Source organism: Melanotaenia boesemani, chromosome 5, assembly GCF_017639745.1.
Source record: "Melanotaenia boesemani isolate fMelBoe1 chromosome 5, fMelBoe1.pri, whole genome shotgun sequence".
Lineage (NCBI taxonomy): Eukaryota > Metazoa > Chordata > Actinopteri > Atheriniformes > Melanotaeniidae > Melanotaenia > Melanotaenia boesemani.
In genome coordinates this window covers 4,303,573-4,374,901 of record NC_055686.1, presented here as the reverse complement: position 1 = coordinate 4,374,901, position 71,329 = coordinate 4,303,573, and the positions used below count along the sequence as shown (strand labels likewise).

The 71,329-nt window shown below is 41.8% G+C and overlaps 4 protein-coding genes and 3 long non-coding RNA genes across 14 annotated transcripts in view; 5 read left to right on the top strand and 2 right to left on the bottom strand.

Annotated features, from left to right (window-relative positions):
* Positions 1-8,606, bottom strand: part of LOC121640436 (gastrula zinc finger protein XlCGF26.1-like) — a 13,523-nt gene extending 4,917 nt beyond the window's left edge. For 2 of the 4 annotated variants that reach the window (XM_041986185.1, XM_041986188.1), the window contains exons 1-2: positions 8,514-8,606; positions 8,331-8,414 (exon numbers count right to left, since the gene is read on the bottom strand). The gene's annotated coding sequence lies outside the window, so the exon portion shown is untranslated. Of the gene's footprint in view, positions 1-2,555; positions 2,598-8,330; positions 8,415-8,513 lie in introns of those variants that run through there. The other 2 variants (XM_041986186.1, XM_041986187.1) reach the window with 2 other exon arrangements.
* A 22,641-nt stretch (positions 8,607-31,247) lies between these two features.
* Positions 31,248-31,995, top strand: LOC121640543 (V-set domain-containing T-cell activation inhibitor 1-like). Its single transcript, XM_041986368.1, has 2 exons — positions 31,248-31,686; positions 31,763-31,995. Exons 1-2 carry the CDS (start codon positions 31,470-31,472, stop codon positions 31,840-31,842), a joined length of 297 nt encoding a protein of 98 aa, XP_041842302.1. The 5' UTR covers positions 31,248-31,469; the 3' UTR covers positions 31,843-31,995.
* A 7,600-nt stretch (positions 31,996-39,595) lies between these two features.
* On the top strand, positions 39,596-43,041 carry LOC121640588. The gene is made up of 3 exons (XR_006010523.1): positions 39,596-39,750; positions 39,817-39,883; positions 42,677-43,041. It is a non-coding gene; the product is annotated as an uncharacterized LOC121640588 (long non-coding RNA).
* LOC121640575 lies at positions 41,549-44,631 on the bottom strand. Of its 2 annotated transcripts, none has more exons than XR_006010507.1 (5): positions 44,571-44,631; positions 44,093-44,343; positions 43,979-44,014; positions 43,771-43,866; positions 41,549-42,210 (listed from the first exon to the last, which is right to left on the bottom strand). It is a non-coding gene; the product is annotated as an uncharacterized LOC121640575 (long non-coding RNA). The 2 variants fall into 2 exon arrangements; XR_006010508.1 differs by lacking the exon at positions 44,571-44,631 and adding an exon at positions 44,444-44,528.
* Positions 44,632-45,610: 979 nt separating this feature from the next.
* On the top strand, positions 45,611-47,340 carry LOC121640512 (high affinity immunoglobulin gamma Fc receptor I-like). Of its 4 annotated transcripts, none has more exons than XR_006010469.1 (6): positions 45,611-45,745; positions 45,863-45,898; positions 46,075-46,335; positions 46,415-46,657; positions 46,731-46,885; positions 47,077-47,340. XR_006010469.1 is itself a non-coding variant. In XM_041986328.1 (6 exons), exons 1-6 carry the CDS (start codon positions 45,715-45,717, stop codon positions 47,101-47,103), a joined length of 606 nt encoding a protein of 201 aa, XP_041842262.1. In that variant the 5' UTR covers positions 45,611-45,714; the 3' UTR covers positions 47,104-47,340. The 4 variants fall into 4 exon arrangements, 3 of the variants coding, with proteins under 3 accessions (XP_041842262.1, XP_041842261.1, XP_041842263.1); XM_041986328.1 differs by having other exon boundaries at positions 46,878-46,885; XM_041986327.1 differs by lacking the exon at positions 46,731-46,885.
* Positions 47,341-54,395: 7,055 nt separating this feature from the next.
* On the top strand, positions 54,396-60,223 carry LOC121640576. The gene is made up of 3 exons (XR_006010509.1): positions 54,396-54,505; positions 54,605-54,688; positions 59,855-60,223. It is a non-coding gene; the product is annotated as an uncharacterized LOC121640576 (long non-coding RNA).
* A 92-nt stretch (positions 60,224-60,315) lies between these two features.
* On the top strand, positions 60,316-61,632 carry LOC121640544 (gastrula zinc finger protein XlCGF8.2DB-like; the record flags this gene model as incomplete). The annotated part of the gene is made up of 2 exons (XM_041986369.1): positions 60,316-61,026; positions 61,447-61,632. Coding segments are annotated over 2 exons (897 nt in total), but the record flags the coding sequence as incomplete, so codon positions are not given.
* Positions 61,633-71,329: the final 9,697 nt, after the last annotated feature.

Below are 71,329 nucleotides of genomic sequence, written 5' to 3'. Positions count from 1 at the left end.
TTTTTTATTATTGGAGGATACGGTGTGAGCATATAATTTCAATTTGTTTAGTAGTAGTGATATCTGCATTGTTGCCTGTGGTGGCTGGTCTGCCCGAGGAGGTGGGACCTAGCAAGACTGAGCGTGATTGTCAGTTGGACTCAGCTTGTGTCGAGGAAGCATCTTCTGTGGGGGATGGCAGGATGACTCCCCCTGTCACTCTTCATTAGTATGATCTGCTCCTCTGAGAATGGCTCAGGTTCCTCCCAGCTAGATGCCCGGTTGAGGATGAAATTGACAAGACTGCAGTTGGAGCATCAGCGCAGTTTGCAGCTCGAGATCCGTCACATGGAAATCGAGACTGATAAGCAGGTGCGCATGCGTTGTATGGACCTGGAAGTTCAAACCCGGTCCACTTTACCGGCGACTGATGGCTCTAGCGGGTCATCAGATGCCTCGGTCCCCTCTAGTCCCTTTGATATCACTTAATTTATTCCTTTTGTTTCAGTATTGAGGGATGGAGACTGCAATTTAGCAGCATTTGAATGAATGGCGCTAATTTTGAAGTGGCCAAAGGACTAGTGGGCCCTTCTTGTGCAATGCAGATTAAAAGGGAAGGCTCAAGAGGTCGTAGCAGTGCTCCCTTTTCTTGACAGCCAGTGCTACGACACTGTGAAGACTGCAGTACTCAAAGCTTATGAATTAGTACCGGAAGCCTACCAACAGAAATTTAGAACGTATCAAAAGACCTAATCCCAGACTTACGTTGAATTTGCACAGGAAAAAGGCAGTCTCTTTGACCGGTGGTGCTCTTCAGGTGGTGTGAGCACTTTTGATTCTCTGAGAGAACTAATCCTCTTAGAGGAATTTAAGAAACAGCTACCCGAGAGTGTGGTAGTTTATTTAAATGAGCAGCGTGTGGCTACTTTGTCGGCTGCTGCTGTAATTGCTGACAAATATGTGCTGAGTCGAAAAAACGGTATATAAGCCAGTTGTGAAAAACACTGCTGTTGAAAATATGAAATCAACCAAACCTCGCGTTCAAGAACGCACTTGTTATTATTGCCACAAAGTGCGGCACTTAATAGGAAACTGTCTGAAACTTAAAAATAAGCAGAAAGGTCAATCCTCACCTCCTAAAGAAAAAGGAGTGGGATTTGTGACTGGTAAAAGCAAGGGAAGCAAAGCTGACAACTCTGGACTCATGTTTTGCACCATTTATTATGGATGGCTTTGTAACTCTGCCTGAGGATTCATCAGAACCTGTGAAAATGAAAATGTTAAGGGATACCAAGGCGCTCATTCGAGCAGATGCGCTGCCCTTCACCGAAAGCTCAGACAAATGCAGGGTACAGTGTAATCTTGCGTGGAGTAGAATTGGGATGACCCCCGACCTGTACATTTAGTACATCTAAAGACAGACTTGGCGACCGGTGTACTTCCTATGGCTGTCTGTAATGAGTTGCCTGTTGCTAACGTCTGTATTCTTTTGGGAATGACATCACCGGAGGCAAAGTAACTCCTGCTCTGGAAGTGCTGGATGCCCCTAAGGTCAGTAAACAGACATGTATGATAACACGCTCTCAGGCACTTTGACATAAGTTGAAAGATGATGATTGATTTGACTGACAGTTTTCTTTCAACATCTCTTTCAGATAATGTGAAGCTGGTGGGAGAAACAGAGGAAACGGCAACAGCCTCTGACGTAAAAGTTCAGGAGGCTCAGCCGTCCCGTTAGCTCCCCCTTCCCTATTTTACGTGCACGCTTGGGTGACGCACAGAGGGACCCTATGTTACACAAGTGCTTCAAAGAGGTGGTAAGTGCTGACAAGTTAGCAACAGTTAGCAGTGGTTTTTACATGAAAGACAAAGTAATATTGCAACGTTGGTGTCCGGTTGTTATGTGAGGACTGGAATGTAGAAGAACAGATTGTTATACCGGCGCCGTTTCGACAGCAAGTACCGCACCTGGCGCACGATGATCACTGGTCAGGACAGATGGGAGTGAATAAAATGTGTTGAGGCATTTCTTCTGGCCTGGTTTGAAGAAAGACATCATTCACCATGTTAGTAGCTGTCATGTGTGCCAGATAACTGGGAAGCCTCATCAGAAGATTCCATGTGCCCCATTGCACCTGATCCCAGTTGTGAGTGAACCATTTGAAAAAGTTATCGATTGTGTAGGTCCGTTGCCGTGTACACAATCAGGAAATAATTTTTTGTTAACATTAATTTACTCCGCAACTCTGTATCCAGAAGTGATTCCCTTACGCCGGATCACCGCTAGAGCGGTTACCAAGGCTTTGATCAAATTCTTTTCTATGTTTGGACTGCCGCGACTTCTGATTGGGAAATCAAGATGGCGCCTGTGTGTGTGGCCTGCTCTCTGACTCCGCGAAACTTGTTTTTATTAATAGTAGTTTTGTCTATCATATTCGCAAAAGCTAACTCTCTACAAGTGTATGATCACCAAACTCTTTTAAACCTGCGGCCAGCATTCAAAATCTTGGCCTATGTGAGTCAACGTGGACAAGAAACCTTCTGCACCCCCTTTCCTCTCAGGTGTTCCAGCCTACCTGTGCCAGTTGCCCGCTCCACCTTTACGTAGAGCCCGCAGACATCGGGGGAAACGACGTCTGGTAAAGTTGAAGGCCAGCCTGACAGGTCCTCTGGGCCGGTTCTCTAGAGCAGGGGTCTCCAACTCCGGTCCTCGTGAGCTACTGTCCTGCAGGTTTTGGGTTCTACCCTGATGCAACACACCTGACTCAAATCACTAGGTCATTAACAGGCTTGTGCAGAGGTGTGTTGTAGTAGGAGACATCAGAAACCAGCAGGACAGTAGCTCACGAGGACCGGAGTTGGAGACCCCTGCTCTAGAGGAAGTGGATTTGAGTGCAGCCGTTTCATCTCCCAGCGTTTCCTGACTCCGATCAACTCCTGTTTGGTTCCTTTGGCTGGCTCGGACTCGGGACAACAGACTCGTCGCCTCTCCTTTCCTTACTTCAGTGGACACGGGGCAAATCTTGCCAACCTGAGACCATTTGATCGGTCCTTGCAGGCAGGTAATGTGTGGGTTCCACCCCCTGCCAGGATGGTCTTCGTGAATCCCAGATCCCTGGTCTTGAGTTTCGACCCTGGAACAGCTAAAAGGGACCTGCCTGAGGATCTAAGGCTGCGGGGAGGCTCGTAGGGTGTCAGTAAATCTGTAATGTAGCCAGGTGCCAGGACTAAACGAGCTTTAAAAGTAATCAGTAAAACTTTAAAATCAATTCTAAAACGTACAGGGAGCTAGTGCAGCGAGGCTAAAATAGGGGTAATATGTTGTGTGTATATATATACACACACACACACACACACACACACACAGTGCATCCGGAAAGTATTCACAGCGCTTCACTTTTTCCACATTTTATTATGTTACAGCTTCATTCCAAATTATATTAAATTAAGTTCTTACCTCAAAATTCTACACACAATACCTCATTATGACAAGGTGAAAAAAGTTTTTTTTGAGATGTTTTGAATTTATTAAAAATGGAAAACGAAGAAATCACAATTACATAAGTATTCACAGCCTTTGCTTAATACTTTGTTGATCCACCTTTGGCAACAATTACAGCCTCAAGTCTTTTTGGATATGATGCTACAAGCTTAGCACACCTATCTTTAGGCAGTTTGGCCCATTCTTCTTTGCAGTACTTCTCAAGCTCCTTCAGGTTGGATGGGAGACGTCTATGCACAGCCATTTTCAGATCTCTCCAGAGATGTTCAATCGGATTCACGTCTGGACTCTGGCTGGGCCACTCCAGGACATCCACAGAGTGGTTCTGAAGCCACTCCTTTGAGATCTTGGCTGTGTGCTTTTAGTCACTGTCCTGCTGAAAAATAAACCGTCGCCCCAGTCTGAGATCTCGAGCGCTCTGGAACAGGTTTTCATCCAGGATGTCTCTGTATATTTCTGCAGTCATCTTTCCTTCTATCCTGCCAGTTCCTGCTGCTGAAAAACATCCCCATAGCACGATGCTGCCACCACCATGCTTCACTGTAGGGATGGTATTGGCCTGGTGATGAGCGGTGCCTGGTTTCCTCCAAACATGACGCCTGGCATTCACACCAAAGAGTTCAAGCTTTGTCTCATCAGACCAGAGAATTTTGTTTCTCATGGTCTGAGAGTCATTCAGGTGCCTTTTGGCAAACTCAAGACGGGCTGCCATGTGCCTTTTACTAAGGAGTGGCTTTCGTCTTGCCACTCTACCATACAGTCCTGATTGGTGGATTGCTGCAGAGATGGTGGTCCTTCTGGAAGGTTCTCCTCTCTCCACAGAGGAACGCTGGAGCTCTGCCAGAGTGACCATCGGGTTCTTGGTCACCTCCCTGCCTAAGGCCCTTCTCCCCAGACTGCTCAGTGTAGACGGCTGGCCAGCTCTAGGAAGAGTCCTGGTGGTTCCAAACGTCTTCCATTTACGAATGATGGAGGCCACTGTGCTCATTGGGACCTTCAAAGCAGCAGAAATCTTTTTGTATCCTTCCCCAGATTTGTGCCTCAAGACAATCCTGTCTCGGAGGTCTACAAACAATTCCTTCGACTTCATGCTTGGTGTTTGTGCTCTGACATGCATGGTCAACTGTGGGACCTTATATAGACAGGTGTGTGCCTTTCCAAATCATGTCCAATCAACTGAATTTACCACAGGTGGACTCCAATTAAGCTGTAGAAACATCTCAAGACTTATCAGTGGGAACAGGATGCACCTGAGCTCAATTTTGAGCTCCATGACAAAGGTTGTGAATACTTATGTAAATGTGATTTCTTTGTTTTCCATTTTTAATAAATTCAAAACATCTCAAAAAAAATTTTTTTCACCTTGTCATAATGAGGTATTGTGTGTAGAATTTTTAGGTTAAAGCTTAATTTAATATAATTTGGAATGAAGCTGTGACATAATAAAATGTGGAAAAAGTGAAGCGCTGTGAATACTTTCCGGATGCACTGTACATATACACACATATATACACACATACACACAGTGTGGGGAATTTATAAGAAGTAAAATAGTTTAGGATGAAACAGAAAGTCTGCACTTTGCGTCTCTGTGTACATGTGACTGTGATGTGCATGAAAACAGGAAACCTGTATCAGACGGGGTGGACGCAAGGATGGGACCTGCCAATCACAGTTGACTAAGTTGGAGATGGCATCCAATCACTATCTAGCTTAGGAGAGGCCAAAAACTGGGTCCAGGAGCTTAGCGGGAGTTCTGTCTGGGTTCCAAACAGTAGAACTCCTTTTTCTCTGTAACCAGTGAAAAGAAAAACTTATATCAATTGTAATTAATACATTTTGTAATCTTGAGAGAATTTTCCTGTCATCTGTGATCTGGATAAAAGAACACGTCTAGAAGAAAACCTCAGGTAAAAGTATATGGTGGGTAAATACCTGTTCTCTATTACTTGTGCATTTTTAGGGTTTTCTTTAACACTAGGCCACTCCAGGACCATGAATTCTTCTTACGAAGCCACTCCTTCGTTGCCCGGGTGGTGTGTTTGGGATCATTGTCATGCTGGAAGACCCAGCCACGTTTCATCTTCAATGCCCTTGCTGATGGAAGGAGGTTTTCACTCAAAATCTCACTATACATGGCCCATTCATTCTTTCCTTTACACGGATCAGTCTTCCTGGTCCCTTTGCAGAAAAACAGCCCCAAAGCATGATGTTTCCATCCCCATGCTTCACAGTAGGTTTGGTGTTCTTTGGATACAACTCGGCATTCCTTCTCCTCCAAACATGACAGGTTGAGTTTTTACTGGAAAGTTCCAATTATGTTTCATCTGACCATATGACATTCTCCCAATCCTCTTCTGGATCATCCAGATGCTCTCTAGCAAACTTCAGACGGGCCTGGACATGTAGTGGCTTAAGCAGGGGGACACATCTGGCCCTGCAGGATTTGAGTCCCTGGCAGCGTAGTGTGTTACTGAAGGTAGCCTTTGGTCCCAGCTCTCTGCAGGTTATTCACTGGGCTGGGCGATTAATCGAATTTTAATCGCAATTACTATCTGGGTTTTCAACAATCATAAAAATGAAAGGATTTTTGTCCTTCGCAGTTTCCTCTTGTGCCGTTTTCAGTTGTAAATGGAGCGCAGCTGGCATTGCAGGGCTCTGCTGCAGACTCCTCCCACAGCCCCGTGCTTTATTCAGCGTGAGTTGCAAACACCTCGCCAGTTATGGGCTGGACACACGGGAGGCGATGTCGCTACTTTTCTATTGAACTTGCGCGATGAGGCAGAAATCGCTGCCCTCCTCCAGCCAAGCGACGGGCGACATTCGTGCATGTAAAATGTTGCGCTCGATCACGCAGACGTGAACACGGGGGCTTGCGACGCGACAAGAAAATAGAAAAATGTTCAATTTTTGTGAGTCACGACTAAATAATCCAGAGACACAGAGAGATAAACCTTATAAACAAACAGACCTTTTTCTCAGTTAACACAGTGAACCTGGGATTTAATAAACTCATCAACACGTTGGACAAACGGCATAGCGGAGGGTCTCACTGCCCTGGATATGTGTGGTGAAGGACGTGGCTACAATCCAATGTTTCGCCACCGCTACGAACTGTGGTCAAGCCGCACATAGTGCCGTATATATTAATGTCAAGCTACGTTTTATTGACGGGGATTTCAACGTGAAAACGAAATGTCTTCAGATAGGGCTGCTCGATTGTGGGAAAAATGATAATCACGATTATTTTGATTGAAATTGAGATCTCAATTATTTAACATGATTAGAGATATAGAAATGACAACAAGGACAAACTGGATAGCACAGTAGACGAAACCAGTTATTACAGATCAGTTCCTGTCTACCTGATGTTAAAATAACACAAAACTGTAGACTACGTAACACAACTGTAATTAAAAAGCCAGATTTTTATGAAAAGGACAGAAACATTATGTTTAAATTCTTGGTTTTTGCAATAAACCAGAGACCTGTTACCATTGTCTCTTTGCAACTTCTGTACATTCTGCTCTGACACCACCGAAGTTTATTAAAATGCTATTTTACCATGATATATTGACTTTACAATAGCAAGAAATTAGAGTCGTTCAGCAACTGTCAACTATTATGTATTTAACCAAGAAATACCAAGATACAGAACAAAAATAAACTAAACTTTATTTATCCCTCAGTAAAAGAAATAAATAATATTGAAGTCATCCTCTTGTATGAGTGGTTGTAAATTATGGTAAATACTATGAAATATTAAACACTGATTTATACTTTAACTTAGAAAATACATGTAGGAGGTTGCAGGTAAGGCATAAATAAACTTGAATGGTGTTGAATTTGACATAATTCTGTCGTGTATATATGCCATCAACAGCTTTGAGTAGTTGTTACCAAGTATTCTCATTAACCTGTTATTAATCTACTGCAGTCACATGAAAGATGTGTTTTAACATCCATGTTACACATTTAGACCATTTTCACTCATTTGGGTCTTGTATGATATAAAATGGATGTGAATCCCCAGGAAAATCTAACTGGTTTGTCTTTGCATTCATTAGATGAACCTTTCTTGCATGATGCCAAGTTACAGCATGATGTCCATTAGAAGGATGCAGCTCTATGAAGTCTGGATCGTATTAACTGATAATATTACTGCTTTTTACTTACCTTTCAATCTTTAGAGAACCAGTAAAACTGAATTGCTGTTTAAGGAGAAGGAAAAAATAGCTAAGGTTACAGCGATTTTTCCGTTATAAAATGTTAGAGCTGACAAGAAAACCGTTGGTCCATAAACTGATTTTACGACACAAACTCCAGGTTTTCCGGCACAAACGTTTTTAAATTTATACAACAAACTTTTTTGGATATTGGATTAAAACAAGGAAGAAGCTGGATGATGAAATTGTCGATGACTATCATCAAAACACAATGCCACCTTCTAAAAACACACTACAACCTTCTTCTCTGTAAAATGAATTATTCCCCAGTTTTCTGGGTAATAAAATGCTGCACATCGGACGAATTGTAAACAACCATTTTCGTGGGGCTGCGTGAACGGTCTAGCTTTTGAAATATTATTTAGCCTTTAGAAACTAAAGCAGCACAAACGATTTTTTTCTGGACAAACCAGCACTAACGCAGCACAAACGATCGAGACCATTTTCACTGTTTTGCGTGGGGTGGGGGGGCAGCTTCACGCAGGTCTGGACAACTGATCTCTACACGAGACCAACTTAACATCACTAAGCACCAAACATCACAACCACACAGTTCACAGGAATATTACCACTCGCCGATGAAACCAAACACGTAACATACACCAAGGTGTGTTAATTCTCACCTTCCTTCCCGACGAGGGTCCCTCGATAACGAGTCTTTGTCCGGTCCCTCTTCCACGCCGTCGTTTCTCCCCAGCGAGCTGAACCTCCGCAGAGGACAGAAACGTACAATCGTAAGAATCCAACATACGTCGAAGTCTCCAACTATAGTTTAAAGTTTTTATCAGTTAAGATTGCAGAAATACCTTGAAAAGAAGTTAAACTGATCCTCCAGGAGTGATGTGGCTTGCGTGGCCAAGACGTTGCAGCGTGCAGAGTAAACCCGGAAGTTAGATTTTTTTTTTGCCTCTAGAGCATGGATGTATTATAGAACTGGATAACGGACTGAAAATGGCGGCCCATTCATTTCTATGGAAGTTGCTCACCCAGCGCATACGCCGAAAAAGTTCTCAGGCTTCCGGGTTACTTCCGCATATTGGGCCCATAGAGCATGCGCAGTAGTGTCACCTCCCATCATGCTTCACGTCACTGTGAACGAGCAATGCGCAGCCCAGTGACCTGATCCAGCGACGCGCGGTCACGACATTAATCTGCAATATGAGAGCTGTACTTAAACTCAGATGATGATTTTCTACGGCACACGATCGGACCTCGATGTAAAGTAATGATATAATATACGTGGAAAAAGTTGTGTAGTAATTGTTAAAATGATGGTTTGTTTTAATCTGATGAATTTCTATATGGGATTCGTAATAGCCCAATATAAGTCAGTCTATATTGTATATTTGTATAATCCTGTGTCAAATTTTCACGATGACTTACAATTCCTACCTTTATTCATGAATAATTTCAGGCACGTCTTTTGTAATAAATGTTAGAAGTCCTTGTTAATGCATTATTTCATTGTGCTACCCATGCATATTCTCTTTATTTTTCTGCTATTCCCTGGATGACACCAAGATTATCAATTGCGTCTCTTAAAATGTTCCTTTCTTGTGTTTTGCCGGATTCCACTTTGTTAAATGCTGCAGTTTTTTAATTGACAAAGAAAAAAAAACTTTGTTTAAACTGAGGACTATGTTAAGGAAAACTAGGCCACTTGGGTTATCACCATTCTATATTTATTATGTAGTTATGTATTTTATGTATCGTGATTTCCGTTAGGGATTGAAAATGGTTTTGTAGGCTATTTTACCTAACTTGGCGACATTGTGTCGCTGTCATGAAATGGCTCAACACTCCCAAAATATTTAACTGTATATGTATAACAAAATATCACTGACAGCGATGCGTCAAGACTGTTATTCATATTTTATTTGAACTAACGAAAATAGAATAGCAGCTCATAAGACAAAATATTTTAATTAAAAAAAATTCTATTGCCCTCTGGGTGAACAGTGTGATTAAACTACTTAACAAAAAGTGAACTAATGTGAACCAAAATATAAGAAATTAACAAATAAAAAAAAAAGCCACCCTCACTTTCCCCGATCTATTCATGGGCTGAATCTCTCTTTACATAAAATAAACCAGTAAAACGCACTATCAGGTGGTTTAAACAACAACAACAAATAGCATAAAAATAAGAACGAAAATAAATTCTAAATAAAAACAATTTACCGCACCTGATAGTGGGCTTTTAACTAAGACAGGCTATTTTTATGTTTTGTTTGTCTGTGGGCTGCAAAGGCATTGGTAGTACATGAAACATGACTATCTGGTACTGCCATTCATTAAAGTTTTTTTTTCACCATACTCCACAGCTGGATGCAACATCATGGATGATTGGACCAGTTCATTCTTTCTCCTGGAGTGATGTCCCCTCTCCCTCCAATCTCTGTTGAGAGAAACAACTTACTTATTCAAAATGGAACATGACAAATGTGTTGGTATTGATAACTTTTTATACTTTGATTTGTTCATGTAAAGCTTCTCGTATTAACTCATATTTAAAGTTTTATCAAGGAACTCCAGTAAAAAACATTTTTAGTCTAATTATGTTATCTGTACATATAATTGACAAAACCCCACCTAATAAATACACACACAATTATTCCACATAAAGATTCGATATCCAACGATCTACCAACTAGAGCTCTTATCTATGTGATGTGATACACCATGTGGATTCAAGGACACCAATATAATCTAGGTTCATATTTTTTTTGTTTTCATTTACTTTCAGCAACACTACGCAAGTAAACTAGTCATCATTCGATTTTATATTATTAAATACAGAGTAGTTCACCGTAAATGCAGTCATGATGACATTTGAAGGTTGAATATGGGACATTTTTATTAAAAGCTATATATTTGTAAAAGATAATACCTCCAGAAGGTATTTAGACGGATGCAGAGTGAAAGTATAGCATTTCCTTAAAAACATATATTTAGCCTTAAAAATAAATCTTATTTTGGCGGGTTTGACAAAAAGATTTCCACAGCATTCAACATACAAACAGACGTGGAGATAGCCACGTTTCTCCTGGACCAGTTAGCTAACTCGTTTGCTAAAGTAGCCGGCTACCTACTAGCTGTTATTTTTCTGCCGTCGTAACTACAACCTAGAGCTAATTAGGATTTAGGTCACAATACGTTTAAAAACAGGAACTATCATGCATGTAATATCAAACATTAAGAATACAAATGTATTAAGTTACTCGATATCAGAAAAAAGAAACTTAACTTTAACTTAACTTTTACGAACAGCTTTCCCATCATATTGAAGTCAACAGCCGTCCTCCTCGCTCCCGACACAGCATGACCGCGCTTCGGCAGTGCATGTGCACAGCCTTGACGTCACCGGAGAAATAGAGACTTTTCTGTGGCTTTTATGGCCTTTTGAAAAATAATTCACGGATTAAATGTCCATGAATTAAAAATATTGAATAGAAAGATTAGTAATTAGCTGTGTTTAAAGCTGAAGACGTCCTGTCAACAGTTTTACAGCCGTGTCTTTTACCATTGTGGCCTATGGGAAAAATGCTTTTTGGGCCCCATGGGATTTTTTGTTGCAGTACCACGAGTGGCCACTGGGAAAAATCGGCGTGCCGCCATTTTCAGTCCGTTATCCAGTTCTATAATACATCCATGCTCTAGAGAGAGAGTGACGCCATCTCCGTTCTTCTTCTTCTTCTTCATATGGTGTTTAATGGCGGTTGGCAAACAACTTAAAGCCTGGCGCACACGAGAGCTCTCTGCTGAGCTAAAAGTCATTCGAGACCGTTTGCTCAGCAGAAAGCTCACCGTCTGCGCCTCATTTTCCGTGAGTTTTCCGCCTCACGAGGTCTTGAGGTGAAAATCAAACGCGTTTGATATTTTTTGCCTCGCGAGGTGAAAAACTCACCGTGTGCGGCGCTGCCTGAGCTACCTGCTGAGGGCAGAAATTCAACTGACCAATCAACACGCGTCTTTCGCTCACATGATTCGCTGACGGGATTCCAAGATGACAGCACACGGCGAAGTTTTCAATGACTATATTTTGGAGGATAAATTGGTGGAAATGTGGCCAGAATATCCGTGTCTATATGATGTCACATCATCCGACTTCAAAAACAGGGACAAGCGCGAGCAAGCATACCAGGAGATGGCAGCAAAACTGGACCAGACAGGTACTTGCTCTAAACGAGATTGGCTCTAGCCATAGACATATTAACGGGCACCAGTTAGGATTTCCAACGGTCCTGTATTAGCTTTTAGCAAGGTGGTTCCACACGTTATCACTTCAGTGAGACCAGTGAGAGTACATCATCTTCGTCTGTCATGTAATCATCTTCAAAATTAGTTGCCATTAGCCCCTTCGCAGTTTGTAAACAATGTGACGTATTTCGATGGGCGGGGCTTAGCTTTTGTTATAATAATAATTATGTATAGGAACAATTTATGTCTGTCACAATGTATTTTTCATGCTAAACAAACGTTCAATGGTGCTAGATATATTCACAACAAATACACTGCATTTTCAACTATTACTTATCCCTTTCAGTGGAGTGGGTGAAAATAAAAATAAGATTGCTGCGAAACAGCTACACAAAGGCCAGAAAACCCCAAACAAGTGGAAGTGCCAGGAAAGTCTTGACCAAACGTTCTAAATGGCTTTTGGAAAAACTGCAATTTCTTGCTCCATACATCGCTGCTCGGCCATCAATAACAAATTTGGATGCGGTAAGTATTTCCCCAAAAATTTATTTATTGATCACAAAATTGCAATATATGTGTACATGAAAACTATAGTTGAAAGATTCACAATATTAAATGTATAGTGTCTATTCACAAAGACGTATTGATTAAGAGCTGGCAGCTATAACCATTTTTATGGGAATATTTGGAGGAGGCAGATGACATTTGATTAATCATATTTAAATTACACTACCTCACTTTTGATATACTGTGTCCTTTATACCATCACTTACTAAAAATGTCATTCTGCCATGGCACAGCTCCACAGTCAGAATTGAAATACTCAGTCAGGAGCTGCCTTTGTAACTTTGCATCAACTTTAGGGTTTCGATCAGTAGTTGGCTGCTGTCCTGTCAAGGGGTGATCCTTCCTCCATAATCCAGCTGTCAGGGTGTGGTTAGTGTCTTCACTATCACAAATGCTGATGTAGGCAATCTTGTTGTTTTCAACCATATAGTTATGTAAACAACAGGCTGCCAAAATCACATGTTGCACTTTATCAGGCCTGAGATTGATTGTTGTCAAAAACACCCTGAACCTGTTGGAGAGAATGCCAAATGCATTCTCGACTACTCGTCTAGCTCTGGATAACCGATAGTTAAAAATTTGTTTTGGTTGGTCCAGATTTCTGTGTGGGTACGGTTTCATCAGTTTTAGAGACAGCGGGAACGCATCATCACCAACTATGTGGTAGTTTATTTTGCTTGGTGATATTCCATCTATCTCTTCAGCTGATGGCAAATTCAGAGAGTTTTCACTCAGGGCTTTCTTTAACGCTGAGTTAGCAAATATGCCAGCATCTCCTGCACGACCAGCTGCCCCCACATCTACATATATGAACTTGTAATTTGCATTTACAAGAGCTAAGAGTACAACACTGAAAAAATGTTTGTAGTTGAAATACTCTGAACCACTGTTTTCTGGCTGTTGGATTGCAATGTGTTTGCCATCAATTGCACCGATGCAACAAGGATAGTTCCACCTCTCATTGAATTCCATGGCAATTTCCATCCATTCTTCTGTTGTTGTCGGGACCTGAAAAAAAAAGTTAATTAATATTTGCTTTTAATTCCATACTTTCAGCCATCACCATCTGATACAACTGGCAGTGAAGACACCATTGATATGCAAGATGATGGCCAAACTGAAGAGGGCAATGATGCATCATCTGTCTTCGAAAGTGAAGCTGATGAAGGAGAAAGTACCGCAAGCACATCTTCCATAAAATCAACAAAACAACCCATCCTTCGACCAAACAATCTAAAGCGGCAACGAGATGCAGAGGAGTATATGTTAATAAAAGGGTTGGCTGAATCAATAACTCAGCGTAACAAGGCACAAAAAAATTCAGTCGAAGATAACGCAGTAGCTGCATTTGGTCAGTATGTCACAAAAACATTGTCTGATTTTGATCCATACACAAGAAGCATGGCCCAATTCCAGATTAATAATATTTTATTTCAGGCACAAATGGGAACACTTGGCCAAAACACACAGCCCATTAACCCGAGACCACCATCAATGTTTAACAATCATCCACAGCCATTTTATCCCCAACGTCATGAGTGGGTCAGTCCCCAACAAGCACACAGCCATGCTTATGAAAATCATGGCTCAGTTGACAACGTCCAAGTGTATGAAAAAATTTAATGTCATTGAGAATGTAATGTATGAATACAAAGTTTATTTTTTTACTTTGAGTTTTGACATTTGGGATGCAGAGTGTCTTTTGCCATGTTTGAATAGGTTCAGCTATTTGTACCACCACAACTTATGTACACGCGAGGCACAACCTCCTCACCAGTGTCAGTGTGTATGTATTATTACTTGATCCACTTCAGCTTTTATGTCAAAGGATAAGTTTGTTTTTTTCAACCTTGACTTATTTTCTAGCATGAAATACGATCATTTACTCACGCAGACAGTCCTGGTGTAACTCAAACTCCTTCGGAAGATATTTAGATCCACACGCGATCAGCGTACATCAAATGTAATTGTTAACTGCATTATTTAATAACTTGTTGCATCTTTAGTGCATACTGTTATGTGTTTTTTGAATAAAATGCAATTACCCTCATGTACTGCTCCTTCATTGTGCTGTACAATGCCTGGCATGTCTCATCAACAATATTTGAGACTGTTCTTTCCCCAATCCGGAACTGAAATGCCAGACTTCGAAATGTTTCACCTGAAATACAAAAATTTTAATGTTATGAACTTAACAAAGACAATGAATTAAAAAACTTAACCAGACTTGTACTATTAATGGTAGAAAGGGAGGCAAACAGTATATTTGTGTTGGCCTTCCTTTTGCAAACAAAATTTACATTAATCTTTTCGATAGAGGTAGCTAAATGTAAACAGTGTAGCTAGGACCAGCCATACAATTATCCTATAGACTCCTTCGCAGTTTGTAAACAATGTGACGTATTTCGGTGGGCGGGGCTTAGCTGCAGGCAAAACATCTCAACGGCCCTAGCTTGTAAACGCCGGTTATTCTCTGTTTAAAGCAAGTATTTGTTTATTTACGTTATCCAGGATGAAACTGATGATGGGTTACATATAAATCTAACTTGATATTTTGCCTCCAGTTGATCAAGTGACTTTCACTTACCTGTAGCTAGGAATCTAAGCGTGATGGCAAGCCTCTCTCCGGGACTGATACTCGTTCGCATTGAGGTATCAACCTTGCGGATCGATGGGCCCACCGTTTCCAACACCTCTCGAAGGATTCTCTGTCCAGGCGGTGGTGCTGTCGGAAGGATTCCGGATCTTCGAGCCGTATCTCTTGGAGAAGATTGCCATAAACTCCTTTCCCAGTCCTTCTCTGTAGCCATGACCTCACCCATGTTCGTCTGACTTTAGAACGGCGAGAACGGCGGCGCCTCATCAACAAAAAAAGCAACAGCGTTTCCTCCTCCATCTCTGTGTCTGTTTTTGTTACCAGGCGAGAGAGTGCTGTCATCTTGGAATCCCGTCAGCGAATCATGTGAGCGAAAGACGCGTGTTGATTGGTCAGTTGAATTTCTGCCCTCAGCAGGTAGCTCAGGCAGCGCCGCACACGGTGAGTTTTTCACCTCGCGAGGCAAAAAATATCAAACGCGTTTGATTTTCACCTCAAGACCTCGTGAGGCGGAAAACTCACGGAAAATGAGGCGCAGACAGTGAGCTTTCTGCTGAGCAAACGGTCTCGAATGACTTTTAGCTCAGCAGAGAGCTCTCGTGTGCGCCAGGCTTTAGGTGCATTACCGCCACCTTCCGGAATGGAGTGTGGGCCGGGATGGTCCCCATATGCTCGGTTTATACCTTTATCCACTAAATCCTGCTACTTATACCGGTCTCTTTCAAAAATCGTATAATTGCTTTTACTACACCTTTTTTCGTGCACCCCTTCAATATAGCCTCAATAGTAAAATGGACCTGACATTCTTTTAAGTATGCCACAAGTACCTTCCTCTCCTGGTCATATCTTGTACACTGAATAAGAACATGCTTTACTGTTTCTAGTTCTTCACAATATTCACAATTTCCAGTCAGATGTTTCCCCATAACCTTCAATGTACTGTTTAGTCCTGTATGTCCAAATCTTATCCGTGTTATAATGTCTTCTTCTCTCCTGCTAAGGCCTGCACACACCCCTGCTTCTCCCACTCTCCCCTGGACAGTATAATAAAACCTACCCTTCACTCCCTCATCCCAATCTTTCTGCCACATTGTTTTTATACCCACTTTAGCAATACTTTTCACCTCTGATTTACTATATTCGACCGGATAATCCACAGTTGCTTTATTCGCTCCCTTCTTAGCATATTTATCTGCTAACTCGTTACCATCTATCCCCACATGTGCTGGTGCCCACATAAGTATCACTGCTTTCCCTGCTGATCTTATTCTATTTATTGTTTGTACTATTTCCTGCACAATGTCCATCCTAGTTTCTGATTGAATATTTTTTATGCTAAGTAAAGCACTACTAGAATCTGAAATTATCAAAAATTTTTCTTTTGGACCATTTTTCTCCACCCATTGCAATGCCAAAACCAGTACAAGTAGTTCCCCTGTGTAGACCGCTAACTTGTCATTTGTCCTCTTACTTATAACCACACCTATGTCTGGAACGACACAGGCAATGCCCACAGTACCATTCTCTAACCTTGAGGCATCTGTGTATAGTTCTACATATGCTCCATATGCTCTCCTGATATATCCTGTTGCATTGATCTTACTGTGACATTCCTTATCTAATAAACTTAAATCAACATCAGGCTCTGTCTCCATCCATATTGGAGTAGAAGGGAGGGAGATAGTTGGACTCAGCTCCATGTTATCCACCCCAACATCCCGGGTTATCTTTTCTATTATCCACCCAAAACTAGATAACTGTGCTTTCTCCTTCTCCTGATATGACTTTAGCATTCCAAGTCCGGGATGATCCTCTCTATGTCCACGCAGGTTTGCCCAGTATGACACTGCCATCTGCAACCTTCTGAACTTCAGTGGCATCTCTCCTACCTCCACCTGGAGTGCAGAGACTGGGGTAGACCTCATTGCTCCACAACAGATCCTCAAAGCTTGATATTGGATTTGATCTAATTTTACAAGGCTACTAGTAGAAGCAGAGCCATATGCCACACACCCAAAATCCAAAATTGATCTAATCAATGCTACATATAACATTTTCAAGCTTGTTTGACTAGCCCCCCATTCCCGCCCTCTAAGGCACCTCATCACATTCACCACCTTTTTACATTTCTCCACCACTTTCTTAATATGGAAATTCCAAGTCAAATGCTTGTCAAACCACAACCCCAAATATTTAAACTCATTTACTATCTCTAATTTCTGCCCGTATAGAGTAAGATTAATATCATTATCTAACTTTTTTCTGGTAAAAAACATAACCTTTGTTTTAGTAACTGAAAACCTAAAGCCCCATCTTAGAGTCCAGGCTTCCACTTTGCAAATAGCTTGCTGTAGTTTTTTAACAATAAATTTAATATTCCTACCTCTTGTCCACATTACCCCATCATCAGCAAAAAGTGACACGCCTATTGAGGCTTCAACATTACAGAAAATTTCATTAATCATAATGGAAAAAAATACTGGACTCACTATACTGCCCTGAGGAGTGCCATTCTCTACCTCATATTCAGAGCTAAACTCTTTCCCAATGCGAACCGATATACATCTACCTGATAAAAAACTCTTCACCCACTTTAACATTCTTCCCCGGATGCCCATCTGATGTAGTCTTATATATAGTCCCTCCCTCCACATCATGTCGTATGCCTTTTCCACGTCAAAGAAAATTGCCACAACACATTCCTTATTCACTTGAGCCTTTCTAATTTCAGTTTCCAGTATTAAAGAGGGATCCACTGTACTTCTTCCTCTTCTAAATCCATACTGATGACCTTTCAGTGTGCCTTTTCTCTCCAAGAAATATATCAATCTATGATTTACCATTTTTTCCATCACTTTCCCCACATGAGACGTCAGCGCTATAGGTCTATAACTTTCTGCTGCACAAGGGTCCTTACCTGGTTTAACTATTGGTACTATAATCGCCGTCTGCCCATCTGCCCAAACTTGGTTGTATAACCTCAATAGTACCTTCTTACTTTCTACACTCAGATTTCTCAGCATACAATAGGTTATATCATCTCCTCCTGGAACAGTTTTTCCACATCCACCTAAGGCCTTATTCAGCTCTAACATTGTGAACTCAGCATTCATCATCTCAACATAGTCCCCATCCTCCTCCAAACTATGCTTAAATTTCTCAACTTTTCTCCTTCTTGCTTTCTTTTCTTCTAAACTCAGATTTGCTGTGCTATGCACTTTGCTAAAGTACTGTACTAACAGTTCTGCTTTACTTTTATCGTCCAACAAGGCTCTTTCTCCACAGGTCATGACGGGACACCCTACCCTCTTATCACCCCCTGACATTCTCCTTACTGTTCTCCAAACTTGATTTATATTTGTCCGACTTTCTAATGAATTACAGTAATTTCTCCAACATGTTCTCTTGGCATCCTTTACCACTTTCCTCACTATAGCAAGCCTTCGCTTATATTCACATAGGTTTTGAAAACAATGATTTCTTTTAAACACCTTAAAAGCCTTATTTCTATTTTGGATAGCCTCCTTACACTGATCTGTCCACCATGGGACAATCTTCTTATCCCCCGTTCGCTTCTTTTTCCTAATAGTCTGCTTTGCTGCCCCCAGGATGACATTACACAACCCATTATTAAAATCATTAACACAAGTGTTTTTACCAACTTTCCCCATTTCTTTATCACAAATATAACTAAATCTGCCCCATTTCACTCCATTAAAACACCATTTTTCTAGTCCACTCATGTCACTTTCTCTCAAACTGATCCCTACCTTAATAGGATAATGGTCACTACCAACTGTTGTTTCCTTATCAACTTCCCAAAAACAAATACCTGCAATAGATTCTGATACTAACGTCAAATCTATAGCTGATTCACTTCCATTTTGTACATTAATCCTTGTTCCACTCCCATCATTTAAACATACTAATTTTTTTATTTCCATTAATTCTTCAACTATTAGCCCATTTCCATCATCATACCCATCCCATAAAGTGCTATGTGCATTAAAATCACCACAAAACACAATCTTTCCCTTCAAATGGATACTGATCTCCTGGAGATTCTCTAATGTTAACCGCCTACACGGATTATAGTAATTTACCACCAAAATTTTTCCCTCCTTTGCCCATACTCCTATGATAATAAATTCTAATTCCCTTCCTTTCACTATTTCTTTATACTGCATCCCATTCCTAACAAATATTGCACACCCTCCACCATTTCCATCTGGCCTATCTCTCCGCACACATGAATACCCCCTAATGCAAAAATCCAGGCATGGCTTAAGCCAAGTTTCTTGAACACATATTATATCTGGTCTCTGTTTACAGTTCTGCAAATATCCTTTCAATTCTTGACCATTTGCCACTAAACTTCTTGCGTTCCATTGTATAACAATCAGGATATCTTATCAATTGCTCCCTCCTGCCTCTGGTCCTCCTCCAGCTTTTTGTTAACTTGCTCCCATGTAACACCTTCCACACCCAAGAATCTTTCCGCCCCCTTCACAATAATCTTAATTTTATCAGTTCTATGTTTAGCCTGATCTGTACAATTTATAATATAGGCTAAAAATACAATCAGTTTTTCCGTGGTCATCTTGGCATCTGCTTCAACATTTTTCCGTATAGGTCTGTCATCCTTTCTCTCTTCTCCATTGCCTTGAACTTTTCTTAGTGCTTCTGCATAGGAAATATTGCACGTTGTTTTCACCTTTTGAATTTCCACAGCTCTTTTCCTGACTTCACATCCCCCATACGTAACAGCATGCTGCCCTCCATAATTCCCACATTTCAATCTGACATTCTCTTCGCACTCTTCACTTTTATGATCCCCGCTACACTTTGGACATTTCTGCTTTCCCCTACACACAGCTGCTATATGTCCGTATCGTTGACATTTAAAGCACCGGAGTGGAGGCGGGACCCACTCCCTCACCAAAAAACTCAAACACCCAACTTTCACCCGTTCAGGAAGTACTGCTCCTTGGAATTCCAACAAGAGCGACATACTCGCCACACTTTGTCCATCAACACGTCTCATCAGTCGTCTAATTCCAATCACCTCTCCTCCCATACATTGTTTAAACTTCTCTAAATCTTCATCCAAAGGGACGCCTGTAATCACTCCTCGAGCTGTCTTTTTTCCCCCAATCACTTTCCTTTCACTCACTGAAACTTTACAAATATGCTCCAGCTGTAACGCTTTTCTTTTCTGTTCCTCCGACGTGCAAACAATTAGCAAACTACCGTCATTTAACACTCTTGCCATCTCCACTTCACCTAATTTCCTTTTCAGTTCCTTGGCCAACACTACCAAACTCACTTTAGTTATTCCGTTTTCATGCCTAAACTTCAAAATGACTTTAAACTTCTGTTGCTCTCTCACTACTTTTTTCCGACCCACAGCTCCACTACTCTCATCAGAACTGGCCTCCCCCAGACTCCGTTTCCTATTTTTACAAATATTCCTATCCTCCCTACTCATCCTTCTCATCCTGTCTATCTGACTACTGTCCATGTCTTCCTCCTCATCCGCCAGGGAAGCCATCCCGTCCCAGTCACAAACCGGATTATGCCAACCCCTCTGCGGTAGGAACCAGAGGACTCGTTCTCCTTTGTGAAAACTCTCCTCCTTTCTTTCTTCTCGCAACTTCCCCTTAGAACCAAAACACAAACCCTCTCCACCCCATCTCCGTTCACTGCAATGGTTCAGTTTTTTCACAGCAATGGCGGCGTATGGAGCCCCTCAAAAGTTCCCGGAAGTTAGCAAAAGCTAAGCGACGGTCAATGTATTTCAATGGAGCAGATTGTCAGAGCTACACTTCTTCAAGGTAAGATGTTTTAATAGTCATATTTCCATATCAGTTGTGCATCGAAATCAACTTGACAGGAGTAATTTAATATGTTGACGGAGTGTCACCGTCTAGATTAATATATTTAGAGATTATAAACCGATAAAAGTTTATGCTAGCACACTGATAGCAACAGATGCCACAGGCTGATGAATGTAAATTCTGTTCGTCAATAAAAATTGATCCAACGCCGTTGATAGCGAGGTTAATGTGTAGGGAGAGCGATTGTAGTTACATTTTTATTTAATTTTAATGTATTTATAAGGCTGTGGAATTATGGACAAAGATATGAAGATGATTCTGTATGTGGGTAATAATGTGTGACCACCGCATTTCACACATTTAACACTATAGGCCAGGCCAATAATTACACCGTTCATTTTACATAATAACTAGAAAGTGAGCTGTTTTGTGGAATAGTGCAGCCCATACAATTATACAATATTAGGGCTGTCATTTGATATTGCAGGGTGAAAAGTTCACTCATATATTCACTATATATTATACTATTATATATTAATTATGTTGTATTATCAGTGTATATCAGTTACCTTCACTTGGTCTTTATATATATGTATATATGTATGTGTGTGTGTGTGTGTGTTTACAATCTTTGCAACTATAAAACCTAACCTGTTAAATGTAACAAACATGTTAACCTTAAGAACTTAACAAAATATACATATACAAAATAAATGGCTGATTGTACTTGAGTGCATTTGCTGCACTAGAAAGCACTCAGCTCTCAGTGTGCAGGATGAGAGCAGAGAAGCAGAGAGATGCTTAAGGGAAGTATATCACTCTTCCCTCGTGCAACATTGTCCTGAAGAACTTTCAGCAGTTCTGGGGTTGCCTGACGTTAACTGGGATACTGTTCTTCTTCACCTTCCTGGTTTGGCCACTTTTAAGTGTTGTTTCCTGGCTTTTGTTCTACATTCTGCAACCTCAACCATATAAATCTCCCTGTGATGTGTTCTCTGTGTTTAATTTAAAAATATTAAACTTCCCAATGATATGGTCTTTGAAAATGTGTAAATGCATTGTTTTAATATGATTACCTCACATATTTTTTTGTTTTCACAGTCCCTGATGGTGGTCAAATGTATCCTGCTGACTTTGGCCGTCCATATTTTCCTTCTGTCCCTGTCTTTGGGGAAGCCATACATACGCACGCCTTTCTCTGAGCGATTGGAGCATCCCCATGCAGCACAGCATACCATGGTGAAGACTGTATTCAAGGGTAGCAGAGAAAAGAAATGGCTAGACATGCTGATCTAGTGGAGCTTTATGCTATTGTAAAGGAATTCTTTTAGGTAATAAATGCATTTGGAAAACAAAGGGTGTTTGTCTGATTTATTATGTATATGTAGGGAGTAAGTCTTGGGATAGTTAACAAATAGTGATAGAAAGCCATGTATTTTCCATGAATTGAAATCAAAATTTTATTTATCTGCCATGGATTTTCTGTAAGAACACATTATATTGTGAGTCAGTCTGCCTCAGTCAAAATAAGTCTTAAGACTTAAAAGCAATTCACACAAGTAGATACTAATAAGTAAGAATAGATAACCCATTTATTTGAAATGAATTGGGATCTAAATTTTATTTATTGGATATAGATTTCCTGTAAGAACAGTTATCATTATGCTGTGAGCCTAGATTTATTGTGTAGTCACTTGGTAGATCATTGTCGTCACCTGTTGGTACGCCTCAGTCAAGTCTGACAGATAAAGTTAAAAAACAGAAAATATTACGATTTACATGCTGTTGATGTCATACAGTGTTAGAAAGACCGCTCCTGTGCGCAGGCGCAAACAAGAACATTCTAGATGGTGAGCGGATTATATCCTGCAGCGAGCCAGAAACTCGTGTGCGTAGCTGAACAAAGTAAGTTATACAGTTCAACTGTGGAATATTCAGCTTATGACAATATTAGTTACCATCGTTCAAACCATATATGGTGTTCAAACAGTAGTTAGGAATGGTTACAATAATCGACGTTGCCGTTGTGTATTTTTACCTTCCTATTCCTTACATTGTTCTGTGTAAATAAGACTGTCTGTAAGAGCCGATTGACGTAAATCTATATAAGGCAGGAAATGATGTGTGTAAAGTGCATGTTAGGCCGGAAAGGGAAAATCGGTTTTGATCACACACGCTTTACCATGTCAGGCTGTGAAAGTGCTTTTTTCTATCTGTTTTATGCTTAATAAAAGGGAAGCAACAGGAAATAAATCAGAATTTTAATTGCATCTGGCAGCGTCTGGACAGTTCATTTTTAACATCTACACCAGGTAAAGGTGCGTCAACCACAATTCCGGATCTGCATACCAGTGGCTTAAAGCATTGGCTTAGCCCCTTCAAGTAAAGTCAAAACTGAGGTGACTTAAAAACCGAAACCAGTCAACAAAAGGCAACAAGTGGAGACACGTAAATGGAATATTGGATCCCTGGAAATCGTCCTCGTTTGTGCTTACGTGGCACTGAGGCGATCAGCTGGGCGCTGTAGCTGTCACCTGTCAACCAATACCTGGAGTCTACGCGCGCCGATTGGTGGAGATCCGGTGAGGAGCGTCGTCGGGGTGGCTGCGTGCCGGAGAGGTCGGCAGCGGATGATCGGTGGTGAGGAGGATCGCCTGGGGCGGTGTTGCCACGAGGCCACCCGGAGGAAAGGTGCCGTCAGCGGTAATGCTTCAGCAGCATCAACTGGTGGAACGGGTCGGCGGATCGCTGGTTCGGTAAACGGCAAGGAGCTTCATCGGCTTGCTAATGGCTTACTCTTCTCGGAGGTATGTGTAGCGCTACACCCAGAATGGCCATAAAAAACGCGTAATTCCAGTGCACTGGTTGCTAAGTCAAAATAAGAAGACAAGTTGCGACAACTGACTGACTTTTGTGACTTGACAACTTTCTTTGACGGACAAATGGAAAACATTGTTGTGAACACGGATGCTGATGCAGCAACTGAGGAGCGTGTTTCAGACAAATCTGTGACTGCCATCGGTCAGACTGGAACTCAGGTGTGTTTGGACAAAAGAGTGGTTAAACTCACTGCCAAAGCAATGGCAGAAAAGATCGAAAGGTTGCAAAATACCAGAAAGGTTCAATTAAATAAGGCTGGTCAATTAAGAGAAACTATAAAAGGTTTAATGGAAATGGGTGATGTTTCTGAAGTAAAAAAGTCTTTGAGTGATTTTACTGAGTTGTGTGATGAAATACATGGTGTTCATAATTGTATCATGGGTTTATTGCCACAAGATGAAAAAGAAAAACATGATATCTGGTTTAAAGCAAAGATGATGTTTAATAATGATGTTGCTAAAAATGCTAATCAGTGGGTAATGCAAAATCAAACTCATGAGGTTGAAAATGAGGGTACCTTTCCTCCAATTTCTTTTGACAACAATGGGTCAGGAGAAAGTGGTTCCAGCACATTTATTATTTGGACTGGAGGTTGCAGGTTTGAATTCCAGCACTTTCCATCTACTACATGAAGTTTTGACACAGAAACAAATGCCAGTGTCAAAGGCTAACATCGCTACTGCTGCAGACCTGAAAAGATTTCCCTACTTGTCAAAGGTCAACATTCCTAATATAAATACCACTGTTGATTTGTTGATAGGAACCAACGCATCCAAGCTATTGGAGCCATGGGAAGTTATCAACAGTAGGTCTGATGGTCCCTACGCTATAAGAACAGTATTAGGATGGGTCATCAACGGTCCTTTACATGGGAGTGGTAACAGCACAACTGCAGTAGTAAACAGGATTTCTGTGGCAAATCTGGAGCTAATGCTGCAAAATCAATACAACCATGATTTCAATGAAAGAACCTCTGCAGAGAAGTAGATGTCAAGAGAAGATTTAAGATTCATGGATATTATGGAATCGTCTGCAAAGCTACAGAACAACAAATATGTTCTTAACTTACCCCTCAGAAATTCTGAAACTGCTTTGCCAAACAACTACCAAGTGGCAAAGCAGAGGATTATTGGTTTGAGGAGAATATTTCTGAGCAACCCACACTTTCACCAAGAGTATGCAAAATACCTTGAAAATATAATTGAGCAAGGTTATGCAGAAAAGGTACCAGAATTGGGGTTGGATGGACAAATTGGAAAGGTGTGGTACATCCCACATCATGGTGTCTACCATCCCAGAAAGGAAACTCTGCGAGTGGTTTTTGATTGTGGAGCCACATACAAAGGAAGATCATTGAACAAAGAGTTGTTACAAGGTCCCAATCTCACTAGCTCTTTGCTTGGAGTTCTCATTCGGTTCAGGCAGAACCCAGTGGCAGGCATGGGAGACATACGCGCTATGTTTCATCAGGTGAAAGTTGCAGACTCTCACAAAGATCTTCTCCGTTTCCTCTGGTGGCAAAATGGAGACTTGAATAAAGAAATTCAAAGCTTCAGGATGACAGTTCATTTATTTGGTGCAGTGTCATCACCTAGTTGTGCCAGCTACGCACTGAGGAAGACTGCTGATGACAATGAGCCGGATTTTTCTGATGTGGTTGTGAAAGCAGTGAAGCAGAATTTCTACGTGGATGACTGCTTAATCAGCTTCAGCTCAGAGGAAGAAGCAAAACAAGTGATGAAGGATCTTGGCACACTTTGCAAACGAGGAGGCTTTGTTCTGGAAAAATGGATCAGCAACAAAAGAAATGTTTTGCAAAGCATTCCAGAAAATCAGTGGGCAAAGGATCTCAAAGAGCTCAATCTGGATCAAGATAAGCTTCCCACTGAAAGAGCATTGGGTCTACTCTGGTGTGTAGAAACTGATAACTTCAAGTTCAAGACAGAAATAAAACAGGCTCATACCAGGCGTGGTATGTTATCAGTAACTAGCTCCATATATGATCCTTTAGGAATCCTTGCACCTGTCACCCTCTCTGCTAAGATGATGCAACAGGAGCTATGCCGGAGAAATTGTGGATGGGATGATGCTCTACCTCCTGACATTTTGAGAAAGTGGAATTCTTGGATTGAAGGACTTGCATTTTTGTCATCATTTCAGCTAAGCAGATGTATACGTCCAAGAGACTTTGGGGAATCCATTTGTACCCAGTTGCATCACTTTGCTGATGCCAGCAAAGATGGCTATGGAATCGTGTCATACATCAGGATGGAGAATTCAAGCAACAAGGTCCATGTTGCATTTCTGTTGGGGAAGGCACGAGTTGCTCCACTGAAATCCATCACAATCCCTCGGATGGAGTTAACAGCTGCTGTTCTGGCTGCACGAGTGGATTCTATGCTGAAAGCTGAGCTGCAACTTCATATTGATGATTCTGTGTTCTGGACAGACAGTACATCAGTGCTGAAGTACATCTACAATGAAGACACACGATTTCAGGTATTTGTAGCAAATAGAATCTCAGCCATCAGAGAAATTTCACATCCTTCTCAATGGAGACATATTTGCTCCAAAGAAAATCCAGCAGATGTTGCATCTAGAGGAATGAAGGTGTCTGACTTTGTTGAACATCGCATCTGGCTAGAGGGTCCCAAATTTCTTTGGAAGTCTGAACAGGAGTGGCCACAAACTCACTTTGATCCAGTATTGGAGATTGATGATCCAGAAGTCCACAAGATGGCAGTTGTGAGCTTGATGACTGGTGATTCATTAAATCCTTCTGATCATCTTATCCATTACTTCTCTGACTGGTACAAGCTCAAGATATCAGTGGCCTGGTTTCTCAAGTTGAAATCAATCCTGCTTAAACTCAGTCATCAAAGAAAGGAAGGAAAGGTGGCCAGGGAAGCAGATTCTGCTCAAAACAAATTCCCAAGTGATTCCAGAATGTCAAAGAAATCTACTTTAACCCTTGAGGATCTCTCACAAGCTGAATCTGCTATTGTACGCTACTGCCAGCAACAACAATTTGAGGAAGAAATAACAGCATTGACAGAAAAAGGAACAGTTTGTAAGCAAAGTCCAATTTACAAGCTGGATCCAACCTGGGAGGACAATCTTCTTAGAGTGGGTGGAAGACTAAATAATGGAGCAATGCCACTGGAAGAAAAACATCCAATAATACTCGGCAAAAATCAACATATTGCAAAGCTCATTCTCAGGCATACTCATGAAATGCTGGGTCATAGTGGACGTAACCACACTCTAGCTGTGGTAAGGAGAAAATACTGGATAATTCATGGAAACTCTGCTGTACGGAAAGTAATCGCTGAATGCAAATTTTGCCGACGCCACAATGCAAGATCAATGGATCAGAAGATGGCAGATTTCCCAAGGCAGAGAATTACTCCTGATCTGCCTCCATTCACTAATGTCAGAGTTGATTACTTTGGGCCCATTGAAACAAAAAGAGGAAGAGCAACTTGCAAATGTTATGGTGTCATCTTTACCTGCCTGGCAAGCAGAGCTGTGCATTTGGAAGTTGCAAGTTCTCTAGATACTGATGATTGCATAAATGCTTTGCGTCGCTTCATCAGTAGAAGAGGTCAAGTTGTCAACATCAGATCAGACAACGGAACAAACTTTGTGGGAGCAGCAAGAGAACTAAAGGAAGCCCTTGCTGCAATAAATCATGAGAAGATACAAAAGGCTCTCATTCCCTTTGGAGTAAACTGGAGTTTTAACCCACCTGCAGGACCTCATCATGGTGGCATCTGGGAGCGTATCAGCCGCATGATTAAGCGCATTCTAAACTCTGTTTTACAGAACCAGACTTTGGATATGGATGGACTTAACACAGTTATGTGTGAAATTGAAGCCATTCTAAATGATCGTCCAATCACAAGGTTATCAGATGATCCAAATGACTTGGAACCCCTCACACCTAACCATTTGTTGCTTCTAAGAGGAAAGCCAGCATTACCACCTGGACTTTTTGATGCAGCAGACATGTACATGAAACGACGCTGGAGACAAGTCCAATACATCTCTGATCTGTTTTGGAGGCGATGGGTCAGAGAGTATCTACCATTACTCCAGGAGAAACAAAAGTGGAACCAAGTTAAAAGAAATCTGATCAAAGGGGACATTGTTGTGGTTATGGACTCTTCAGCACCTCGAGGCTCTTGGTGCCTAGGGAAGGTTTTGGAGGTGATTCCTGATAAAAAAGGTTTTGTTCGCTCTGTGAAGCTACAAACAAAAAATGGCATTTGCCAAACTATGTCTAATACAAGACGTGTGAATATAAATATTGGATTATGTGTTTGTAATTAAGGTTAATGGGTCATATTTTGACTTAAAAATGAACTTTGTTATGAATTGTTATGTCTAACAATTAGGGGCCGGTATGTAAGAGCCAATTGACGTAAATCTATATAAGGCAGGAAATGATGTGTGTAAAGGGCATGTTAGGTCGGAAAGGGAAAATCGGTTTTGATCACACACGCTTTACCATGTCAGGCTGTGAAAGTGCATTTTCTATCTGTTTTATGCTTAATAAAAGGGAAGCAACAGGAAATAAATCAGATTTTTAATCGCATCTGGCAGCGTCTGGACAGTTCATATTTTAACATCTACACCAGGTAAAGGTGCGTCAACCACAATTCCGGATCTGCATACCAGTGGCTTAAAGCATTGGCTTAGCCCCTTCAGACATTAAATAATAAAGTGCTGCTGGTGGTGGGCAGGGGAGGGAGGGATGGAGGGAGAGGGGGTGTTTTAGGGTTAAAGGATTTAATCCATAAAAACCATCTGACTGATGACATCATGTGTTTAGTTTTCCAGGAAAAGTTCCAGAGAATTTGCTCTTTTTTCCAGTGTGAGAGTTTCCATGAAGGGATGAGGAAGCTCAGGTGCTTCTACAAAGACCTTCTGTCTTTTAATGACGAGTCCGTCTGGAAGCAGAGGCTGAAGTTTCCTCTGTTCTTCCTGCTGAAGGAGTCACATGATCAGGACTTCCTGTATGCTGGTTCCCAGTAGTGGACTTTGGGTGTGTCCCAATTCAGGGTCTGCACACTTCGAAGTGCGGATTCGTCGGCCACATACGTCATCGCGGTGCGCGAAGTACTGTCCCAATTCACAGAATTTGAAGGACCCTCCGAATCCGCACTTCGTTTGGCCTCAAACGAAGGCTGCTGGTGATGCATCCTTCACGGCCTATTTTCTCCCACAATTCATTGCGCAAAGGACGGTGGCGAATCAGCAACCTCAGAAGAGTCGTATTAAGTTTAAATAAAGTTTTATTTAAAAAAAAAGTACGTTTTTTAACTACACCTTAGTATATACGTTACAAAATCAAATACATTTAAAGCATGTTTGTTAAACGGTGACATTAAAATTCAGTAATATTTGATATTCAATTACTTTTAAGGGGTTAATGAAGTGTGTACCGGCTGGAAAACAACAAAGCCTCAAACCGTGTTTTTCTTTCTTTTTCTTCTTTTTTTTTTTTTTTTTTTTTTTTTTTTTTACTGTCGGTGTTGCCGCTCCGTGTTCAGCGTTTACTAACTTTTCCTACGAGTAATTTCAGAGGTTTAAGTGATTCAGCGTTCTGTGTTGTTGCTATGGGAAATTCTTGTAGACTAGGTAGGCTGTCCCATTTCACGAACGTTAAGCAGACTTCGAAGTGTGTAGACTAAGGAGGACTCTCTGTAGCCTACGTACTCTGCGCACTTCGAAGTGTGCAGACCCTGAATTGGGACACAGCTTTTGTGTTTGACAGGAAGCTTCCAGACAGAAGAAGAAGGTCCGTGTTGAACATGTGTTTGTGTTCAGAGGAGCTTCTTCCAGCTCTGATCTGAGCTGCTTTGAAACGTGTGTGTTCATTGAAGCTGTTTGACTTTCATCTGTTAGATCATCTGAAGCATCTAGAAGCTTCTCTGCTGAAAGAACTGCCAGTATCTTCTCCTGATGGTGGAGAAGAGAAACAGGACGCAGCTGTCCAGAAGCAAAGAGGCTGTTTTTGGTTGGGAGGGGTTCTGTGGGGGGCCGGGGGAAGGAAGTCCCTCTCAGTGCTTCCACTGGATCCTTCCTAAACAAAAGGGACTGGTTCTGCTGGGAATCATTTCTACCAGTGGGATCAAACACCATCAGAGCTGCTGACTTCTTCTTTCCATCAGACCAACACAAACAGCAGCTCCATCACAAACGTGTCTGAGTGAAACTTGAACTGATCCACACCCACATAAAGACGGAGAGTTTTCCTCCATCTGGAGGCTCATTACTGGAACCTCTCTCTCTCTCTCTCTGTGTGTGTGTGTGTGGACATGACAAACACTCCTTCAGCCTCACATTTAAAGAGCATCCAGCTTCTTCCTCCTCACAGCTGGACTCATTTCTTCTTCTACTGTTTCTTCTCAGCTCACACACTTCCAGACTTTCTGACATGTTTCACACATGACCAGTTTCCACTTCCAGCTGAACTGGTTTCCAGCTTTCTCACACACCTCTCCATGTGTGTGTGATGGAAGTTTTTGTGTGTGTTAGATGGACTTGCTGAGTCTCAGATGGACACCTGAACCTTCATGGAAGCTGGTCTGGGATCTGCCAGTGGACTGTTTCCTGCAGCATCCTGTGCTGAGGAGACCCAGATCAGCTGTGTGAAGTGGAAATGTGAGTGTGAGGGAATTTCTCCTCCACATCTCTGAGATCAAACGCTGCAGAAATCATCTGATGCTCAGACTAGTGGAGGAAGGAGGACCAGGGTTCAGGTCTCCTCCAGGATGTTGAAGCAGCCAGTAATGTAGAGCAGCTTCAGGAAGAGCTGAGAGAGAATCCTCTTCCTTCTTCCAGAGGCTGAACTCTTCCTGATGAGCAGCATCCATGGTGTCCCTGAGGATCCAGTCTGAGCTGCTGTTTCAGTCAAGCTCATCTATAGGAGACAGCTGGGTAAATGTAGCTGGAACATCTGGAAGAATCCAGTTTGGAGTCCTAAAGTCCAGAAGTCGGGCTGAATGTGGATCAGGAGAGATTTGTGACTGAAAGCTGTGGTTCTGCTCTCAGAGACTGAAGCTTTGTCACGTTTGCTTCATCCTGCAAAGATGCTCCAGCTTCCACCAGGACTGATGGAACAAATCCAGTCAGAGATGCAGTTTGTTGGAGGAAGCAGCAGATCTGAGGTCAGTCTGGTCAGCAGCAGCTTCCACTGGGATTGATCTGGATTCATTGATCATCATTTGACAGTAAACTGGAGCAAAGTGGGATCCAGTGAGAATCAAAGCTGCTGTTTGATGGGAAGAAATGAGGCTGGAAAGCTGCTTCTCAGATGTGGTGTTGATGTGAAGCTGGAGTCTCTTCACTGATCCAGTTTCTCTTCTTCTCTGCAAACATGATGTTTGTGATGTGAAGAAGAAGAAAGAGCAGCTGCAGCTTTAAATCCACTCACTTCTTCATGGATTTGCTTCTGCAGCAGCTTCTTCACACTGGATCATCTGATCTTCACTCACTGTTTGATCCCACTTTCTGATCACTCATCAATAAGCTGATCAGCTGATTTTCTTCTTCTCTCAGTCTGTCAGGTGGAGGTGGAGGAGGGGGCGGAGTCTGTCCTGCTGCCCTTCAGAACTACACCTGACCTGCCTGAAGACGCTGATGTGGTGTGGGTGCGCTTGGAACCTGAACCAGAAATGACGGTCCACGTGTACCAGGACGGTTCTGGTCAACTTGAAGACCAGGACCAGGTCTACAGAAGCAGAACTAAGATGAATCAAGATCCTCTGAAAACTGGAGACTTCAGTCTGATTCTGGATCATCCCAAACATGGAGACAGTGGACGGTACAAATGTGTAGTCTGGAGGGGAGACGATCTCATAAGAGGGAAAACAGTTCTGCTCAAAGTTAAAGGTTTGTTTGTTTGTTTGTTTGTTTGTTTGTTTGTTTGTCTGTTTTCTTGTCTGACTGTCTTCTGTCTCCTCTGCAGGGAGAGTTCAGGTCCAGGATCAGAGGACATCAGGAACAGAAGCAGATCCGACTCCTCTGATGGCTGATCAATCAGTCTGATCTTTGATTATTGATCCAATCTGACTTTGGATCAGAGAGAAAATATCAGTGAAGGATCTGATGGACGATGGATGAAGAGAGGACTTGTTCCAGCCTGCAGACGTAGTATTGATCAGTAGTGATCAGTGATGTCAGAGTGGAGTCAGTGTGATGTCACATGTTGATCAGCTGTGTGTTTTGGACTCCAGCATCTTGTTGTTGTTTGTTTTAGACTCTTAGTGTCATGAAGGCGTCCTGCCGTAGATCCTGTTAACTGTGACAGAGGTCTCACTCTGGACCAAACTTTCCAGCATCGTGGAGGACGTTCCCTCACCGTAACATCTGGAGGAAGAGGAGAGGGAACTTTCCAGATGTTCCCTCACCGTAACATCTGGAGGAAGAGGAGGGGGAACTTTCCAGATGTTCCCTCACCGTAACATCTGGAGGAAGAGGAGAGGGAACTTTCCAGATGTTCCCTCACCGTAACATGTGGAGGAAGAAGAGAGGGAACTTTCCAGATGTTCCCTCACCGTAACATCTGGAGGACGAGAAGAGGGAACTTTCCAGATGTTCCCTCACCGTAACATCTGGAGGAAGAGGAGAGGGAACTTTCCAGATGTTCCCTCTCTGTAACAGTTAACGTGGGTGTGTAATCCTGGTATCTGAGAACGATGGATGGATAAAGTAAAAGAGAAATGTCTGTCCCTACATGTCAATAAATGTAATGAAGCTTTATTTGTTTTGTTTGTGGATGTTTTTCTTCATCTTGAACTCTGTTGGTTCCTTTACTTCTTCATCTGGATGGAACTGGGTTCATGTGCTGCACTGTTGACCTTTACCACATTAGACCAGGACCTGCTGAAAAACTACAAGACCAGGGGTGTGTTAGAGAAAAGTAGAATTCAGTTATACAGGATCAGAGAAGAAAGCGGGGCTTGACCAGCCTGGTCAGAGCCTCCTGGTTGAACTGGTCTAACTGGTCTCACATAGGCCAGGAGTCAGTAATCCTACTGAGTCAACGTTCAGGGCGTCTTCTAAAGACCACGAGGTGGATCCCAGATGAACTGATGCAGACAGGCGTGGGCGTCCACCTGTGGGGATGTGGGGGTTTGACAGCCACACTTTTCATGGTGAGAGGGTCCAACACACACACACACACACACACACGTATTTGCTGTTTTTATAAACTTTAGGACAAACGTTGCTGCTCCAGTCGCTCTGTGTCTCTGTGCTGCAAGACTCCCTCCTCTTCCTCCCTCCTCTTCCTCCTCTTCCTCCCTCTCCTGTTGCTCCTTGAATCATGACGTGACTGTCGGTGATCAGCTGATCGGCGTCTCTCTTGTAGTTTATCAGCTCGTTCTGAGGAGGAAACTAGCTGGATGTTGACTCAGAACTGCAGCACGTTTAATCAGAGCTTTTTGTTTGCATTAATTTTATATTATTTTCATTATTAACGGAGGTTTGCTGGTGACACAGCTGTAAAATCTGCTACTCATAATACAGCAGATGGATCAGGTTCAGATATCTAACGAGAGTCCAGATTAAACAAGGGGTGTCTTCTCTAAATCGTTGGTGCTGTGCAGGTGTTGGATCGGCAGGTTCACCTTTTAGGAGCCATGAATGTGGTGAAGGTAAATTATAAACTGGTTCTGAAATACAAATCAGAGCAGGACCTTCTCTTACCTGCTGGTTTACAGGTGTTAGAAAGGATTTATATGCAGAGGCTGATCTAAAAAGGGGGGCAGTGTCCAGCAGTGTGATCATACTAGAGGTAGCTGAAGTGGAATACAGTGGAAAGTAACTAGAATATCCGGATCTTCTCTAAATTATACCCAGTTGGCAGGAACTACTTTTTCTTCCGCCTGCCATAGTCCTATGTGAAGTGGCCCAGCGTAGGGGCGCAGCAGCATCTCTCACTCAGGCCGTAGCATCACGTGTGGAGCTGAACAGCAACGGTGTGATGTATGATGTGTGTGTGAAGACATAGAGGTGTTGTAGCAGCACCACAAACCTCCTGAAACATCTGAGAGTCGACCAGAACACAGAATATAATTAAATTATGATGAGGAAGAGGAGGAGATTAGCGGGACAGGTGCTGCAAGGCGAGACACGTCACTCTTGGAGTCCTTTGATGCTGCAGCAGGTACTAACCACTATTCAGAGGGAGGAAACGTGGAGCTGTGGACCACTGATGCTACATGTTGGGAAAGTGGTTTTCATCTGTCTGCTGGGTTCAGGTTTTTGTGTTGATGTTCAAACAACAGGAGTTCCCCTCGTTCTAAAGACTATTGCATCTTGTTTGTTATGTGCAGCATTAAATGTGGTTATGAAATAAGAAAATGCTGCAATAAATATCTGTATGAGTTCAGCTTGGAGTGAAATGTGTCCCTGAGATCAGCTCACATCAGTTCAACAGGCCCAGATTCAGTCGGTAAGGAAGCTGCTGTCATTAAATATCTAGTAAAACAGCCATTGTAGGGTTTTATAAATAAAAATACAGATGAAAATATTTAATAGGATAGAAAGACAATAACATCAATCCCTCTCATTGTTTAGACTGATGGTAACTAAATATTTTAATATGTAGGTGATGACAAACACATGAATTATTGTGGCATTTCTATATTTATTGATGTATTTTACTGGTAATTTCAGTTTGAGTCAGAAAGTTTTCTATAAAAATGGAGCTAGCGCTTCCTTTCCCCTCAGCGTAGCTGCTTTGAAAGTGATTTTCCAAACACATGAAGTTTCTGTACAAAGTATCGGTGTGGGATCGGTATCGCCGATACTGGCTTGTATTTTACTTGGTATCGGATGGGAGAGAAAGTAAATGGTATCACACATCACTACTCAGTAACCAGCAGCAGGATGGAAACCAGGTTCCTCCAAACTCGGTCCTGTTGTAGTAAGAGGAGCTGATCATTTCTCCTGTAGAAGAAATTTTATTGCTATTCATTTACTGCGTTTATTATTCATTAATCATCCTTTATTACATTTATTCATTGATCATTTTTACATTTATTAAACATCATCCATTATATATTAATTTTATCCACATTAACATGTTATTCCTCTTCTACATGATGTGTTCATATCATATCATACTTTGTGTTTTCTGACTTTTCTGTGTACAAAGTGATGACCTGAGAGTCTCGGACCCTGGGCTGGAACAGTCTGGCTCTCGTGGGAGACACTGAGTTGTTTGCAGACGAGACATCTGCAGGATCAGACAGGTTGTTCTGAGAAAGGTCTGAAGGAAGGAGACGGTTTTATCTGGTCTCTCTCTGCATGGTGAAAAACACAGAGCTAGAAAACTACTTTCCTGTAATAAACGTGGTTAAACTTCCCTCATTCAGACTCTTGGTAATGTATTTTTCTCCAACACTCCCCATCGGAGTTGTAGCGTTTAGCGTCATTAAACATTAAACATGTTTAATAAAATTATTAATTTTACTAATTTCATAAAATTATTAAACTGATTACCTCGAGGCACCACCACACAGATAGCTTTATTCTAATGGCTGTGTGGACACCATTAGAGAACTAAATTAATTAATTTAATTAATTAATTAATTCAAGCTAGTCAAATCAATCAGTTATCAATCAATCAGTCTCAGGACGGTACTATCATGAATTCTTACGTCGAAGGGACCCATAACATGGTTCAAAGGAGGAGTTCACAATAACCAGACCAGTTTAGGATAAATATGGAATATTTATTACTAAACTAATCGTGCATAAATGAAAATGAAATATTTACAAAGGACTTCGCATGGGAAAATGAATCAAACATTGTAAAATGCAGAATATGGAGTTCAAACCAGAATCTTATTTCAATGTGTCAGAATGAATGAAATGTAAGCAAGAAATGAACAAAGTTAATTAACCTGCGGTGTTAATTAAACTAAGGTTCCGGACTGAAAAAGGATCTCTGGATCCTAAAAGAAAAAGAAGGAAAACTGAATCTCATCTGTTTAAAACTTTAAGTTTAACTAAGATGTAGAACTACTAGGGTCACTGTCAGACACCCAACCATTTCTTAGAGCAGATACGCAGAGAACTGATCCGAGCAGGACTCGTCCGGTTCTGTTTGGATCGAGCCGACTTAGGAACGTTGTGGTGACTCTGATGGCAAGTGAGGAAGTTGGCACAGGTGGTTTGGATCCCGAGCGACTTCCAGAATGCCAGAAGATGCGTCACGTGGTGGTCCGAAGGTTTGGATCAGGCAGCTCTGCAGATGCGGACCCTCCCGCGGCTCGGCTGGTGGTATGATGATGGACACTTGCAGTGATGCGGTGAAAAATGTCCAGCTTTAGGCAGTCCAGCTTTAGGTCAGTCCAGCTTTAGGTCAGTCCAAAAAGAAACTCTGAAGCACTGGTTCTGGAGCTTTGGTCAGCCTGCGTTAACCAGTTATCCAAAGTAAAGATCAAAATTTAGGATCAATATTAAAAGTCCAAAAGATAAAAACATAACTAAAGAAAAGCGAAGTATTAGCTGAAAAAGGAGTGAACTAAACGGAGTTAATCAGTTCAAAAAGGAACAAAATTGATCGTTCATCTTGAATGCAGGCACAAACTTGGGATCGGGTGATGTGCTTCACATCACTGAAAACTTAATTCTCCGGCAGCATCTCTCTCTCTCTCTTGCGTTCAGACGAAGTGTCCTAACTCTGGAAGAGAGCCATATCTGGAGAGGATGGGTTGAAGAGAACTTGAAGTCAACTTAAGGAAGAGAGGACCAAAAAAGGAAGAGGAACTAAAATCTTTGTTCTGAGTTCAAAAAGTGTTAGTTTGAAGACCCGCCCCATGAAAGGATGTGGGACCATTATCTTGACCAATAACAGTCTTGTGGGTTGGTCTGATCATTTTGTAAATAGTTATCAAAGTAAACATTTTGTGAATATATCTATATATCCAAGTTATTAAAGCCTTAAATGAAACATCATTAAATCATCAGTGAAAAGACAATAAAATGGTAAGAAGGTTATATCTCACACAAACACAGTAATAAAGTTTCAGGTCACCAATTAATCAAGCTTGTTGATTAAACCTTGTACCAAATGATAATGATTATATGCATGTGCATGGTATCAAGATAAAACACATATGTATATATGTATTTATTTAAGTGAACATTTTGGACTAGTAAAGTATAATCTTTAACTGCTGGGACACAGAGAAACATTAAGACATTTTATTACCCTCTGGAATGTTAAGATAAACGTTCCTCGGTGTGTCCAGATGTCCTGGAAAAGGGGGTTTCTTTATCAGTGAAAGAAAAACACCAGTTAAGAAAGAGACAGTTTCAAAAGTGGACATTGGGATGAAGAGTTGCGTCTGGGATCCTTTGGTTGTTAATTAAAAAGCAAATTCATGTTGCAGAAGATTAAAGTTCAGAAATTTCCCAGATCTCGTAAATAACTCAATGAAGTCCTTCCCAGTCCATGTTGGAGAGAGTCGACCTTTGTTGATCTGTGGAGCTGGAGACCAAGTCATAAATTTGAGTCAGACCCCCACTTTGGGAGTGAGGAACCGTTAGTCTGTAAGGAGAGAAAATCCTCAAAGATGTTTAATTCAGTCATGATTAAACAAAAGTTCCAATCTTTATTTTGAAGATGCTGGAATCTGCTACAGAGTCTTCCTCATTCCTTTGTGGGAGCAGAGCCAAAGCTGAGCCACATGTTTTTATTCTGTTTTCACTGCTGTTAAGTTTGTCTGTCAGCAACATAACTCTAAATGTTATGGATAGAATTTCATTAAATACTCAGGAAACGTCAGAAATGGAATAAAAGAAATAATTAGATTTTCGGAACGATACAAATCAACGTCTGGATCCAGGGATTTTTTTAAGGATTCTTTGCTATGGGGAGATAATTTTGCCGTCACATCTTCTAACTCACCAGAAAACACCCAGAATCATAAAAAAATACAAGATGACATCATGGTAGATGTTATAATCTCACATTGTTTGACTCGGATCATGTTGATATTCTGGATCTGGTGATCCAGAAGGTTCATCTGTAGAGACCTTCATCAGACCTGGTAACACAATGGAGGGTCATGTGACCTGTAGACTCAGTCCTGATGAGGGAGACAAAACTGAGGCTGCTTATCTCCACCCATCATTTTTCTCCTCTCAGTCCATCCAGCAGAGCATTGGTCCTCCTCACAGCTCAATCTCTAGAGAACAATTCCCACTTTGACCACCAGAGGGCAGCGTTGCCTCACGGTAACACCAGTTCAGACTGTTGATTTACAGTGAAGAACAACTGCACGTTATGTCTAATTTACTTGAGTTTTTCACCTATTTTCTTTACCTTATTAACTTTCTAAAATTAAAGAGAAATGTATTATTTTTAATCCTTCTTACATGTTAAAAGCTGACTTAGTTATTTGGTTAATGAAGGAGAGATTTTCTTCTTCTCTGTATTGAGACAAGGGAAAATCCTGGAACTGCCAAGTTAATATAAATTTATAACTAGGTCTCACAACTAAACATGATACGCTGCAGAAACAGAAGAATATTTGTTTAGTTTGTTTCTCCCACAGTGAGTATTGATCAGTGTTGGCTTATTGATCAGTGATCAGAAAGTGGGAGTCAAACACTGAACATGATCCAGTGTGAGGAAGCTGCTGCAGGTGCTGCTACCAGACTCCATTAATAGTTCACTGCTTTCATTCTTCTTCTGCCACAAAGTTTCAGCAGAAACATGATGTTTGTGGAGAAGAAAAGAACATTTGTTCCTCATCTATTTTCTCAGAGAGAGATCAGATGGAAACGATCAATCCTTCTTAAATCTAAACCACAGTTTAAGACGTTGTAATTAGCAAATAGCAAAGCAGAAGGATTCATGTTACACAACGCCTGGTCCAGGTTTCACATCTGCAGCATTCATGGTTTTACAGCTTCCTTCTTCCTGTCGTCTTCCATGTGAGACAGACTTTTTATTTCATTCAATAAATCACAACTCGTTTTAAAATCAAACACCTTCAATCAGATGTTGAATGAAAAAGGAGCAGCAAGAAGTAAAGTCATTTAAACATCATGGAGCAGCTACACTCAGCTCAGAAGTCTCGTCTTCAAACCTCATCACGGAATAATTCTCCAGAAATGAGAGAAGACACAGAAATGTCCTGATAAGACGGTTTTAATGAGGAGAGTCGCTCTAAATAATCTGAAAGTTCACATCTCAGAGAACGTGCTGATGTTAAGAAAACCTACAAAGATTACTGGATCCATTTTAAGCTGTAACACGACTCAGAAATTCCTCCAATGACGTAGATTCAGCTTGTTCAGCTGCGTCTCTGTGATGGACATGTACGGCGAGTGGAAGGGGCCAATTCTGTGTTCACCTAGCACAGAAGAGGATTCTTCACCTCCATGGGAGAGCTTTAAAATGCAGATTTTTCTCTGGTTTCCAGGTGGCTGATGTCACATATTGTCCCACATCTCATGTAGAAATCTGATGTAAAACAAATATTTCTGCAGAAACACTGAGTGGAAGCTGGAATTTAACACATTTAATCACAATATCTGACAGAAAAAGCACAGTTAGATTTTATTTCCCTCATCGTGTTCACAACTACTACAAAGTGTTTCTTTGGAAGAAGCTCTCACAAAGTCTTCATTTCTTTTCATGTGAATTTAGTCAGAAATGCTGCAGATATTGAAGTCAGGTTGCTGCTGGTTTCAGGACAAATAGCAGCTAAATGCTGCACTGCTCAGATCCACATGCACACATTTCAATGAGATGGCTTCACACTTCATTTGTAGCGGTTGGCACCATAGGGTGTCGCTGTGTCGGTGGGGGCTGTTCCTCTATAAAAGGGGAAGTGGCACTGTAGTAGGGAGTGCCAGTTTCCTGTTGGAGTTGCCAGGACGTTGCTGGGCCACGTCAGCCTTGGTGCAAGGTGATTTTAGCAGCATCAGGTAAATATGTTTTTATATGTTGAATTTTATATGGTGGATGAGTTTTAAATTTAGTTTGTAATGCAGGGCTGGGATCTGAGGGATGTTGATCCTGGGAAAAGTGTTGACTGAGTAAGGGAATTCAACGCTGCAGGTATGTTGTGATTAATGTGTTTGAATTAAAGTGTTTTTATTTTGTTGTAGTAATTTTGTATTTCTTTTTCTGCAGCTGTTGGGTACCGTTGCCTGCTGTCCTTTTAGGGTTTTTGTTTTAAAGTTAGTCCGCTCCTGGTCCGAGTTGTCTCTGATGGTGCTGATTGTACGAGCGGACTAACTGTTTAATTTTTGGTTTGTTTGTTTTGTTTGTTTGGGCACTCCCATGAGTTTAGCCCTCCTGTCAGTAGCCACCCGGAGCCGTTCTACATCTGACTTTTGTGCATGCAGACATGGGTGTTAGTTTGCAGTGGGTTGCAGTGCAATCGTGTGTGGTTTTGGTTTTGCCTGCTGTAGGGCCGGTTACCTAAGCGGGTTCCGCGCCTTTGTGGTGTGCGGTTCTAGTCAGGTGGGAGTAGGCGGGTTCCGGGTTAGACGACAGGAGGAGCAAATGGGGATGACCCCCTACGTTTATGTGATAAACTGAGTTAAAACTTTACATTGTTTGTTCTTAAATTTACGTTACACACTTCCCCCTGGTAACACATTCCTCCATTTTTTCTGTCTAGATTCAAGAAGAAACTTTGTCATTTGTCATTTTTTATGTTAAATTCTATATTTAAAGTCCAACCAAGAAAAAATGTGGAGAAAACTCTTTTTTTTTTTTCTTTATCTGTAGTCTTCATTTGGCTCTTTAACAAAATGTAAGAGATTAGTATTAGGATGTAGGATGGCAACAACCCAGCAGCAGGACCGTTACCTCTAACTGTGTGCAAGGAGGAACAGGAGGAGCACTGCCAGAGCCCTGCAACATGACCTCCAGCAGGCCACAAATGTGTATGTGCTCAGATGGTCAGAAACAGACTCCATGAGGGTGGTATGAGGGCCCAACGTCCACAGCTGGGGGTTGTTCTTACAGCCCAACACCGTGCAGGACGTTTGGCATTTGCCAGAGAACACCAAGATTGGTAACTTGGCCACTGGCGCCCTGTGTTCTTCACAGATGAAAGCAGGTTCACACTGAGCACACGTGACAGACGTGACAGAGTCTGGAGACGCCGTGGAGAACGTTCTGCTGCCTGCAACATCCTCCAGCATGACCGGTTTGGAAGTGGGTCAGTAATGGTGTGGGGTGGCATTTCTTTGGGGGGCCGCACAGCCCTCCATGTGCTCGCCAGAGGTAGCCTGACTGCCATTAGGTACCGAGATGAGATCCTCAGACCCCTTGTGAGACCATATGCTGGTGCAGTTGGCCCTGGGTTCCTCCTAATGCAAGACAAAGCTAGACCTCATGTGGCTGGAGTGTGTCAGCAGTTCCTGCAAGATGAAGGCATCGATGCTATGGACCGGTCCGCCCGTTCCCCAGACCTGAATCCAATTGAGCACATCTGGGACATCATGTCTCGCTCCATCCACCAACGCCATGTTTCACCACAGACTGTCCAGGAGTTGGCAGATGCTTTAGTCCAGGTCTGGGAGGAGATCCCTCAGGAGACCCTCCACCACCTGATCAGGTGCATGCTCAGGCGTTGTAGGGAGGTCCTACAGGCACGTGGAGACCACACACACTACTGAGCCTCATTTTGACTTGTTTTAAGGACATTACATCAAAGTTGGATCAGCCTGTAGTGTGTTTTTTCACTTTAATTTTGAGTGTGACTCCAAACCCAGATAAGATAAGTTAAATCAAGATAAGCCTGGCTTTCCCTTAATCCAGCTTCGTGTAATACCCCCCTGCTCTATTTTTACAACCCTGGCTCCACTAGAAAAAAAGAGGTTTCCAATATTAAAGACAAGAACTTAAATGGTATAAGTAAAATGCTTTTTTTTTTTTTCAAAGCAAAAATTACTAAAGGTAAATGAACACAGTTCTGATAGCAAAAGGCAATGAAACACAAAACAAACAACCTTAACCAAGAGATTTCAAGATTAACCAAAATTATACTAAAGACTTAAAGCCATCCACAATGTAACACAATAAGCAAAAGCATCCACACCAAGCTTGTTCAAAGAAAATCATCAAAACAAGTCAAACTGATCACAATTCAGCCTAAATACACACTGCAACACCAAGTCCTAAGACTGCAGATGACAAGCTGTGCTGGATGATCACAGCGGCCCTGAATGATGGTCAGCAGCCATCTTAAAGAGTTGAGCTCCAGTTGGACATCAGGCGATTGGGCCGATCACAGGCGGGTGATGACAGAGCAGAACAATTGCAGACGGGTGATGGCACAGCCAGGTATGTGCTAAGGAGCCAGCCAATCATGGACGAGCAATGACACTGCCAGGCAGTTGATGGAGAAATCCAGGCAGTCAGCCAATCACCTGGTTGCAACCAAACACAGAAATTTACATACAACACCAAGGCCAAGGCCTAAGACCGTAACATCTATCTTCATAGATGTGTTCATGGCTGTCTGATGTAGATTTTACAGCTGTTTCACTAGCAAAAGAAATGTATTTTCAGCATTCTAAATATTACGCTTTATAAGTAGAAGTCCATTTACCGTTCCATTAAATATGTGTGTCATCTGTAAGAAACTCAGTGGTAGGATGGCAGAACAAAAAATATCAGATCTTCCCCCTGATCATACAGAACCCCTTTTACTAATGTGGGTCTGGATGTATTTGGCCCTTGGAGCATTTCCACTCATCGTACCAGCGAAGGTGCAACAAATAGTAAAAGGTGGGCAGTACTTTCACATGTCTAGGTGTACGTGTGTACACATGGAGGTGATAGAATTCTTGGATTTGTCGGGTTTCATCACTGCACTACTCTGCTTCTTTGCAGTACGTGGTCCTGCGAAGGAGCCTGGAAAGAGTTGCACTTCCTTCAAGATGAAACCAGCATCTCCAAGTATCTAAGTGAGGAGGGGTGTACTTGGCCGTTTAACTCACCCCACTCCTCACATATGGAAGGGGTGTGGGAAAAAACAATTGGATTTCAAGACGGATTCTCGACTCTATTCTTTCACAGATCAGCCACTATAATAAATTTAAGACCCCTCACACCTGTGTCAAGTCATGCTCCTTTCCCTCTGACTCCAGCAATGATACAGACACAGAAGATCTGTACAGCTCTTCCTCCATCAGGATCTTTTAAACACACTGACCTGCATCAACAACAATGGAAATGTGTCCAACAATCGGCAAATGTCTCCTGGAAGACATGGAGAAAAGAGTATCTCTCCACTCTTTAAAGCCAAACATCAAAGAAGGGGTCTTGGTGTTACTTTAAGACCCTCAGGTTACAAGAAATGACCCTAACTGAAGACATACACAGCACAACATTAGTAAATGATTACTTACGACATTAATATTGGTTTGTTAGTGCCGATCCAGGTAATGTGCACCATATAGGGAAGGATTAGTAGATGTATTAGTTAACTGTTACTTAATACTTATTCACTAAAAATCCACACTATTACTAAACAATTAATTGAGAAATTTTTAAGGGCTTACAAACATGTTAACTGACATTGTAATTAATGCTGAGTAATGGATACATGATGACAAATAATTACATAATTCAACTTTTAACACATAATAATGCATTAAGTAAGGTTGAGTAGTAAACATTAATTATCTGCTTATTAATGCATTAAGTAATATGCAAACTAACACTAAGTAATACATAATATTAGTTAATAACATATTATTCAACATTTAATTAATGCTTAATAATGTGCTAATTAACGTTAATTAAGGGACCCTTATTGTAAAGTGTTAACTCACGTCCTAGTCATCATTTAATTGTTGAGTGTCCAGTACACCTGTTTAGCTGTCTGTCGCTTCGTGGAGAGTTATGCATGCAGGGATTAAAACAATCCGCTTGCTGGTGACTGTGAATAAAATAAGTGTTGAAATGAGAGTGAAGCTCCTCACCTGTGAATAGAAATCAGCTGGGTGGAGACCTCACAGCTCAGAAACATATTGTCTAAAAAATATGCTGAGATCTGCTGGGACTGAGGGTCAGACGAGCTGTGATGAAGATGGAAGAAGTTTATGATTATCTCTTTAGTCTTTATAAATCAGCAGCCAGTATCTCAGCGTCTCCATAGAAACAGGCTGAAAGTGTGAGGTGTTTTCTAACCTTGGTTTGTGGTGCAGCACAGCAGTGAGCTCAGAGCTGCAGAGGAATGAAACTCAGCTCAGTTTAACGTTCACATTCATGAAGACAGCAGAGTAAAATGAGTCCAGTACTTACAGAGCAGCAGCAGCAGAGATGTTTCCTCCATCCTGATGCTGCTGAAATCAGACCCACTGTTTGCTCCGTTCATCCTCACATCAAATCCTCTTCCTCCTCCTCCTCCTCTGTGACTCGGTGTCAGTGTTGTGGTTTCCTCTCTGCTCACCCTGTTAGAAAGCTTCTTCCATGTGATCAGAGAGCCAGTGAAGTGTGTGGGTGTCAGTGTTGTGTTTTCTCCTCCACTGATCTCTCTCAGGAAACTATTAGTTCTGTTTTAACAGAGAAATGAAGAGAAGCATGAAGTGAGACAGACAGCAACAACATGGAGACCAACATCTGACACCAGAACCTGCAGGAGAACATCAGCACCTGCGTGATGCCTTCACTGACCCAGTTTAAGCAGCAGTGACTGTTAAACCTTCTCAGTGTTAGAAAGAGCACCTATAAAAGAAGGTGATGTTGAAGCATTAATTTGATCAGTGTTGTAGAAACAAACCTTTTCCTCCTGCAGGTGAGAGCAGGTCAGCTGACAGGAAGTGAGATGGAGGTGGTTTGTTTCTTCTCTCGGCTTTAACCACTGATCTGTGGTCACTGTGTCACTTTACAGCTGGCAGAAAAATGTTGGTAAATGTTTCACCAGGTTTTGTATTTCCTTTGCAAACCGACTCTTTTAGGTATGACTTCATATGCTGAGGTTGGAATAAATATATATTTTTACACTGGACAGAAAATGCTAGATGTTCTGAGCAAATCTGGTCCAGTTTATGACGCCTCACTCTGGTGCCAGCAGCACTTTTTTCACTGAACTCCAAAGATTAAAGTGTCTTAAAGATTTTTAACATGAAGAAATGAACTCTGAAGAACATGTTTGTTGTTATTGTGTAGATAAACATTCCTGCACAAAGAAGGATGGACATCATGTACACGACCATTCAAAAGCTTGGACACACTTTCCCATTAGATTTAGTTCGAACACACGTGTGGCAGGCTGTGGGTAAATGTGCTGGACAAATTAGTTAAATGAACTTTGGTACAAATAAGAAAAATGAAACAACTGACAGCTGAAGTGAAAGTTAAGAATCTTTCTGGCTTGTTACTGTTAGAGTAAGCGAAGTTGACAGTTTAAAGTTAACAGTTTAAACTTTCTCCCTTAAGGATGGGTAATGATTTGCGGTCTCACCCATCCTGCAGAGGACAGGATGTGGTGGTCACAGCTCTGTGTGATAAGGGTCATAAAGTGTTGTATGCTGATGTGTTTCCCTGTTTGAAGTTTGCGAGAACTTTGCTTGCTCTACTGAAGTGTGATAGCTGCTCAATAAAGAGGCAGCGCTGGGGTTGAGACTTCGGAGTTGACACCAGACACTCTCTGAGTGCTGAACCACAGTCTCTCCCCATCGCGATGAAGCTGACTTCACTCTGAGTTCTTTGTGTCTTATTCTATGATGGAAAAATACCCATCAGTTACCATGTGATCTCTTGTGAGCATGTGTTGATCAGCACCTCTGTTCTTGTAGGTAGATGTGGTTTGTGCTGCAGAGCAAAACAGGAAACAAATTTGACGTGTAGCAGCACACAAAGAGGAAGAGGAGGGTTTTCCAGTCAGTCAAACTGCTGCTGGTCTGATTCCATCCAGCTGCAGAATGGAGGGAACATGTGTCCAGATGCTGCTGGGTGAGTCCATCTGCTGGATGTGTGTTGGTGTGTAAATGCTGAGAGATGATCACTGCTGCTTCCCACAGCAGAGCCGTCATTAAAGCTCCAACTGAGCTGAGTGTCATTTCTCTGCAGCTCTGATCTCACTGCTGTGCTGCACAACAAACGGAGGTTAGTAAACTTCTTCTGCTTCTGTCCAAGAAACCCTGTCTGACAGCAGAGACTGTCTGTCTTTACTGGGTCAGGTCTGACTCTGGTGGTCCAGGTCTCCTCTCTGAGACTCTCTGAGAGGATTTAATGTCACATTCATGGAAACGATCATTGTTGTGTCATTTCATCCCTCACAGCTCGTCTGACCATCAGTCCCAGCAGATCTCAGCTGTTTGAAGGAGACTTTGTGTCTCTGATCTGTGAGGAGGACGACAGCTCTGCTGGATGGACGGTGAGGAGAAACACCACCAGACAACTGTCTGAGTGTGGAGATAGATGGGGGAAAGCAGCTGGTTCATCCTGTAACATCAGTGTTGTCTTCACAAGGGACTCTGGAGTTTACTGGTGTGAGTCCAGAGAGGGAGCAACCAGTAACAGCATCACCCTCACTGTCACTGGTAAGATCAGACTGTGGAGTTAGTGGTGATGAAGCTGTGTGGAAATGGATGAAATGCTGTAGTTTGTCTCTGTGTTGAGGTGGATCAGTGATCCTGCAGAGTCCTGTCCTCCCTGTGATGGAGGGAGATGACCTCACTCTGAGCTGTCAATCAAAGCCTCCCTCCAACCTCCCAGCTGCTTTCTATAAAGATGGCTCCCTCATCAGGACTGAGTCTACAGGTCACATGACCCTCCACCATGTTACCAGGTCTGATGAAGGTCTCTACAGGTGTAGCATCAGCAGCCATGGAGAGTCTCCACCCAGCTGGATCTCTGTCACAGGTGAGGAGCTTCACTCTCATTTCAACACTTATTTCATCCACAGTCACCTGACCAGGTGGGATTCTCTCTGCAGGTAAACCTACAACCACACCCCCACTACTGTAGCCTCACCCCTTTCCTCATTCTCCTTCCATCTTCTGTTCACTCTGCTCCTCCACCTGCTGGTGTTCTGTCCGTACTTCATCTCCACCCTCCTCATGGTGTCTTTATATCGACACAGAGACACAGGTAACACTGAACCATTCACTGACCTGTCAATCAATCAATGAGTCAACGGAGCTGAGTAATGATTCACAAGTCAGTAAAGTGATTCTTGAGTATTGAACGATTCCTTCATGACTTGTACATCACTAAACTGAATTCTTCTTCTTGTGTTGATCAATAATCTACATTTTCTTTCTAACCTGCTCTGTCTGCAGGAAGCGATCTGCCCGTCTCCATGGTGATGACTCCATCCTCCCAGGCTGATCAAAGATTGGATGATGACCATAATGATGTCACCACAGAGCATCATTTAAACTGAGCTGAACATCTCATCTCTCTCTTCTTCTGCTCTTCTTGTCTTCAAACGTTAGAAACCAAATGTTTCCAGAACTGAGCTCAGCATGTGGTAAGGAGGCGCTAGCACCCTCCTCAGCTTCATTTTAACTTTTTTCTGAAGGAGAATAAATATGGACACGTCATCTAGTTTTTGCTCTTTATTTATATTCATCCTACAAATATCATTCTTTATCTCTCAGAACGTGTCTTATGAGGATTTTGTCGTTGTTGGAGGAGGCCCGACTTCAGTTCACTTGCAAAGTGTACGGGCATAAAATATGGAATAAAATAGGCCTGATTTTATAAATGTACTAACTCTAAACATCCTGTTTCCAGGAAAACCAACATGCTGTGTAAAATGTAAATAAAGCCACAATAAATTACTTTTCCTGTTTCATGGAGAATATCAGGTTATCCTGAATTTTCAGGCAGTGGGACGTCTTTACACGAGGCAAGAAAAAGCTGAATAAGTAAGCAGCACTAAACAGAACCAGCTGGATGACCGTTCAACTAAGTTAGTTGTCAACAGGTTAGTAACATGACTGGGTAAAAAAAAAGCATAGAGAGCCTCTCAGAGGTAAATATGGACAGAGGTTCAGCTGTAAATTTCATATTTAAATCATCTCGGGGCACTTTCACAGATACAGTTCATGGATATTTAAGGGGCTGCGTGATGGTGGGGTGGTTATCACCACACCGTCACAACAGAAAGGTTGCTGGTTCGAGCCTTGGGTGGAGGAAGGTTCCATCAGTGGAGTTTGCATGTTCTCCAGGTGAATGTGTGGGTTCTCTCTGGGTTCTCCGGCTTCCTCCCACACTCTAAATTCTCCCTGTGAGGAATTGTTTGTCTTTATATTTTGTCTTCTTAACAATCTTCTTAAATCCTTTATTATGAAATTTCAAAATTGCTTTTTTTGTTTAGTTGTTAATTTTTATTTGCACAATATAAAAATATTAACAGTCCGTACGGACGGACAGACAGACAGACAGACAGAAGGGCTCTGCAGCAGGTAGATGACGGCATCATCAACACTCACATGAAGCTGGTAGGCAGACTGCAGAGGGTCCAGTAGATCCTTTATCTGCAGTCTCAGGTTGGCAAAGACCAGCTTCTTCAGCACCTTCATCACATGCGATGTGAGGACCACTGGACGGTAGTCGTTGAGGTTGGATGGTCTGGACTTCTTGGGGACAGGAACCAAGCAAGACGTCTTCCAGAGAACTGGAACTCTCTCCTGACTCAGGCTCAGACTAAAAAACGAGACAGCTGGTTGGTGCAGGTCTTCAGGATACTGTACCAAACCCCATCTGGTCCTGCAGTCTTCTACTGGTGTACTTTCTCCATCTGTCTCTTAACCTGGCCTGTCGTCACCGCCAAGCGGGGGAGGTATGGGATTCATCCGAGGAGGATGAGGAGGAGGAGGGGAGAGATGTTGTGCAAAAGAGAGGGGGTGTGAGGAGGTCATGTTTTAAAGTGGAGATGCCGGGCAGCTGAGACCTGAACCTGTTGGAAAACAGTTCATCTCATCAGGTCTCTCCTGGCTGTCTGGCAGCTGCCTGTCTGATCTGAGATTGTGGTCTGATCTGCCAAGAGGAGGGAGAGCTGTGGCAGTGTATTCATCCCTGGTGTTTGGATACAGAAGATCCAGTCTTTTATTTTCTTGGGTGGGACAATCCACATATTGATGGAATTCGGGCAGATGTCATGGTTGTTAACCAATACATCCACTAGAGGGCAGTGCTGAGTTCAGAGTTCACCTCCTAGTTCCGACCTCAGTTTCAGACAAGGAGGACCAGACCACCCCAGACAGCCACCCACTGTGGGGAAGCACCCACTGCAAAGTTCCAGCATTTTGCCCGTCTTCTGCATCATTTACATGCAGTCTATTCTTGGGGTCCTTGGAGCAAACAGAGTCGTACCAGCAGAAACTGTGGGGACACTGTTGAGCAGTAAAGCTGTTGTGTGACTCGGGAAAGAAAGAAAAAGGTGTTTTGAACGGCTGCACAGACCCTCACCATCTTTTGCAGTGAATGTACATTTTCTTTACTAATGTAGCCAATTCATGTCATCAGTAGTTATGATCAAACTAAACATCATGCAAATCCTGTAATAGACAAAGTCTGAAATGTTTTAGACAGATAAAAATATAAAGATGATCCTCCGAGGAATCCACTTTACTTGTATTCCTGGAAACACACTTGACTCGGATCAGTGGTTATTTACAGGCTTGTGCCAGACTTCACAACAAGCTGTGCTGCTGGCAAACGCAGCATTACTGCATATGCTTTGCTTATGTGTAATTCTCTTTATTATGGCATTAGAAGCATCTCTCCACTGCCTCCAGCTGGCTCAAAACGCTGCTGCCCGAATGTTGACTGGAAAGAGACTTTGACCATATGACTCCCGTCTTTGCTGAGCTTCACTGGCTCCCCTTTAGTTACAGGGTTCAGTTTAAAACGTTGTTACTAGCTTATAAAGCGCTAAATGGCTTGGCTCCTCTGTATTTGTCCAAGCTTCGAACCAAGCACGCTCCGATTAGAGCTCTGAGGTTCTCCTCACAGTTGCTTCTGGAGGTTCCTTGAACCAGATATATCTCTAGAGGTGAGAGAACCTTCTCTGTGCTGACCCCAAAATAACAAAGTGCTCAATCCATCTCTGCTTTTAAATACTTGCTTAAAACACACTTTTTGTCCTGGGTTTTGATTCCTAGTCGAGATGGTCAATTATAGCAGGTGTTTTTCTTACTTTTAAGAATCTTAATCTGTGTGTGTTTTCATTTTTTATGGTTTAACTGTATTTATTTTGGAGTGTTTATTGTTCTGCTGTGCAGCACTGGTCATTGTAAACGTGTTGTAGAAATAAACTTGAACTAGAACTATAAATCTGTATGAAAACTGGATTTTCCCTCAGAAACACATCAAGTGTGACAGTTAGACAACACCGCCCTCTTGTGGTTAAACTAGAACATTGCTCTCTAAGGACTGAGTCTGAGCGGAGAACTTTGATGGAAAGGTAAAATAAGCTTGGTCCTCCTGTAACATCAGTGTTGTCCTCAAAAAGGACTCTGGAGTTTACTGGTGTGAGTCCAGAGAGGGAGCAACCAGTAACAGCATCACCCTCACTGTCACTGGTAAGATCAGACTGTGGAGTTAGTGGTGATGAAGCTGTGTGGAAATGGATGAAATGCTGTAGTTTGTCAAGTGTAACATAATCAGTCATGGAGAGTCTTTTATTCTGTAAAATTAAACATGTCTAAACTTTATAAGCAAAATGTTTCTATAACTCAACACTCAATATAAACACACACACATTTATAACGGGTGGGACCTGATTAAAAAACGTAATCTTATTAATTACAGGCTTTGTATTTAATGAATCTCGATTAATCACATTTTAATAACATAAAATTTGACTCAAAAAGCAACTTTTTTTAATTTAAATGGATTTTAATGGACGACTGAATCAAATAATAGACACAGACATTAATATTGTAAACTCAACTTCTAGTAATGTCTGGAAAAAATGTAGCCTATTTAATTGCATTTTAATTAAAAACAGTAGAAACAGTTATTGAAAATGTCCTTGTCCAAACCTGAACAGACCTAAGTCTGCTAACTCAGCCTCTTCTTCCTGTGTCCGCTCTGTCCGACCACCGGCCAAGATGCTGCTGCTCGTACCTGTTGTCCTGCTTTGTCTTTGTCTCTTTTTGCTGACTTTGTACTTTCTGGACTGGTTTATGATGGCCAAACGCTTATTAACACGGGATCCCCGATGAAGAGCCTTAATCCCTATCGGGACGGGTCCTCCCTTGCTGGCATCCATTCCTCCAACACTGCGCCGCTTGCCCTGCGTTCTCCGTAGGAAGAAGCAGCGTCACCGAAGACGAGGAAGACGCAGCGGCACACTGGTTAAATTTAAACCTCTGCTCAGGTGGGATTGTCTGCTGGATCTAATTTATTTGCTCAACTTGGATTATTATGTTAACCATTTAAAAATGAAAGAAACGTGGAGAGAAAACTTCTTACAGAGAAAGAGAAAACGGCGTCACGTATTATTACAGCAATACGATGAGTAGCAAAAAGCTGCTGTTATCATGTGACTTTATTTACCGTAAACAGTTTCTCAGTAAGGATGGTGCTAGCCAAGGAAAGAAACTCCAGTCAGAGACTCGAACAAATTTAAAATTAATTTAAATCTCAGTTGCTCCAGATGGAGGAAAACACTGGAGTTAAACATTAAAAAGAAGAATAAATACACTTGTAAACAATAAGCTAAGAGTGACACGAATCAAAATACAAAAAGAGTTAAGAAAAAAATAAAATAAAAGTGTTTATAAAAAACTGCACTTGGGTAAAAATGAAGCAATAAAACAGTAAAACAACAGAAAGCCATATAAATAGGTGGTAAAAATAACAGAAGATTATTTGGTTAAATAAGCAAAAATCAAAACAAAATAAAATTCAGCTATAAGCTAAACTAAAAAGAAAGGTCTTGCGCCTGTTTTTAAAAACATGAACAGTCTCTGCAGCCCTGAGGTTCTCTGGCAGGCTGTTTCACAGACGAGGCCCGTAGTGGTGGAACGAGGACTCACCATAAGTCTTGGTTCTGACTTTGGGAACAACCAAGAGGCCGGTACCGGAGCATCTCAGGGTCCACGAGGGTTCATAATCTAAAGTAGGTCTGATAAGTAAGAAGGTCCAAGACTGTTATGAGACTGATTATAAGACTGATTATGAGACAAGTGTGTCCATTTCTTCCCACAGACAGGGAAGTTGTTCTTATGGTTTTAAAGACATTTTGTTTACAGTAAACAGTAAACACTGTGCAGACAGGCAGCGATGATTCGGCTATGATGTTTGTCTATGTTTACACGGTGAATTAAGAAATGCTAAAGTAAAGTAATAAGTGACGTTACTTTTCAAATGCAGTAACTAGTAAAGTAATTTCATTACAATTTACAGAAGTAACGAGTAACTAGTAACTAATTACTTTTTTAGAGTTAAAAAAGGAAACTACCCCAACACTGTTTAAAAGGTTTAAAAACTGGCAGGCATAGGGATCGCTACTGTTATCGATATGTAAGTTAAAATCACCAGTTATTAACATCTTATTATATTTTATGTGTATGACTGATAAAAATACAGAAAACTCTTTAATAAAACAGGAAGGAGGGTTTGGTGGTCGATTAACTGTGATGAATAAAACAGGCAGCTTGTTAAAAACAAACGATGCTCAAATGTTGAATAATTAGTTAATGAGATTATTTGTGCTGATATTGTTCGTTGTGCAATTGAAGCTGTTCCACCACCTTTTTTACCTCCCTGATAGAAAATAAAAAATAAAATTTGGGGATGAAGCTTCAGCGCCAAGCAAGGTTTCAGTTAACAAGAGACAGTCTATGTTTTTATCTAAAATCAGATCATTAATAATAAAAGATTTGTTTAACAGTGATCTGACATTTAAAAAGCCGTGTTAAATGATGCAGGAAAGTTCGGTTCTGAGATCACTGGTGTGGGTTTTGTACCTGGAGTTGTATGAATGGGAAGGAGACATCTGACAGTAGGGATGTATTGATATGGAGAGGGATGGTTATAGTGTCTACTGGTGATGTGCACTGGTACATGATGTGTAACTGGGGAGGATCTAACTGGTGGAGCTGTGTTCTGGCTGGACCATCAATCAGAGAGCTTTGCAGGAGTGGAGGATGAGTTCTCTGTTCAATGTGAGGAGATGAGAACCTGTGTGATTTGGATGTAGACCATCTGGTTTGAAAAGGTAAGGTCTATTGTAAGAAGTGGTGAAGGTGTTAATGTATATCCCATACACTGACAACTTCACCACACTCTAAGAAAAGTCAGTAAAAATACGGGAGAATGTATCGCAAATATTTGACAGAATCTTCCGTAATTACCTTTTAAAGGAGCTTGTTCTGTATTCCTCCACTCTGTCTTCTTCTTGTGTGTCATTGGCGGACAACAAACAACATTTTAGTAGTGTATTATTGCCACTAACCGGTAAGGACTGTGGATCAGAACAGGTAGGCCACAAAAAATATTGGAAAAAGAAAACAAACAAACAAAAACTAGAAAAATACTGTTGTGTAATAACAGCACGTGTGAATGCGCTATGCTGAGTCATGTTGGATGAGGGAAATTAAATGCACATATTCTTAGGATAGTAAAAATGTTTAATTTTGTACTGCTGAAAACTACACAGAATAAATATAATTACATAAAGAATAGTGTAAGACAGAAAACATATGTACTCTGCAGACAGCATATGAAACAACATCCCTGACTGACATCAAACCTGTGAGTACACACACCAGGAGCAACTTACTTAACCATCATCCTACTAGGTAGAAACTGTAAAGTCTTTGACGTTGAGAAACATTTACATCTTGGTATCGTTACAGTGGCACAAGCTGAGTTCAAAAGTGTGAAGATGCTCTAAAGCAGTTTAAATGGTTTAAAATACTTTGCAGAGATAATTATTAAGCTGGAGTCAATAGTAGAAATATAGCATTTTAATGTGCTAAAATGCTGGAATGTTCAATAAATTACTGTAAAAATAATGCTGGTAAATTCCAATATTTCATGTTTTTTCGAATTTTAACAATTTGACATTTTTTATTTTTTAGTAAGCCTCAATCCTCTTTGATTCTGCAGCAAGGGAACTTTGCCAATTGCAGCACACAGCTGAGAGCAATAAGTTAATTCAACTTGCAGCAGTTTAAATTATATCAACAACAATAAGTTAAGTGTCAGCAGGAGAAAGTATCTAAGTTGTTGGATTACAACCTAAATCATAAGGGTTTGTTTGTACCAAAGAGCATCTTGAAGTGCACACGTGCAGCCAGAAACACTGGCAGCAGAATCCTGAATTACAGTAAAAGTTGTCACTAGCGAGAGGAATGTGTCTTGCTGGACACTGCTTAATGGTGCACCCTGCTGAAGAGGCTTTCAGCTCATTATGCATAAGACTGTCCAATTGCTGGGCCGAAATGCTGCATTGTCCAATCCGCATTTTACCTCAAGGGCTTTTGTCCAATCAGAGAACCCACGCATTCACGCTGCATCAAGAAGGTACAAATTCGCTGCGCATCTTGGGACCAAGAACACAGAAACTGCGGACGACAAACAAGAACCCGGAAGAATTTCACTAGTTGTGACTAAAAAGTTTACAAAAAAAGAGGGAGAAGAAGACGAAGGGAAAAAATCTAACTTTCGGGTTTACTCTGCACGCTGCAACGTCTTGGCCCCGCAAGCCACATCACTCTTGGAGGATCCATTTAACTTCTTTTCAAGGTATTTCTGCAACATTAATTGACGAAAACTTTAAACTATAGTTGGAGACTTCGACGTATGTTGGATTCTTACGATTGTACGTTTCTGTCCTCTGCGGAGGTTCAGCTCGCTGGGGAGAAACGACGGCGTGGAAGAGGGACCGGACAAAGAGTCGTTATCGAGGGACCCTCGTCGGGAAGGAAGGTGAGAATTAACACACCTTGGTGTGTGTTACGTGTTTGCTTTCATCGGCGAGTGGTAATATTCCCGTGAACTGTGTGGTTGTGATGTTTGGTGCTTAGTGATGTTAAGTTGGTCTCGTGTAGAGATCAGTTGTCCAGACCTGCGTGAAGCTGCCCCCCCACCCCACGCAAAACAGTGAAAATGGTCTCGATCGTTTGTGCTGCGTTAGTGCTGGTTTGTCCAGAAAAAAATCGTTTGTGCTGCTTTGGTTTCTAAAGGTTAAATAATATTTCAAAAGTTAGACCGTTCACGCAGCCCCACGAAAATGGTTGTTTACAATTCGTCCGATGTGCAGCATTTTATTACCCAGAAAACTGGAGAATAATTCATTTTACAGAGAAGCAGGTTGTAGTGTGTTTTTAGAAGAAGGTGGCATTGTGTTTTGATGATAGTCATCGACAATTTAAAAATCCAGCTTCTTCCTTGTTTTAATCCAATATCCAAAAAAGTTTGTTTGTATAAATTTAAAAACGTTTGTGCCGGAAAACCTGGAGTTTGTGTCGTAAAATCAGTTTATGGACCAACGGTTTTCTAGTCAGCTCTAACATTTTATAACGGAAAAATCGCTGTAATCTTAGCTATTTTTTCCTTCTCTTTAAACAGCAATTCAGTTTTACTGGTTCTGAAAAGATTGAAAGGTAAGTAAAAAGCATTAATATTATCAGTTAATACAATCCAGACTTCATAGAGCTGCATCCTTCTAATGGACATCATGCTGTAACTTGGCATCATGCAAGAAAGGTTCATCTAATGAATGCAAAGACAAACCAGTTAGATTTTCCTGGAGATTCACATCCATTTTATATCATACAAGACCCAGATGAGTGAAAATGGTCTAAATGTGTAACTTGGATGTTAAAACACATCTTTCATGTGACTGCAGTAGATTAATAACAGGTTAATGAGAATACTTGGTAACAACTACTTAAAGCTATTGATGGCATATATACACGACAGAATTATGTCAAATTCAACACCATTCAAGTTTATTTATGCCTTACCTGCAACCTCCTACATGTATTTTCTAAGTTAAAGTATAAATCAGTGTTTAATATTTCATAGTATTTACCATAATTTACAACCACTCATACAAGATGACTTCAATATTATTTAATTTCTTTTACTGAGGGATAAATAAAGTCCTCAATGAAGTTGGTTGCAAATTAGTAAAAGAGGCCGTAGTACTGGAAAAGGGAAGCATGGCCACTCCTAGGGCCGGAGTCTGGACAGAGCTGAGTGAGCAGCTTGGAAACAGGATCTCTGCAAAGGCGCTGTATACTATAGTAAAATTAAACCAATACAGCGTCTGGTCAGCTTTAGGGTTCAGTAGTCAGACCAAGGATCCAGAGAATAGTCACACAGAAACATCTGAGTCAGGTTTTTCTCCTGGACTAAATAAACAAGGAAGAATTTTTTTGCTGGCAGATGTCACTCTAGTGCAAGTATTAGGATAAGTAAAAAGTAATAAAGTAAGTAGCAAGTAATAAAACAGACTCTTATAAAGTGGTGTCTACTATATACAGAGCAATATATGCAAATATACATGCATTATTGTCTGAAATTATAAATGAAGTATACACTATTTTGTGTGTGTAAATATGTATTATAAACTTTAAATATGTGTGTGTGTGTGTGTGTGTGTGTGTGTGTGCACATGTGTGAAAAATCTTTATGGAATTGAAATAATTTATGTGTTTTCACAAATATAATGTTGTTTATATTACATATACAGTATACATTACAAAATGAACTATAGTACTTAGTACCTAAAGAAGAACAGCATAATAAAATATAACACAATGTGCTGCTGAATTGGAAGCAGGTTATCAGTTTAACTTCACTAAGCTTATGTCTCTGGAGGAAAAACTGGTTAGAAATTGTGTGGTGCCTCTTCTTAATATATATATATATATATATATATATATATATATATATATATATATATAGTTATTTATTTATAGTTTTTAAAATCCTCACATATTTTGGTCGAGTTCTCCAGGCAGGTTGTTTGTGGTGCACAAAGAACAGAGTCAATAACTTAAAAGAGAACACAGGGGTTATGCCTGTTAAAAACAATGACATCGGAAAAATACTTAGTTTTTGCAGCTTTCACAGAACATTGGTAAGATTGCCAGCTATCTCTTAGCATCTGGAAAGACACCTGCAACCTGTCTTTTTTCCATTTACGTTCAGCTCTCCTGCACACACGCCTGGCAGCGCGTGTAATGTCATTTAGCCAGGGTTCATGCCTGGGTCTGAGACGTCTTGTCTTCAATGGAGCCACTATGTCTAATGTGGTTTTAAACACAGAGTCAAAGTGAGAAGTAAAAGTATGAACATTAAAAACGGAACAAGACACAGAATCATGACAAAAAACAGCAGAGAACTTAGTAGCAGTGAAGGGGTTAATAACCCGAGAGTGTCGCACTGGAGCGCAGGATTCAATAACATGACAAGACAACGGTATATCAAAAACAACAGGCATATGGTCTGAAAACACAGCACCATGAACTTCCAAATTCAACACATCAAAACCATGTGATAGTACAAGATCAAGGGTATGTCTGCACTCGTGAGTTGGACCCGACACGTTCTGAGAAAGATTAAAACTATCAAGTAAATTTAAAAAGTCTTTTGTCAACGGTTTCTCAAGACGGCACACATGGATGTTAAAATCTCCAAGGATTAAAATTCTGTCATATTTAGGCATTATTTCAGCCAGAAGTTCTCCAAAGTCATGGATAAAATCTTTACAGTACTTAGATGGTCTGTAAATGACAGCGCACACCATCCGAGGGGTGAAGCACATCTCAAATAAATTAACTTCAAAAGTGGAGGAAAGAGATGTAGGTGCGACCTGCACGCAAAATTCTTCTTAAAAATAGTTGCAGTTCCTCCTCCACGACCAGACGCCCTTGGATTATTAAAATATGTGCAACCAGGTAGTAAAAGTTCACAGAAGGCACTGGACTCACCCATCTTCATCCAAGTCTCTGTGATGCACATAAAATCTAAGTTGTGGGATAAAAAGAAATCCTTCAGGATGAAAGTCTTGTTCGCCAGGGATCTGGGATTCACCAAGACCATTCTGGCAGGGAGTGAAACCTACACATTACCTGCCTGCAAGGACTGATCAAATGGTCTCAGGTTGGCAAGATTTGCCCCGTGTCCACTGAAGTAAGGAAAGGAGAGGCGACGAGTCTGTTGTCCCGAGTCTGAGCCAGCCAAAGGAACCAAACAGGAGTTGATCGGAGTCAGGAAACGCTGGGAGATGAAACGGCTGCACTCCAATCCGCTTCCTCTAGAGCAGGGGTCTCCAATTTCGGTCCTCGTGAGCTACTGTCCTGCTGGTTTCAGATGTCTCCTACTACAACACACCTCTGCACAAGCCTGTTAATGACCCAGTGATTTGAGTCAGGTGTGTTGCATCAGGGTAGAACCCAAAACCTGAAGGACAGTAGCTCACGAGGACCGAAATTGGAGACCCCTGCTCTAGAGAACCCACCCAGAGGACCTGTCAGGCTGGCCTTCAACTTTACCAGCCTGCCACCTCGTTTCCCCCGACGTCTGCGGGCTCTACGTCAAGGTGGAGCGGGCAACCGGCACAGGTAAGCTGGAACACCTGAGAGGAAAGGGGAGTAGAAGGTTTCTTGTCCACTCTGACTCACATATGCCAAGATTTTGAATGCTGGCCACAGGTTTAAAAGAGTTTTGCGATCATACACTAGTAGAGAGTTAGCTTTTGTGAATATGATAGACAAAACTACTATTAATCAAAACAAGTTTCGCGGAGTCAGAGAGCAGGCCACACACACAGGGCCATCTTGACTTCCCAATCAGAAGTCGCAGCAGTCCAAACTAGAAAAGAATTTGATCAAAGCCTTGGTAACCACTCTAGCGGTGATCCGGTGTAAGGGAATCACTTCTGGATACTGAGTTGCGGCACACATTAACGTTAACAAAAAAAATTATTTCCTGATCGTGTACGCGGCAACGGACCTACACAATCGATAATAACTTTTTTAAATGGTTCAGTCACAACTGGGATCAGGTGCAACGGGGCACATGGAATCTTCTGATGAGGCTTCCAAGTTATCTGGCACACATGACAGCTACTAACATGGTGAATGACGTCTTTCTTTAAACCAGGCTAAAAGAAATGCCTCAACACATGCTTGTACGTTTTATTCACTCCCATCTGTCCTGACCAGTGATCATCGTGCGCCAGGTGCAGTACTTGCTGTCGGAACGGCGCCGATATTACAATCTGTTCTTCTACATTCCAGTCCTCACATAGCAACCGGACACCAACGTCGCATTAGCACTTTGTCTTTCATGTAAAAACCACTGCTAACTGTTGCTAACTTGTCAGCACTTACCACCTCTTTGAAGCACTTGTGTAACGTAGAGTCCCTCCTCTGTGCGTCACCCAAGCGTGCACGTGAAATGGGTAAGGGGGAGCTAACGGGACGGCTGAGCCTCACGAACTTTTACGTCAGAGGCTGTTGCCGTTTCCTCTGTTTCTCCCACCAGCTTCACATCATCTGAAAGAGATGTTGAAAGAAAACTGTCAGTCAAATCAATCATCATCTTTCAACTTATGTCGGAGTGCCTGAGCACGTGTTACCACACATGTCTGTTTACTGATCTTAGGGGCATGCAGCACTTCCAGAGCAGGAGTTACTCTGCGGATCTCAAGCTGCAAACTGCGCTGATGCTGCAACTGCAGTCTTGTCAATTTCATCCTCAACCGAGCATCTAGCTGGGAGGAACCTGAGCCATTCTCAGAGAGGTGCGGATCATACTTAGGAAGAGTGACAGGTGGAGTCCACCTGCCATCTCCCACAGAAGATGCTTCCTCGACACCAGCTGAGTCCAACTGACAATCACGCTCAGTCTTGCTCGGGCAGACCAGCCACCACAGGCAATAATGCAGATATCACTACTACTACACAAATTGAGATTATATGCTCGCACCGTATCCTCCAATAAAAAAAAAAAAAAAAAAAAAAAAAAAAAAAAGCTCCCAGACGAGCCCCCACTTTTGTTACGACCAGACAGACTACATTGAGAACATCACTGTTCAGGCTCCTTCAAATCCAGTTTTATCTTTCTTTTTTATTTCAGTGTTACCTGCAGCAGCTGTTGGTGATTGAAGAGGGGGTTCCCTGGAAATGGAGTCTGGACAAGCTGGATCCAGGTCCCCTGTGCATAGAAGAGGAACTGTGGCCCAATCAGGATGTGAAAAGAGTGAAAAAAGTTGGAATGACAACAGGGCACATGGGTCAGGTGTAAACCTTGATGTAGAGTGTAACACTGCCAATAACTCCCTCAGCTGCTCTGTATGTGGTGAAGAGTTTGACGACCAACAATCTCTCCAGAGACATTTAGCAGAGAATACTTTGAGTTGTTTGAACCATAAGAAATGTTTGAAAGTAACACAAAATATAAATTTGCGTAGAGGACTTCACACAGAGACAAAAGCCGTTAAATGTGATGTTTGTGGTCACATCTATAGTCATAAAAGAAAACTTGGGCTACACATGAGAATTCACTCAGGAGACAAACCATTCAGCTGTAAGAAATGTGGACAAAGATTTAGTCGCAAGACAAACTTAAACCAACACATGAGAATTCACTCAGGAGACAAACCATTCAGCTGTAAGAAATGTGGACAAAGATTTAGTCGCAAGACAAACTTAAACCAACACATGAGAATCCACACAGGAGACAAACCATTCGGCTGTGAGAAATGTGGACAAAGATTTAGTCAGAAGACAAGCTTAAACCTACACATGAGAATCCACACAGGAGACAAACCATTCAGCTGTGATGAATGTGGACAAAGATTTAGTCGCAAGACAAACTTAAACCAACACATGAGAATCCACACAGGAGACAAACCATTCAACTGTGATGAATGTGGACAAAGATTTAGTGACAAGTCAAGCTTAAAACAACACATGAGAATCCACACAGGAGACAAGCCATTCTTCTGTGAGGAATGTGGACAAAGATTTAGTCGCAAGACACACTTAAACCAACACATGAGAATCCACACAGGAGACAAGCCATTCTTCTGTGAGAGATGTGGACAAAGATTTAGTCACAAGACAAGCTTATACCAACACATGAGAATCCACACAGGAGACAAACCATTCGTCTGTGAGAAATGTGGACAAAGATTTAGTCAGAAGACAAGCTTATACCGACACATAAAAATCCACACAGGAGACAAACCATTCTTCTGTGAGGAATGTGGACAAAGATTTACTCATAAGACAAACTTAAACCGACACATGAAAATCCACACAGGAGACAAACCTTTCAGATGTGATGAATGTGGACAAAGATTTAGTCGCAAGACAAGCTTAGACATACACATAAGAATCCACACAGGAGACAAACCATTCAGCTGTGATGAATGTGGACAAAGATTTAATCACAAGTCACCCTTAAACCGACACATGAAAATCCACACAGGAGACAAACCATTCTTCTGTCAGGATTGTGGACAAAGATTTGGTCGCAAGACAAGCTTAGACATACACATAAGAATCCACACAGGAGACAAACCATTTAGCTGTGATGAATGTGGACAAAGATTTACTCATAAGACCAGCTTAAGCCAACACATGAGAATCCACACAGGAGACAAACCATTCAACTGTGATGAATGTGGACAAAGATTTAGTCGCAAGACAAGCTTAGACATACACATGAGAATCCACACAGGAGACAAACCATTCAACTGTGATGAATGTGGACAAAGATTTACTCAAAACACACACTTAAACCTACACATGAGAATTCACACAGGAGACAAACCATTCAACTGTGATGAATGTGGACAAAGATTTAGTCGCAAGACAAACTTAAACCAACACATGAGAATCCACACAGGAGACAAACCATTCAGCTGTGATGAATGTGGACAAAGATTTAATCACAAGTCACACTTAAACCAACACATGAGAATCCACACAGGTCAGAGACCTTTTCCCTGTGAGGTGTGTGGTGAATTATTTAGGTGGCCTGTCTCTTTAAAAAGACACATATGTCCATGCAACATAGAAACGGCACTTTGAGAATGTTTTCTAAAATTTGAAGTATGTTATGAATAAATTATTATTATTATTATTATTATTATTATTATTATTATTATGGAAGCCGGTCATTGCTGCCACCTGAGGCTTGTCATGTAGCAAATTCCAGTCCCTGATGCCTGTTCGAAGTGGGTAGACCAGGCGCATCCTGGTCTCCTTCCCTCTGGTTGGCTCATCACCCAGCCAATCGCATCACAGCCTGCCAGCAACCAGGAAATAAAGGACAGCTGCTGTGTTCATTCTGGAGGGAGAAGCTGTTTAGCACAGATGGTTTCCCCCTCAGCTTGACAGAATTGTGGTGGCTTTTGACTGTATGTTTGCTGTGCTTAGTGGTGGCATTTTGGCACGTAGATTACCCGGAGTTTTCAGCAGGGTTAAACCCGAGTGTGTTGTCAGTTTAATGATAGTTACCAATTTAATTTTGGTTTTGCCTTCGATAGCATATAGCTGTTTTGGCTGCTTTTTGAGTTTGAGTTTCTCATGCCCCTATAGTGGGTCATAACAAAGTGGGGGCTCATCCGGGAGCTTATTTTCCCGTAATATATTTAGCACGGTTGGTGTGGAGCAGTGGGCTTTATTGTTCTGATCGAGATGGCTACATCCTTTGACTTGGAACGGTTTCTTGCGGCTCCTTTCAGTGTAGCTCTTGACTGTTGCCGCAAAGCTGATCTTATGCAGCCTTTTCCCTGTTGGTCCCGAAACAGGCCATCAAGAGCCAGATTAAGGCTCTACTGGTGGAAGCTTGTGGGGTGTTAGAGGTGTCTGCAGAAGCAGAATTTAGACTCCCAGCCCGGAGATGACTGAGGAGGGACCGGGGGCTGAAAAGTCGGGGACACCCGTCACTCTGCCCCGGTTTGATCCACTTCCTCAAACAGTTCGGATGCCCGTGCTGGGGCTCGGTTGAAAGTCCGTTTGGCAAGATTGGAGCTGGAAGCCCGTGAGAAGGCTGAGGCTCGCCAAGCGCACATGGAGTTTGTATTATGAAAGTTGGAAATAGAAGCTGACAAAGCTGTCAGGCTCCAAAGGTTGGAGCTGGAGGCTCGAGCCCAGGCACTGCCCACCTTGGCCACCACTGCAGCGGCAGCTCCTTCTGTTTCTGCCACCTTTGATGTGAGCAAGTGCATTTCCTCTGTGCCTAATTTCTGGGATACAGAGGTGGACTCGTATTTCACCGCATTTGAGTGCATTGCAGGTACGTTGGAATGGCCATGTGATGTGTGAACCTCATTGTTGCAGTGAAAGTGAACTGGAAAAGCACAAGAGGTTGTTTCAGCTATGACACAGTCAAAGCCGTAGTTCTCCAAGCTTATGAACTCGTACCTGAAGCTTATTGCCAGAAATTTCGCTAGCAGTTACAATCTGCGGGGCAAACTTATGTGGAGTACAGATGGAAATGAAAAGTACTCTCTTTGACAAGTTGTGTGCGGTGTTAAAAGCTGGTGATTTGGTATCTTTTAAGAACTTGGTGATCTTTGATCACTCTCTGCAGTGCTCTCCTGTCTGCTGCTGTGTACCCAGCGTACCACGCTGTGATGCAGTACGCCAGGATGCTCTCTACGGTGGCTCGGTAGAAGGACACTAGCAGCTTCTCATTCAGGTTGTTTCTCCTGAGTACTCTCAAGAAGTGGAGTCGCTGCTGGGCCTTCTTCACCACTGCTGTAGTGTTTACAGTCCAGGAGAGATTGTCTGAGATGTGGACGCCCAGAAGTTTGAATGAGTGGACTCTTTCCACACACTCTCCATTATTGAGGAGGGGGGTCAGCTCTGCTCTGTTCTTGCTGAAGTCCATGATGAGTTCTTTTGTTTTTGTGGTGTTCAGTGTAAGGTTGTTTACCAAACACCATGTTTCCAGTTTCACCACCTCATCTCTGTAGGCTGACTCATCTCCTCCTGAGATGAGCCCGACCATGGTGGTATCATCAGCAAATTTGATGATGGAGTTGGAGAGATGAGCTGGTGTCCAGTTGTGTGTGTACAGTGAGTACAAGAGAGGGCTCAGTACACAACCTTGTGGGGATCCAGTGCTGAGGGTTATGGTGGGGGAGAGATGGGGGCCAAGTTTGACAGATTGTGGGCGGTCTGTGAGGAAGTCTCTGATCCATCTGCAGATGTGTGAGGAGAGCCCGAGATGGGAGAGTTTTCCAGCCAGAATGTCCAGGATAATTGTATTCTATAGTCTATAGTCTATGAAGAGCATCCTCACATAGTTCCCCCTGTGCTCTAGGTGGCTCAGAGCTGTGTGGAGAACTGTGGTGATGGCGTCCTCTGTTGATCTGTTTGCACGGTATGCAAACTGGAGGGGGTCAAGTGTGGGAGGTAGTCGGTCCTTGATATGTTTTGCAACCAGTCTCTCAAAACATTTCATGATTACAGGCGTGAGGGCTATAGGCCTGTAATCATTGAGGCTGTTGATTGTCTGCTTTTTTGGGACTGGGATGATGGTGGCTGATTTCAGACAGGAGGGAATGATGGCTTGTGACAGAGAATGGTTGAAGATTTTGGTGAAGATGCCTGACAGCTGGTTGGCGCATGCTCTAAGTACCTTCCCAGGAATACCGTCTGGGCCGGCAGCTTTCCTGGGGTTTAAAGTCTTCAGCACCCGTCTCACTTCATGTTCCTGAAGTGTTAGTGTGCTGCTGCTGGAGTTTGGTGGGTGTAGAGTGGTTGCTGTGGGGTTTACTGCTTCGAAACGGGCAAAGAAGTGGTTAAGCTCCTTTGCTAGGGAAGCATCAGCACCCACAGTGATGGAACTATTGTTTCTGTAATTTGTGATGTGTTGGATTCCCTGCCACATCTTGCTGGGGTTATTTTCAGTGAAGTACTCCTCTATCTTATTTTTGTAGGCCACCTTGGCTGCTTTAATGCCCCTCTTCAGGTCAGCTCTGGCCTCGCTATACAGGGTCCTATCACCAGACCTGAAGGATGAGTTGCGGCGTCTGAGAAGCTCCTGAACTTCACTGGTCATCCAGGGTTTTTGATTAGGGTAGATCCGTATCCGTTTATTAACTGTAACAGTGTCCATGCAGGTTCTGATGTAGAAAAGCACAGTCTCTGTGTATTCCTGTAGGTCCTGCTGATCGAATAAATCCCAAGTGGTGAGTTCGAAGCAGTTCTGTAGCTGAGGGAGAGCTCCCTCAGGCCAGGTTTGAATTATCTTTGTTTGTGGCTTTGTTTGTCTTCGCAGGGGGGTGTAAGTGGGGGTGAGTGACAGGCAGAGATGATCGGATCCAGAGAGATGGGGGAGGGGGGAGGCTCTGTAAGCATGTTTAATGTTGGAGTAAACATGGTCCAGTGTGTTATCCCCCCTGGTAGCACAGTTCACGTACTGGATGAATTTAGGAAGCACAGTCTTTAAACACGCTTGATTGAAATCACCAGTCACAATGAAAACTCCATCAGGGTGGGCTAGCTGTTGTTTGTTTAGAATAGCGAGCAGGAGGCTAAGGGCTGTGCTAACGTTAGCATCCGGGTGTATGTAAACAGCCGTCACAATAACTACCGTGAGCTCCCTCGGTAGATAAAAAGGCCTACATGAGACTGCTAGGACCTCTAAATCAGAAGAGCAATGCGTGTCAATGATCCTGCTGTTGTTACACCATTTGGTGTGCATGTAAACACAGAGTCCCCCTCCTCTGCTCTTACGCGAGCCCCTGTTTCGATCTAGCCGGTGTAGCGTGCGGTCCGTCAGCTGAACTGCGGCGTCCGGAATCAGCGGATGAGAACTGGTGTTAGTGGAAGAGTTTAAGAGATGCAAACCAGAGTGCATCATGTTGTATCTAAATGAGCAAAAGGTGATTTCGCTTTCGTCTGCTGCATTGTTAGTGGATGAATATGTGCTGACACATAAAATATCACTGCCAGTCTGTGAAGATAAGTTCCTCAATCGTTCTGACTGTTCTGACTTTCAGAAAAGTGCTGAGGCAACAAGCACTCACCCTGTGAAAGAACTTTCATTTGTGAGAAGTCCTGAGGTGCGGGAGTGCTTTTATTGTCACAAACTCGGTCATCTCATTGCTGAGTGTGATGTTTTGAGACGCAAGAACCACCGCAAACCACAGCCGCAAGGTGTAGGTTTGGTCTGGACACAGGCTCTCTGCAGAGGTTCCCAGTCCCTCATCTCGGCTGATGCACTGCCTTTTTCCGACGCTACTTCATGTGGGCATAATGTAGTAAACAAAGGAATAGAGATGGCATATGTGCCCAGAGCGGTACATCGTGTGCACATTAGAACAGATTTAATTAGTGGTATTTTTCCTGTAGCCGTATGTCCAGAATTACCTCTGAAGGGGATAACTATGCTAATATGCTAATGGGGAATGATATATCTGGTGGTCGTGTAGTATTAGATGTTCCTGTAGTTGATGCTTCACCAGATTCCCATTTGTTATACAGTTTGTATCCAGCTTGCGCAGTAATTTGTGCATAAGCTCGAAGCCAACGCCATGCGGCTGGTCTTTCAGACACAGCCTTGTTGCGTTTATTTGTGGAGGAACCTGTTCCTGTTCACATTCCTCTGACTGAGGACGTTGCTTCATGAGAAGCTGATGAACAGCCTAGCAGAGAAGTCTTGTCATCAGACCTTGATTCTGACATATTACCACTAGCTAGCGAGAAATTAATGGAGGCTCAGGCTTCATTTTCACTCATAACAATAGAAACTGGTTTATTTAACTTTAACAGCTGTCCACTGCTTACATTATTTGTTGCACTCTCTCATACCCCAAAAGTGGGTCGTAACAAATTATTATTATTATTATTATTGTTTATTATTATTAAACATGAGAAGTTTCCTCCAAAATGGCAAATAAATCCCAGGGTGAGTGTGGTGTGTATTCTCTCTTGAAATAAGCTAGGCTTTCGCTTGCTAAAGAATTCTGTAGTGCCAAACCCAAATCCACGTGAAGGTGTAAATCGTCAGCCAGACATGTATGTGTACAGAGCATGGACAAACGCTGACGTAATGAAGGCACCTGAAGGAATTCCCAAGCCTTGGAATGTTGAAGCATGTGTGAGAGATGTGACTGGTTTGCAGCTGAGTTTCAGATTGAATGGTTTGGAGGTGGAAAGAGTGCTGAGATGTTAGTTGGGTGCACAGTGGCACTCTGTTGCTGGAGACTGGAATGCAAATGATGCGGATGGTAATCCTCTCTCATTTAACAATGCTGATTTAATTCAGAGAAGAGATGCTCTGTATGAACGAATGAGAGCTAGACGTCAGAAACACGCAGACTGGACTAACATTAACAGATGTACTCAGAAAGGAGACGAGAAAGCAGTTGACAGACTGAGATGTGTTTTTGATACAAACAGTGGACTGACCAGACCAAACCCACCAAATCCAACATTTATGATCAACATTTAATGAATGCTTTCATAACAGGTGTATTGAGCCCAGTTCAGACATACATTACAAAGTATATGGTAACACACCTACAACAGGTCCAGATGAGGTGCTGGAATATGCTAAACATGCAGAAGACTTTCTGAAAGCTAAGAAAAAGAACAAAGACAAAAGTACAGACACTTATTTTGAGGATGACTGCAATAAATGACTCCAATAAAAGATCTGAAAGTTCCTAAATAAAATAAGTTTGATCACTGCTGAAAACAACAGTAGGGACTCGACCCTTTTTACAGTCATTTCTTTCTCCACAGATTTGTGACTCAAAACTAAATTAGATTCTTACTCCAAGAACTTAAATTTCAGATATTTACCAAGTAAATTAAATGGATGTGGCCTCTCACCCGTGTGAGTTTTCTTGCGTCCACTTTTGACATTTATAATGAAACCTTTCCTACATGTTTAACAAGAATACGACTTTTCACCTGTGTGGATTCTCGCGTGGACCAACGATGTATCACGATATGTGAAATCTTCACCGCGTTGTACAAAGATGAAGCAGCTTCTCTGTGACTTTTTATTTAAAGCACCACTTTGAATATAAAATATTGCAAAAATATGGCCTTTCGCCTGTGTGGCTTCTTTTATGGTCACCAGTATTTCCTGAAGCCTGAAATATTTCTCACATGTATGACATATAAATGGCTTCTCACCTGTGTGAAATCTTATGTGGGCTGATCGCTTAGCAGAATCTCTGAAACATTTACTGCACGTTTCACAAGGACATGGCTTCTCTCCTGTGTGGATTTTCTTGTATTTAAACTACAACTTGAAATGAACTTTTCCCACATGTTTTACAGGTATATGTTTTTTCTCCAGTGTGGCCTTTAATATGTAACAGTGATGAGTGAATAAAGCTTTTGCCACGTTTTGCTAGAATAAGGTTTCTCACCTGTGTGGATCCTCATGTGGATCTGTAAGTATCGACCACATCTGAAACTTTTCCCACAGAATTTACAGGAATATGGTCTCTCACCTGTGTGGGTTCTGTCATGATTTATCATTATACTCTAAAGACTTTTCCACAAATGACACAGTTTGTAGATTTATTAACCTCATCACTGTTACACCAAGTTGTCGATAAGGGAGAGTCGTCTTTATTGTTCCTGTTACTTCTTTTCTTTTTCTTCTGTCGTGTATATGTTGTTGGTCCTGAGTCTACATGTTGTCTTGGTTCTCAGGAACAGGAGTGTTGTCAGAGATATGCTGCTCTCTGTTTAGCTCTTGTTTACAGAGGTCATTATCTTCATAAATAGGAATTACCCCAAACTTTCAGTCTCCTGCTTCAGTACCAACTGCTCTGAGTTCTTAGTAGGGATGAAGTCCTTCTCTTCCTCTTTAATGGGTAGAGACTCTGGTTCCTCCTGGTTCTGGCTGGATTTGTTCTCTGGATCACAGGGCTGGCTGGCAAGAACCTCCTCTTCTTTGATGACATGTTGTGGGAGAGCTGAAGAAAATAAAGGGACACAAGAAAATTTTTATTACTGGATAAAGAAAAAAAAACTGTGCAAACAAGTTATTGAAATTTCAAACCATTTAAAAGGCTCATGGTATATTTGATGTTTTTCTGGCTATTCTACAGTGTTAATGTGTTTTCACCTAAAACACAAAGACAACAAGAAGTATACATTCACATTTTAAAATATGTTTTTATGGGGTTTTTTGTTCTTGCTGATATTTTAATGGATATTTATAGACTTTGTTTTTGTATGACTGCAGTCTTGTCTGTAGTAATTGTTGATTAGTACTGCAGTGCAATTTTCTGAGCAAGCAAGCGGACAATAAAGTATTTCATCTTGTCTTACGTTTGTTTTGGTATTTTTATGCAGAAGGAAGTCTATCCAGACATCATGTATAGGCACATTTGGACAGAGAAGTTCTAAGAACGTAGTTCTAATAACTGTCCTAGTTCTATGAACGGTCCTTCTCCAGGAGAACTGTTCCATGTTGCATTCCCACATGAGTTGGGGACGGTAACGGGACCAATTTGACGCATACGTCTGCGACAGTGACGTGTGATTTTAGCGCCACATAACAAAAAAACAAAACCCACGAAAAACCGCTCAAAGTAACACCGGCAAGCTAATATGGAGAACGAAGAGATCGTAGTGTTCATGCTCTGCTTGATGGAGATGTTACTGATGGACGATAAAATCAGGCGTCTCACGTCGAGGCTGGAAGACTCCTGAAAGTCAGAAGATGAAGAATCCAGTGGCAGGAGATACGCCGCAGAGAAAGGAGACGACGTGTAAGTTTAACTTATTAAATATGCGCTGATTGTATACGTGTTGTATGAATTAACATTTCAGACGGTTTTCTACTGTCTGTGTTGAGCAGATTACAATAAGTAAATATTTCAGACGGCGGGTTTATTGTAACTCATGTTCTGTTTCAGCTCATTTAACACTCCTCACCGTCCAGCTGGTCCGGAGCAAAGCTGATAACTAGTGGGAAAAGGTTGTTCTCAATTTTACCGATGAGCAGTAGGTAGAGCATTTCTGTATGTCCAGGGAGACATTTCAATACATCTGTGGCCACCTGAAGCTGCACTGGAGAGAATGGACACAACCACCTGCTGCAGATACTGAAGGAGATGGAGAACAGCCTTTATGCTTTACAGATTTAGTGTATATGAAGGTAAAAATATAGAAAGGTTTGGTGAAATGTTTACAGGTGTGTAATTTGTGTCCTCAAGTATTTGATGCCAGATCTTGGTTAAACATGATAAACTTTGTTCTGTGATTTGGAGCATATTATAAAGGTGATTAACTAATGTAATTACACCCATGGATAAGACTTAAAATGTAGCGACCAAAGATGGATTATTTAATATTTCATAGCTGTGATAAGTTAATAACTACTCAATATTTTTATTAGCTAATGTTTTATAGATGTGGCCAAACCACATCTAACAGACACAAACTGAAAACTTCAGACTCTTTACAAAGTTATTTATTTTTTTATAGTGAATACAGCAGAGCAAAAATAACTATTTACATGTGTGTATATGATTCTGCATATCACACTGGCTTTTCCTGCCATCCTGTCCAGTACACCCAGAGACCCTCCATCACAGATCTCCGCTGGCTTCACCTCCGCCTGTCAAGCTGCTTGCTCTTCTGCCTCCTTTGTTCCTGAAAGACTTCAGGATGTTGAATCTGCATCGCTTTGCCTCTGCTGTTCAGCATCTAACAGCTCGTCCTGCACAGCAGCCAGAAGAGTGTCGGCCCCTTTTCCTATTTCATGGAAAAAACAAGGTGGAGACAGATACTTAACACACAGCAACTATAATAAAATATGTTGAGTTGTAATAGTGACACTCAACAAGATGCATGTACAATAGGATGTTTTTACCTGGCAGCTGGCTGATGGTTGACGCTGGCTCTGGTAGCTGCTGAATGGATAAACATTTTAGAATTAAAATACAAGTTATAAACATGAAGGATGGCTAATAAAGCCAACTTTTCATTATAATATTTAGTGTAAAATTCTCGATTGTCCAGAAGTACACAAGTTGTAATAGCAGTCATTTAAACTGGAATTAAACATAAAACAAGTTTAAGTCCAGTTGAAATGACTGAGTCTGCTGTTACAATCAGTTCTGTGTGGCTCCATCAGTCCCATGAGCATACATGTTTACATTTAACTTTGTTATCTCCATTAAATCAAGAGCAGAGATTTTTATGTGCTTTAAATCTACTTTCTTTACCTGATCTATGCAGCAAGGGCTGTTGGTGGCAGCAGGAGCAGGATGCAGTTTGGCTCCTCTGATGAAGTAAACATGGATCAGAACCATATTATATACAAAAAAGATGGAAAACAGGTCAAGTAGATCAGTTCAGCTATCCGGGTGGTATCTGATAACAACTCATAGGTCTATACAGAAGCTTTAATGCTTTTTGTCCTGTTTATAACCTTCAAACTCCTCTGAAGATGTTTTCACTGCGGATGATCGCCTCTGCACGCAGGAGTCATTTGCTGCGGCTTTGCCTGTGTTGGTCCAAGCTGTCGAATTTACTGATTTTTCGGTTCATCCGACTCCGGTTGCCGTGGTCCTTAATTTATTTGTAGTCTTATGTGAGTTTTCTACCTGCG

What these genes read in the sequence shown, in the direction of transcription:
- LOC121640543 (XM_041986368.1), top strand. Translation starts at nt 31,470, where the DNA reads ATGACGGTCCACGTGTACCAGGACGGTTCTGGTCAACTTGAAGACCAG. An exon ending in AGTTCTGCTCAAAGTTAAAG is followed by an intron (nt 31,687 to 31,762) that starts GTTTGTTTGTTT and finishes TCTCCTCTGCAG; the next exon opens with GGAGAGTTCAGGTCCAGGAT.
- LOC121640512 (XM_041986327.1), top strand. Translation starts at nt 45,715, where the DNA reads ATGGAGGGAACATGTGTCCAGATGCTGCTGG. An exon ending in ATGTGTCCAGATGCTGCTGG is followed by an intron (nt 45,746 to 45,862) that starts GTGAGTCCATCT and finishes ATTTCTCTGCAG; the next exon opens with CTCTGATCTCACTGCTGTGC. An exon ending in CAGCTGGATCTCTGTCACAG is followed by an intron (nt 46,658 to 47,076) that starts GTGAGGAGCTTC and finishes CTCTGTCTGCAG; the next exon opens with GAAGCGATCTGCCCGTCTCC.